The sequence below is a fragment of the Haliotis cracherodii genome, unplaced genomic scaffold, assembly GCF_022045235.1.
Source record: "Haliotis cracherodii isolate W230 unplaced genomic scaffold, xgHalCrac1.p SCAF_14, whole genome shotgun sequence".
In the NCBI taxonomy this organism is placed as follows: Eukaryota; Metazoa; Mollusca; class Gastropoda; order Lepetellida; family Haliotidae; genus Haliotis; species Haliotis cracherodii.
The window spans coordinates 13,006,933-13,079,021 of record NW_027266269.1 but is presented as its reverse complement, the minus strand read 5'-3'; the positions used below and the strand labels follow the sequence as shown (position 1 = coordinate 13,079,021).

The 72,089-nt window shown below is 39.7% G+C and overlaps 2 protein-coding genes across 2 annotated transcripts; one reads left to right on the top strand and one right to left on the bottom strand.

The window, feature by feature from the left end:
* Positions 1-33,196: 33,196 nt before the first annotated feature.
* Positions 33,197-48,699, top strand: LOC139460569 (uncharacterized). Its single transcript, XM_071242038.1, has 7 exons — positions 33,197-33,407; positions 34,727-35,727; positions 37,888-38,097; positions 41,790-41,917; positions 42,372-42,514; positions 43,816-43,901; positions 47,028-48,699. Exons 1-7 carry the CDS (start codon positions 33,260-33,262, stop codon positions 47,280-47,282), a joined length of 1,971 nt encoding a protein of 656 aa, XP_071098139.1. The 5' UTR covers positions 33,197-33,259; the 3' UTR covers positions 47,283-48,699.
* A 5,397-nt stretch (positions 48,700-54,096) lies between these two features.
* LOC139460227 (uncharacterized) lies at positions 54,097-62,289 on the bottom strand. Its single transcript, XM_071241736.1, has 3 exons — positions 62,061-62,289; positions 61,166-61,390; positions 54,097-54,260 (listed from the first exon to the last, which is right to left on the bottom strand). Exons 1-3 carry the CDS (start codon positions 62,287-62,289, stop codon positions 54,097-54,099), a joined length of 618 nt encoding a protein of 205 aa, XP_071097837.1.
* Between the last annotated feature and the right edge of the window lie 9,800 nt (positions 62,290-72,089).

Genomic DNA, 72,089 nt, shown 5'->3' with positions numbered 1-72,089 from the left:
ACAGAACGAGCAGATATCTTATTCACCCGTATATGTATATGTACAACAGTTTCAATGGATCCATAGCTTAGTTTTATATTTATCCTTGATTGAATCTTCATTAACGGAAGTTGAGGGACACCCTGGCCTAGGGTGATATTTAAAATTTGTTCTCTAAGCCTAGGGACATTATCTCCACACTTGTGACATGTGGTCATGAATTTATTTGGGAACTACTTTTCCCTAAAGTAACAAACTTGATGGCTTCTATTGTCGTGTCAATTTGGAACCCTATCATGTTCAACTGGCTGTCGCTTCTGTACAAACGGCCTCAGCAAACCTCATACACTTGCAATGAACTACACAAACAATGTGCCACACTGACTAGGTCACTTTGTTATGGCCCATAGTTGAATTGAAAGTTAATTAGGCTTAGAACTTTTTTTAGAACCGCTCTCGTATCTTAACCTATCAACCTTTCAGCAATTAACTTTTAAGTTACCCTGTACTTGTCGGTTCATACTTAGGTTATATAATTTCCCGATCAGTAATTTTTTGATAGAAGTAGTAAATTGTATCACACCTATCATGGTGAATAATTAAGGTACATACATGTCCATTTTCAGAAATATCGTTTTGGTTTGATAAGTTAAATGCATAGACTATTTTCGCTTTCTTACCATACAATACACTGACATCATGCACATCTACACTTGTTATGTGACAACTCAATATTCCACAACCTAGTTGCACTTCAGTTAAGGGATATTAATCGTTATAAACAGATTCAATAGAACAAGCCAGCACAAGCATGCTTCATCACCAGTTCCAGGGAATTGGTGAAAGAACGTTGTATTCACAAAGGCCAATCACATTGTTAAGGGGTTCCTTTACAAGAAACAACTTCATTGATGTGGGCAGTTTCTCTGCAGATGGAATCTTTTGATGCTCGTTCTTTTTTAAGACTTCCTTGGATTACCGACATGCTTATTAGAACCTGAAGACCATGTGGCTTTCAAATTGTAATAGTTATCAATACGTTTTCATCATGTTGGAATATCTCCGTGCAGATTTAATCGTCATTGTTCCCTCGTTTTTGCTCGCAATCCTCATCTCGGAATACCTTATTAATTTCCGTTACTGTGAATGATGGTTATTCGAAATACTTTTTTTCGAACATGTGTCATTCCATAGACAACTTTGGTTGACACTGTTACGTCCTGTTTGAATCAGGTAAAAGCATTGTAGCTGACCCTCTCAATCCTTCATGTGAAAGGACCGCTTCAGTGGTCAAGTGGATAGGGCGTCTGTCCGGAGAGCGGGAGGCTGGTGGTTTGATCCGCTGGCCGCGTCATACGGAGTTAAACGATGGTACTTGTTTTACCCTGCCATTGGTTTTCGGAAAAAATCGCAGTACCAATGACCATTTAGTTCAATTGGAATCATTCGTTATGAATGCCATTATAAACCAACGACATGCAGTTTCTATCTTTTTCGATGTAGAAAAAGCATATGACACTACATGAAAGCACGGTATTTTAAAATATTTACATCACGTTGGATTGCGAGGCCGCTTGCCTCAATTTATATCCAGGTTAATGACAGGCAATGTCAAGTCCACGTGGGTTTTGCCCTGTCTGATCATTAGAATCAGGATCAGGGTGTCCCACCAGGCAGTATCTTGTCTTTTACATAACAATTAACAGTTTATCAAAAGTGCCAAATGATTCGGTTGATAGATCGCTTTTCGTAAATGATTTTCCTGTAGTGCCAAAACATGCATAATATTCAAAGGCAACTACAGCTATGAAATAAAATCCATAAATTGTCCTTAGAAAAGTGAAACCTCGTCCAACTATACAGACACTTATCCGCGCTAAACTTGATTACAATTCCATCATTTATGGCGGGGCAATTTATTATTTAAAAGCAATTTGAAATGATTACATACTATTCATCATCAGGGCCTGAGTATCTGCCTTTGAGCCTTCAGAATTACGCCTATTCATAGTTTGCATTCGGAGGCTGATGAGATGTCTCATAAACAACATCGCTTTAAATTATCGTTGCAGTATATCTCTGAATTATGTTCTACTGATTCAAATCAGGCGTATGACTGTGTTTTTAATCCTCTTAACGAAAATCTCTTCAATAAATAATCATCTTTTATTCCACCACTTGGACAAAGAATACAATCTGATATTTCTCCTGCTCGAATAAATAATGGAAACATAGGCACCGCTTAGCTCTTCTCTTCTCTTCTCTTCTCTTCTCTTCTCTTTCTTTTCTTTCTTTCTCTTCTCCACCATGACAGTTAGTAAAGAGATGGATCTAACATTAGCTAAATTAAAGAAATCTGAAACAAATCAACTATTTTATCAACAACAATATAATGAATTAACAATAGCATATGTTACGCTATCTAAATTTACAGATGGATCCAAGGATGTTGACGCAGTTGTCAGCGCCACTGTCATTGGATCCAGGAGGATCTCATCCAGATTATCTGATAACAGTTTTATTTTCACAGTAGAAGCCAATGCCTTTTTTAACAGCTCTAAAATATGTTGGTAAACAGTCAATATATAAGTAGTTTATAATATTTGCCGATTTTCTTTTGTATCTCCAGGCTATTCATGACATGTCATGTTGACATTCACTTTTATTCGAAATTTTTGAATTACATAATGAACATGCCACTGACCATTACGACATCGTCATTTTTTTTTGGTTACCCAGCCATGTTGGAATTACTGGCAACTCTATGGGCGAATATGTAGCTGAAGCAGCTACAAATCTGTGACACCAACTCTAACCAATCAGCGATATCCAATCTGTCATCAGATGTTACATCAGAGATGTAATGCAGAAGAAGCTGGACACCCAAGTAGGTGTGAAGAAAACACATCAAATTACACCAGCTGCATGTTATACCTACTTGGGTTGTCAGTCCACATTTGAAGGGGTCATTATGCAACGATGTCGTGTTGGCCATTCCCGATATGCACACGAGTATTTGTTGAAAGGTGAGAACCCTCCCTTCTGTATTCTGTTCGCGTGGGCAAACATCTCAAGGATTCATTATTTTAAATATCGTGCTGAGGCAACATGAGATGAGCTGTTATAGCAAGTTGACGTCAGACCATGAAGTAACGAGAGAGTAGAATGTACTGACTTTGTTGTGTGGTATACCCAAGGAAAGGGCACAGTGTGAAACTACTGCAATATTAACTTATTTTCATCCATGTAAGGTATTACTGCATTTGGTAAAGATTATTCCATATGTTTCATGCCTTATAAGACAATTAACAATTGCCCAAATGGAATATAATGCCTACAGAAACAGGAACTGTGCCCAGTCAGTGATTATGGTTTTGGAAATATAAATACATGTATATGATTATTATAAACCCGTGTCTAATGCTATATTTTCTGTTTCAAAGTACAAGCCATATGAGTCACAGAAGACAATACTGATTTTCTGAAACAAAACTGAAACTGCAATTGTCCTGATTTTTCAGAGGAGTTACAAAACTACTTTTCACTTTTGGATATGTGGAAAAACGCCCTTTACATTCCTCGAAAATGAAGTTGAAAAATTTTAAGAATAACATTTGACGTCAACAAAGTTCCAACAGTTGGGCTTTGTTCTGTCTTAGAAGAGGAGTTTCAAACTTCTTTTATTGAATTTGTTATCATACCTTTTGAATAAACATCTGAAATGTCAAAAGAAATGAATGGAGTTGTTTAGCGCTTGCAGCACCTACAGAGATAGTCTTGCGTGGCAGATTGCTTGAATGTCATGATGCACCGATGGCGTCGACCGTTAGTCAGGTTTTCGTTCATTGATTTGACTAGCAAAGACTATTATATTATAAGGACCGCGGTACTATGTAAGTAGAGAATACTCCTCGCTGCAGTGTACGCTCACATACATTATAGCTGTATCATTTTCTAAATTCAAACTGTTACTCATAGAACACTCTTGCTTCTGTCATTGTCACTTGTCACAGACATGTATGTTCCTATTTGTGAAGACAAGGTGAACGACATTTTTTTGGAAAGTGACATGGCTGCAAAATGGCTAAAAGCCATGTAAAAACCTTCCTCGCTTGACATTTTGTTTTTCCAGAAGTGACATGACTCAGAGCAACCATTAAAAAAGACCAACCCGGCGATCATCACTAATGACATCTCATTAGCCTATTACGTTACACAGATGTGATCATAGCCATTGTGTTCAACCAGAAGAAATTCATGTAAATGGAATTCATACATGTCCAACACGTCTGTACGATCATGAATTATTACTGGTACGCCTGATAGAGGGCATCCACAAGTGACTGTCGAGACTGTGCAGACTGTACAGGGTATTCCAGATTCCCACAAGATTCCTCAAGGGAGCATAATGAACAGACATATGCACAGTCACGTACTGGCTTCACCAGACTATGCTAATCGTCCTACTTCATTACCAAGAGACAACGTGACCCAAACTAGTTCTAACTCTAATTGCAGTGCATCTTAAGTACCCTCTTTCGTGTTTCCACATCATTAAAGGTATTTTACAGCGTCTTTCTTAATCTGTGCCGCTTCCGTGGTCTAGTGGTAGAGCGTTTTCCTTGAGAGCGTAAGGCCGGGGATTCGATTCCCGACTGCGTCATAGCAAAAGACACTAAAAGATGTAACTTATTGTTACTTTGTATGGCGCTGGGGCCTAAAACAACGACTGGTCAGCTCGGAGTCAGTATACTAATACTGTGTCTAAGAGGGGTATTCATGTTAAACTGCGGCATAGTGTTCTAGTAGTATACATTCAGCATTAGTATGGACTAACACAAGCAGCCACACACACACGCATGCACGCCGCTATATAAGAGCTATATATTTCAAACCCAACTCACAAAAAGTCGATGTGCATGAGTAGCATCCCTGAGGTGTGACAATATATGTGATCGTTGGTTTGAATCCCGCTTCTCCCACTTGACGTTTCCAGGTTTGTCATGATCAGCATCAGACCCGTGCTTCACCAAGATGAAGTGAAAGACCTGACTGAGGCCATCACGGACATCATGCTGACACACCCTGATATATCTAAAATACTTTGTGGCATTTATCCCAATTTCAACTCTTTACACCTAGGTTACAGCTATCAGTTGAACCCACGATGACATCTTCCAAGGTACTTCCACGTACTTGAGGAAATATGAATTGACTTTAATTAGTAATTGTAGGTTTCTACTTATGTATCGCTCTAATTTTGCTTGTGTTTCTCATATGACAGCTCTCCAAGATTGAATGACCTTTACACTCCAACATTTTGTTTAAGTCGGCGTGTATTTTAAATCAAAACTTAAATCTTCAGGCACTGACAAATAGGAAACCATGACGTAAATACCTATATTTGTATATACAGACTATAAATAGTTGAGAACTGTAAATATGCGTTTGTCATATTGTACGAGTTATATATTGAATTATAAACGAATTGATACACCATACATAAGAATAACATCTAAACTCTATTCTAAGAAATAGCATAAGTTAATCCGACACCCACAAAGCCTGAACCTAGTATAATCAGATATTGATTACAGGCAGGGGCAGCATCCGATTGAACCTTATTTCGTAATTTCCCTTGACAGCCTAACACACAATGTAGTCAGTACACTCGGCTTTCATGGCAGAACAATAGACTCCGAGATGTTCACAAGCCTCAGTATGTAAGGAAAGTATGTAAAGAGATAACATACAAGACACACATAATATCTTGTTGCTTTGGTCATGTGGTCTGGTACGATGACACACCAATATCACCATCCATCTAACCATAGATGGCACAAACCAGAATGAGACAGAGCTACACACTCTGGTCACGTCACTCTTTTGTTCTAAGGCTGTATTATGTGATGATTTTAAACATGCTTACATTAGCTTTAGCTCAGCATTATTGTAGCTGTAGGATTGGTTTTGCTCTGACATATGTAGCATCATCACCCTGACTAAAACCGTCATCGTATAAGGAGGAGTCACTGTCGACCTGCACCGTGAAGATCCGGGTCTTCAGCAACCCAAGGCATGCTTGCCGTTAAAGGCGGCTATGCTTGTCGTAAACGGCGACTAATGGGATCGGGTGGTCAGGCTCGCCGACTTGGTTGATCAATGCATGTCATCGTATCCCAATTGCGTGGATCGATGTTCATGATGTCCATCACAGGATTATTTACAGACCGCCGTCATATAGCTGTAATATTGATGAGTGCAGCGTTAAACAACATGCAAACATAGTCGAACTTGGATAAGACGACACATGACGCAAACATGTGAAATCACCAATAGTTTAATATAGAGAAATTGAATAAATAAATTATTATTTAGAGCCTAATTGACATAACATAGCTGGTTTATCACTTTTTGTACTGATACTTTCTTTTAATGAGTTGTTTATTATCTATCAGATACACCGACACATTATAAATATGAGTAAATTGTTACAAATAGATCAATAGCAAAATAATGATGACACGGTTATAATTATTATCATTAATGTCAGCATGGATACAAATATGCAAGTAATTGATACAATACTCTTATGTCCTGACATGTTGTAAAGAGACGTATCATTGAGGTCAGAAAAGATTGGTAATCTTTAATAAATAAAATCAATTATTGGCGGGATCATTTCTTCGGATATATTTTCCTTTTATGCACGCTTCAACAAACTATCATATTCAAATTCGCAGGAACACGCAACAGAATGTGTCAACCTCTCAGTGTTGTACACAAGATGTATACAACACCTCCCCGGCTTGATTTCTCCTATATCATCTATGTATTGATAACACATGTATACATGTACCCATGTGCAGTGAGAATTCAACATAGTTGTGATCACTTAATACTCACTGTGTTCATTACGTCTGGGTTTGACCAGTCAGGCGATATATGTCCAGAATTAAATAGGTTCAATATGATCGTTTAACTGCATTTTGATCATATTTCGTAATTTCATTGTAAATGTACAGTATGTTTCATTCTATTTTCCCAAAATTCAAAACAAAGAAAGCTTTAATTTTCTCTTAGCCCAAAGACACTGAAATTCATCGACGATAATGAATAAGAATATCAGATTCTTTTCTGTTATGTGATGGGGATAAACATTATTTAACGTAATGAAAAGGTTGAATCATAGTCCCATACAAACCTAATGCTAAGGAGTAGCTATATTTTCAACAATAACTGAACGTCGAATCCATATTGAGTAAAACATATGATAATGGCATTTTTTTCTGACACAACTTTTGAGTGACTTTGATTAATTCTTACAAACATCGAAGGTCTTAATAATGATAGCCCTCTTTTCTAATATTTTCTAATAATATAAAAAACATGATTTTTTTAAACCGGAATCAAAAGTTATATGCCGTAACAGGAACATAATTACTGATCCATGAAAATTACAAAAAAAAATATCAATAACTCAAAAGCTAGAGAAAAAAGTGGGACACTGGGAATTCAACAGGTAGCTTTTTCATTATGAAGGCGTTTGTAGACACGATCAAAGATGTACCAAAAGAAAGCATCAATGACCCTGCTGACTCAATTCAGGATTTAGAAAATCATGAAATTGATTACACTGACATAATTCTGAAACTTGTAGATTTTTCGTGAAAATCCGTGGAAAATTAATTATATTCTCATTATATCTTACCTTAAAAAAATATGTCTAAAACTTAAAAACAAAACTTTAGAAACTGAAAAAAATAAAAGTTTTCTACCTATCAGAGAAACTACACTCTCTAATCTATCCATATATGAATGTATATGATTTAGAAATAAAAGAAGACATACGGATACGGATTAAATGACACGAAGAAGGAAATACACCAACACGTTCATTGTGTCGCCTGTAAAATATACATTATACTAACAAGTTAATATAAGTCTCAATAACCGACACGGGAGAAAATAGGGAAACATACTACAGAGATTTTACAAAACGGTCGGTTGAGATTGGGGCTGTCTTGTGTGTGAAAAAACGCAGTGATTATGGGTTTGAATCTCAGGTCAACCTGAATGTGTTTGTAGGTTTGTCAGCACCATATCCGCCATGGTGGGTGTCACAGTATGGTACACAACTAAGATACCCCCTCTCCCCAACTGAAAGACTGCAGCAAGAAACCTAACTCACTCACTCATTTACCCGATATTCAAAAAGGTTGGTCAGGATCAATATGTCCTGTAACCTGACAGTTACTTTGTCAAGAGTCGCCTGATGGGAGGGAGTGTGTTTCAGCATCTTTACAAAATGAATTGTGTTTCAGAACGTGTTTCAGCAACGCTTTGTATTTTGACATGAGTTACAATAACTTTGAAATAAGAAAGCCGACCAATCAAATTAACACTTTTAAGAACCTGTCTCTTTCACTTCATATAACCGTAATGTCAGTCCGCATGGAATAACTATGGAATCCTATAAGGGACAGTGTCGCGGTGTCGCATTTTCGCTACCATGCGATAATGTTACAACGTGAAGTTTTGACCACTTGTCGCATTTTCGCTTTGTCGCGCTTTGGTCAATTTTGGCACGTTTGGCTTGTTTTTGTAAGGGCGACAATGTGACAATAAGAACGCGACAATGTCCCTTCTAGAATTTCTATATTAGAGTAAAAAAAATTACTTTTTGTATAGAAAAAAATTTGCCATGAATAACGTTCATCACTCGTCGGTCTTGGTCGTATATACAGTCTGTAGTTGTGATAAAACGGGGCTTAATGTCACTTTGAAACTTACATTCATACTACTCCTAAGGAGAAGCGCTTTGTCACTATCTTGTGACATGAGTAGCCCCGTAATTAATTAGGGGTTTCCCCAGCAAGACGTTTTATTTATTAATGCTCTTAAGAAATAGGCTGTGGTAATAAAACAAACAGGGCTTCGAGAAGCTGTTTGCAAGAACGCCGAAATGGTTACGTTGGTGTTCTAAGATTGTATATTTGCAAATCTCATGTCATCGTCTACATGACAGATAAATGGACGTGTTATATCAGCAAAAATACAGAATTAAACGATACACTGTGTTAACCGCCATCTGATCAGTTAAAATTGCTGCAAAGTGACATTCGAAGCATAATAATACATTCATTTGTGTAGCAGTGTGTTCTGTGATCATATTTTGAAGGACGTCTGAGATCATTTAGGAAATAAGTTGTTGAAAAGTAGTGTTTTTGTTTTCTTCTTTGAGAAGGTGAGATTTCGTGAGGATTTGATTTCGCAAGGCACCTCATTCCATTTGATGCATGTTGGTAGGATATATTTCCATAGGTAGACAATCTTGCCAAATCTTGCATCTTGTCACAATATTCTTGCCACTCACTGCGAATGGATACTTTTCTTGGTGAATATATTTTGGTTTTATTCAAAAGAAAGTGTGACAATTGGCAAGGCGACTTGAATATTACCGACACCTCTTCAGTGAAGCTAAACACTTGACCTTTTAGTACATTCTACTTAGAACGTGAAACATCTGTCTTAGATAGATAATGATATTCATTGTATCAGGCCATTACAGCGCTAGCACTACAGAGTAACTTTATTCACACTGTACAAACGTTATAGACAGTAAGCACATGCATGTACCACACGTCTTAATATCTAAACATGTTTAGGAAAGTGTTTAAATCCTGAATGGAATACACATTTGGTGTGTTCCATCTGAACACGTTCAGTGAGTGAGTATGTGCTACGCCGCTTTTAACAATATTCCAGCAATATCAGGGCGGGGAACACCAGAAAAGGGCTTCACACATTGTACCCTTGTGGGAATCGAAACCGTTTCTACGCCGTGATGAACGAACGCTTTGACCACAAGGCCAAACAAGGTTACAATGAAACACATGAAATGCGCTGTTGTCTAAACACCACCTTAACAGAACATCCCCAAAATCTAAATATGTTTAGAATTTAAGCATGTTTATGACAAAGTATATTTCCTAATTATCCTAATAGATATTCTTTATTTCCTCCAGATATTGAAGATACATATCATATATGATATTATGTATAGTTACAGAGATGTACAGTAGTACAATTTAACAATATTATGAGAAATGATAACTACAAAATGCATGACAATCAAGCATTCTTATAACTGTTTTGTAACAGATACAGCCATTTCCTACAGTATCTTGACACAATAACCATAAGGCCACCCCACAGACTTTGAGATTAAGCGCTAACACACTCAGGCATAGCGCCAAGTAGTTCAGACAGGATTATATCGTCATCCTCACTACATAGTCTTGCAAATGTAGAGACATCTATCACATCACAAATGATTTCAAATAGTTCATTTCTGTCATTCATATTCAATGTACAATACAAAAAGACATGCTTAATAATATCATGAGCTACAATTCTACATCGACATTCCCTAGATTCTATATTTAGGCATCCCAGCCGTACAAGATGAGACAGGTTTGGGAACTGTTAAGGACGTTCAAGTGCAAGCAGCCAGAGTCTGTGTTCTTAATCATTACGTAGCGAGACATATCTATTTAAGTTAAGTCTAGATATCAGCTTAGAGCATACAGCTTCCTGGTCTGCAAAAATAATCCTTTCCTTAACAATATCAGACCATGCCTTTTTACTTGGGAAGCTACATTTAATAAGATAATCTTCTATTTCTGCATAGAGATTGGATTTTTGACAAGTCTAAGCATGTTATATACAGGTGACAAAGCACATCGTTTTCTGAAGTTATCCAACGCTATTTCGTATCTAAACTGCCCAAGGCAAGTAATGAATACCTTTTTAAAAACATAGCTGTAACTGGACCGGCATAGTGTTCCAAGTAGTAACAGTGACTGTTTGTCAATAAAGGATTGGAGAGACATCAAGCCCATGTTGTCCACAGCAACAGTACCTGATGTACATTTTGTGGGGCCCTGTATTTTTCTACTGAAATAACGTTGAATAACTTCCAACATATCGTATTCTTTGAGGGTTAATAGTCCCCAGACATTGCATCCATAGAGCCCGCATGGGAGTATCACTCGTTCCCAGATCCTTTTTGCTTGGATTGGATTCATGCCTCAAAACTTTAGTCCAGTATCATTATTACTATTTATTAACATTTTTTAACTTTTCACAAGCTAATTGTGTTCGTTCTAAGGAAGACTTATCAGAGCTAATCCTGACACATGCATATATTATAGATTGCTGAAGTGGAACACACATACTGCCCAAGTACAGGGATTAAGAGCAGGTAAATTTATCTATAATCTATAGCCTGCAAAGCTGACATAGGAGTACATAGACATATAAGAGCTACGTAGTATTCGCCATGTTTTACCCGTGATACCAAGGTCATCAAGTTTTAGAAAAAGTCCATCTAGCCATACCCTGTCGAAGGCTTTTTTTCAATATCTAGAAATGCACAGTAGACCGGAGAACTTCTTTCATTGTAATATGCTATTGCTTCTTATAGTGTGAGGGCCGCAGTGTCTGCACCTGCATTCTTGCGAAAGCCAAATTGGAGAAGATGTGGGAAATTACAGTTTTTAGTTACCCAGGATTCGATTCTGTTGAGTATGAGCCTTTCTAAAAGTTTACCAAACGCAGATGTCATAGTTATTCCCCTGTAATTAGCAGGATCCGACTTGCTTTTACCATGATCTTTATGGATCGGGAGGATTTGACCTATGTTGTACTCACAAGGTATATATTCATATTCAAGGTCATTAACACGTTGTTTGACGTAAGAGGAAAATAGAACATCATGTTTCAGATCAGTATCCGGGGCAGCTAGATTTCTGTAATATTCACCAAACATATCACATATATCCTTCGGGTCATTAGATGATTTATCTGAATAGACAAGTTTTTGAGTATGACCTTTGTTTTTACGATAACGTTTAGCTACCCTGAAGTATTCATGAACATCAACCTCAGCAGCTTCATAACCCTCTTTGTATCTATCATCTATCAGCTTTTGTTTTGAGATCCGATGCTGTTTTCTAAATAACCGTTTGGCTTCTTTGTATCTAGCAAAAAAGATGTTGCTTTTATCACGAGTTTTACCATTTTCCTTCCATTCTTTACGACACTTGCGCATACTATTGTGTAATGATTTAAGATTATCCTTTTTCCAGTACGGTTTCAGCCTAGGTTGGAATTTTGAAGAAGGAATGTACATTGTTACTGCATTTTGAAGGGCTGAGGTGATGTATTCATTGTAATATTGAATAAAGTCTACTGGCGTCTGGTAGTCTGAAATTGCAAAAACAGTATCAGTGCTATTTCATGCTGCGTAGTCTGTATGCCTATAGTATTGTATCCCAATTGTTGCAATCTGACACTTTCTACACATAAACATTATCTTGCTGCCATAAAAGTGATTCAAACCCTTCATTACAAAGTGATTCATTGTTGCTTACCGTCGCACTCACTAGTAGTCCATTGTCTATTTGACAACTACACTGTATGTAATCGAGTCTGAAACAGACAAACAAGAGATTGAAAGAATGAGGAAAATACCCCGCCAATGGTACACAGTGACACGCAATCAGCCAAGTCTGACCACCTAGGCCAGTCATATGGCTCGGAATCCCCTTGTAACCTACGATAGGAACTGATTTCGTTGACACGTATGCTAATTGCGCTTTCCATGTACATGTGTTTTTATGATCTTTTATTTAGAAACTGTGAAGATCCGGGGTAGAATAGGTCTTCAGCAACCCATGCTTGTCGTAAAAGGCGACTAACGGTATCGGGTGGTCAGGCATGCTTAATTGGTTTATACATGTCATCGGTCCCAATTGCGTGGATCGATGCTCATGATATCAATCACTGGATTGTCTGGTCCAGACTCGATTATTTACAGACCGCCGTCATATAGCTGGAATATTGCTGACTGCGGCGTTAAACAACAAAACAAACCAAACCAAACCTATTTAGAAACTGCTATTCACCACAGACATCCAGTGAGTGAATGTACTCTAATATGTAACTATGAAAGAAGGACTTAGTTAGAAATATGTGTCATTGATTAATACATCTGTTTAACGTGTAACAGTGAGGTATGCATCCCTCCAAGTTAAAACAATATGAAGTTAGTGTGTGGTTGTTCATAGCTTGTGATGTTATTATTGTAGTAGGCTTGTTTGTTAAACGCCACACTCAGCATTTTGTTACGGCTATAGGTCGCTGGTCTGTAAATAATTATATCTGGACCACACAACCCAGTGATTGCCATCATGAGCATCGATCTACACAATATAGATACGATGTCATGGATCAACCAAGTCAGCGAGCCTGACCACCCGATCCCGTTATTCGTCATCCGATCCCGTTATTCGGTAAGCATAGTCGCGTCATATGGCATGCGTGTCACGCTGAAGACCGACTCACTACCCGCGCCTTCACGGGTCTATTACACTTAGTCTAGAACATTACACTTAGGAGCATAATGGAATAGAACCATGAATCTTCAGGGTGGTCGAGTGAACGCCATCCACCAGCCACTTACATATGTATTTAATTCAATGTAAAATATCGCTGTTTTGAAATAATAATAATAATAATAATAATAATAATTAATAATAATAATATTAATAATGGACTAGGCAGCGCTTCCTGAGAGAAATCCAATTTGCTGTCTGGGTTACGAGTAGAGGGGGGCAATGGCCCTAAGCTGATGATGAGGCCATGTACATTACGCTCTGTTTCCACACCGCAGATGGAAAGAATGTATTATTTGACAACATGAAACACGTACATGGAAAGATTACATTTATAATGCTAAATAGAGGAATGACATGTTCAACTAAAGATATATTTATTGTACTGATAAAACATTTTTCACCCTTCCCTGGAGCACACTAAGTCACAACATGCGCGGCCTTGTCACCCGAGAATTCAGGGAATGCTGTTTATAACAAACGTTGGCCGTTACAACTGCCAGGACTTGCCAACGTGGAGAACGCTGGACAAATAGTTTATAATATTGTATACAGCTTGTAGACTTACAAAATATAAATATCAAAATAATCTATTATTATCTTATATCAAACCTTATAACAATTTATAATAATTCAGTGATCATAACTCATCATAAAGCCTAGCTAAGCCATCTTGAATTTGGGAAGTGATGTGGAGAACTCGTGGGGAACTCGATCAGTGGTGAACGCACACATCGGGTATGTAGGCCAGAGGTAACACGATCAGTGGTGAAGGCAAACATCTGGTATGTAGACCTGAGGTAATTCAATCAGCGATGAACGCACATATCTGGTATGAAGACCTGAGGTAACTCGATCAGTGGTGAACGCACATATCTGGTATGAAGACATGAGGTAGCTCGATCAGTAGTGAACGTACAAATCTGGTATGTAGACCTGAGGTAACTCAATCAGCGATGAACGCACATATCTAGTATGTAGACCAGAGGTAACTCGATCAGTGGTGAACGCACACAACTGGTATGTATACCTGAGGTAACTCAATCAGCGATGAACGCACATATCTAGTATGTAGACCTGAGGTAACTCAATCAGTGGTGAATGCACATTCCTGGTATGTAGACCTGAGGTAACTCGATCAGTGGTGAACGCACACGTCTGGTATGTAGACCAGAGGTAACTCGTTCAGTGATGAACGCACAATCTGGTATGTAGACCTGAGGTAACTCAAACAGTGGTTAACGCACATTTCTGGTATGTAGACCTGAGGTAACTCAAGCAGTGGTGAACGCACACATCTGGTATGTAGACCTGAGGTAACTCGTTCAGTGATGAACGCACAATCTGGTATGTAGACCTGAGGTAACTCAATCAGTGGTTAACGCACATTTCTGGTATGTAGACCTGAGGTTACTCAATCAGTGGTGAACGCACATGACTGGGATATACATGACTTGTAAAACAAGATTTGGGCAATTCTGAGTCCACTGCGCAATAATGAAACTGTAGGTTCATCAACTCCCACGATGCTGGATGTAATAGATCCCAAGTATGATCCGACTAAATATGATCGGCTGAAACGTGGACGATTGCTGGTTCTTGCGTCCCATTCGACTCGAGTATGTGCAGACGTCAGCGTCATAACAGGGATAACCTCTTCTTCTGTTTTCATCAGCTATGACGCACTCAGCTGGTGCTTCCTAAAGGGAATGACACACTGTTAGAAATATTGTTTGTGTGATAGTCTAATAAGTTCTGGGACGGCTACTATTGAAACATGGTAAATGATCCAGTGATTCTAATTACAAGTCATAATTTAATTTGAAAAAAATACTTGGAAAGTAAGTATTTCAATGTAAAATAACTATTATTTAAAAAAAAACAATACAGTTTCAATTTTGTGATGAAACACAAATGTTTAGTATACGATTTAACATCCCAACTATGAACTATAGAAACCGAAATCATGAATCTAGTGATATGTTTGAAGCTGTTCCATGACAATAGTTATTAAATTACCCCTTCCCTTCTTATTTGGTTGAGCATCCGGGGTGTTCTTGTACATATGTCCACATGACATTGTATCAGAGATATTTGTAAAAAGGTACCAATGTCATGTTTAATATGTTCCCAAAGATGTATTCAAATGAAAAAGGTAAGGTGCCCCCTCCCCCCCCCCCCCCCCGCCCCAACACACACACAAACACACACACACGCGCGCACACACACACACACCACATGGTACTGATATATGTAGAACAACACAATCCAATCGACACATTGATTGCACATGTACTAAAACTATATACATCGTAAGGAGGAGACACATGGCGAGGAATAGGGCATCACGACATCGCCGTTAAACAACTAATACATATGTATGACACTGCCAGGAGAAAACGATATCCGGCACTGTGTACGTCTAATGACACTTTACACACTATCGTATATTCAAATACGCTATTTCAGGAGAAGCGGCGTCTTTCGTGCAGCAATGAACTGGTACGAAGGACAGACACGCTCCTATCTCACATCATTATATACCATAACGACTCGATGATGGATTCCTCATGGGCGTTAAGTATATAAGGCCCGTGTGGATGAATGTGCGACCTTTGATGTGAATCGTCCTGGAAGACTAGGTTATCAAGACATGTTTCACCCAACCTCGTTTACCCTTCAACGATCGATGAACATGCATCTGCTTTGGGAATAAATGCTGCTCGAAAGGATAGATAGGGCCGTGATTTATTATTAACTTGATGCATTTGCCAGTTAATATAGCCACAAGATAACAGTACAATACATTAAGGAGCTATCTGCAGAATGGTAAAGGATCAAAGTAGATGGCTGTCACGTGGATCTGATAACAGTTGCTTGCTCAGCTAATTGACGTTAAGAACGATAACCTCGCCGCTGGAGGCTGATGGCGATTCACAACAGAATATCAAAGGCACAGCAAGGTAGATGCTGTTATATTGTTATCATGTCAGCTTCTTCTGAAGTTGTCAACATAGCAATAACTATCACAATGTTAGTTGTTCTTTTTATCCTAAAACAACCAATCCACATCAACTATAGCTCTAAAACATAATCATACTCATCCATTACACAAAACACGAACTCCGGATTACTCACGTTGTTGATTGTGTCGTGACAATGAAGGTTCCCGGCCAGAACAACACACGAACCGGTAGTTGTGCTTGACTTGTCTGTACTTGTGTCTGCTGTTCAAATAAAAAACATTCAATGTCAGATTTACAGAGAGAAGCGCACTAAAAATCCTTCACTCGATTCGTAACAGCACATTGTATGCTCGGTGCTTCCATAGAAACACTTTCATTATTTGGAGTGGTGTATCTGGTCCTGATCACTGCTGCATACAACTGTGTCCAGAAGATGGACTTTGGAGTCAGATACAACCATCGTTTATTGGTGTTTTGTTTTATTTTGTATTGCAATAACATAACCTGTAGTTCCGTTTACTTCAATATTATTGATTTACAATGCCACAAATTACTACTTAACAAATGATGTATGTGGTCCAATATTGTCTACACATATTGCACACCATTGAATGTATCGTGTTACATGTATATAGACACACAGAAACTGCTGTGAATGCCCCTGTATTGACATTGACAAGATCTGAGAGTACCCACAGCTGCCGCAAAGTTCGTTGTTGACTGTTTGGGTTCACACATCGGTTGGTCACACATTAAGCTATGACATTACTTTATAACGAACATTACTAACAAGCATAATCTAACCTTTTTTGTACTGCAAGTTCACTTAGCATCATATTATTTGGGAGTCACAAGATCATAGTTAGAGATCAAACGTCCCATTTTCAGCTTTCAACATTCCAGTTCACTTCCATTTGGAAGTAACCATTTTGATACCTATGTTGAGTGTTACTTGCAATGTTTGGCACTTTTGCTAAACCACTGGATGCGTTCAGGCGTTTGGTTTTTGTAGCTTCTTTCATCACATACCGTGTATATGAATGTCAATGTTAACCGTAGTATGCACATCATTCTTATTTTTGGTTGGCATGGGGATTGCCGAAAAGTCGGGGCTGCGGATAATACTAAAAATGGATTGCAGAATAATAAAACGAAACGTGCATATCTGGACACATTCATATGTCCACAAACGAATTCGTTCAGTTAATTGAGTTTGAATCAAAATATATATTCAACAACGTATTAAAATGATAATTACGACTACATGCCGAGACTCCTTGTAGAAAAGCCAGTGTCTTGACGGTGTGTTTTCTTTGATGAGAGGGTTTCTCACAGACCTTAGTATGCAGGGGTGTGATGTTCTGTGCAGGAAATGACAGTGTTTTGACGACGCGTATTTCATTAATTAACGCGTTGGGCCTCCCTAATTATCCTTTACTCATTCATGTTAAACCAACACATTATTTTATCTGTGGATATTCGCGAATGTCAAAGGGTTGATACGCCACGTGTTAAAACGTCTAAAGTTACTAAAAATGCTTTACATCTATAGACTAGCATTATATCTACATATATACCACTTTATAGTGTCTGAGATCGCGGTAGTTAAAGCAAAGACGCTGCTCAATGTGAAGCCCTTTTGCCTCTACATTCTCAACCTTGTCTCCATCAGAAGTGTCTGGTCTGTATTCGGTCCGACTTGGCCCGAGCTGTCAAAATCAATTTTGAACTCACGGTTGTATCATATGTGTTTACATCTATAGGCAAGTATTATATCGATCTATATACCACTTTATATTGTCTTAGATCAGTGTAGTTAAAGAAAATTCGGTGCTCAAAGTGAGCCCCTTTTCCCTCTACAGGCTCTGCTCCGTCAACACCGCCTCCGTGGTCTAGTGGTAGAGCGTCCGCCCGGAGAGCGGAAGGTCCGGGGTTCGATCCCCGGCCGCGTCATACCAAAAGACGTTCAAAGATGGTACTTGTTCATACCCTGTCTGGCGTTCGGCATTAAGGGGATAAAACAAGGGCTGGTCGGCTCGGAGTCAGTATACTGTGTCTGAGTGGGGTATTCATGTTATACTGCGGCATGGTATCTCAGTGAGCTAGCACTATAAATCGGCATCAGTCCGGACTAGTACAAGCCACACAGACACACGTGCATGCACGTCGCTATATAAGTGCAATAATCTTGGACGCGACGTTAAACCCAATTTCACCTCACCTCTGCTCCGTCAGCCAGCCTGAAGCGCTGAAGCGCTGACGTGGCGTACCCACCGTTGCCCTCATCAGCAGCTCCATAATAAAGAGTCATCATCATTGAGTTTTGGTCATGTGGTTACAACCCGGGTAATAATTGACTGTCAGCTGACTGGGAACGGTTCTATTTAGCAGTGACCGTGGTCGATAGCGATTTAAATACTACATATGCACGTACGCTTCTTTCAGTTCGTGCTTGTAATGTCCTGACGCTGCTGCATATAGCCGCTCGTAGTCACCTGACTGACGGTTCTCACTCCGTTTGTGACCAGTGATCAAAACTCAATGGCGATGTTTATAGCTAAGAGAAGGAACATTTCTTGAAAAGCGCAATTTTTGACATTACTGTTAGTGATATTTCTCACCGGAGAATGGCTTTTTTTCACTTTATAAGTATTAGCACAAATGCAGCTATCTTCGTGTATTAATCTTTGGCCAATATATCGCGTTCTCGCGATCTCGCATTCTCGTGTTTTTGATACATAGCACTTTTTGTCAAAAGTCGACAACACGAGAATGCGACATTTGGACATGATGAAAAATCTCCCAATCTCGCAATCTCGACTTGTCAAATTAGGCTACAAAAACGGCATTGCCTAAAAGTCGGGCCGGACAGGGCCAAGACGGGCCAAAGTGTTATTGGCAAATTACTTCATTATCGGCGATCATACCTACATATTATTGATGCAACATACACACATGAAATTAGTGAACAATGACCAACTAAAAACGTGCACCATAAATAAGTAATTCGGGGTAAATCCCTTGAAAACCAGAAAGCTGGAGCTGTGTGTAAGGGTCGCTGATCTAGGTAACATGTAAAAGAGCAATCGTTAAACGAAATAAGATTTGAAACTATCAAATACTGCTACCTATCGTGATACAAATGTCCATTTGTCGGCACAGCGTTTATTTTTATAGGAAAGTACTAAATCTAAGTAAATACCACATTATAATGTCACTGTTCATCGTATTTAAAGCAGACACGTTGGAAAAAGAAGACCTCTTCTCCCAAAACTCTCAACAGTCTCATAAGTGTTCGGTCCGACTTGGCCCGGGCTGTCAAAATCAACTTAAACCTGAGCAAGGTACAAATTCCAATGACACCATGTGCGCAAAATTTAAAGGGGCACTAATCTCTGGTTTCTTCTCGGCTGTCTGACACTGGCCGCTAGGGGTTCACAAGCTGTCGTGAGTCGATTTGCACGCTAACGCAACTGAGCGTGACTAGAGACTGGGCTACCGTCTGTAAAGACAGCGTGTATACACTTGCAGGCACTATTTGTTTTACGCATTTTTAAACACTCCCATCAGACACATAACATTATCAAAAAGGTTTCATTGTAGTTTTTCAAGAGCATTTTCGTCAAAATATTTGATTAACGTTTTAGAAATATTTTACATCTATTCAAAATGTTATTTAAATGTTTTTAAAATGTTATTCAAAGAACATCATGCTATATCATGGGCGAAACCATTTCATAACATGTTGTTACAATGTTTTCAACACATTGTAGACATGTTTTGCCAGAACATATTTCATGAAATGTTGTCATCATGTTTCAAATACATTGTGTACACATATGTAAAATCATCCAAATAAGGTGTAAATATTTTAGAATTATTCAAAATGTTATTGAAATGTTTTTTAAATGTTTTTCAAGAACGTCATGCCATAACATAGTCGAAACTATTTCACTGTTATTGAAAATGTTTTCAACACGTTGCAGAAATGTTATGTCAGAAACTAATTTATTTCATGAAATGTTTTTTTAAAATGTTATTCAAGAACATAGGCGATACTGTTTCATAACATGTTATTGCAATGTTTTCATCACATTGCAGAAGTGTTATGCTAGAACATATTTTCATGAAATGTTATCGCCATGTATTAAAGTGAGTACTGATTACGTGGCTGTGGATTGGTAATACTGTAATCGAACTTTTTCACAACAGGTACAGTATAATCTGTAGGCTAAATGTCTGAAGAAAATATAGCTGATGTGAGTAAGACAAACCTTCACATGATTTGTTTGCTGCTGAATCACAGATAGTGCCACAGGCAATTACATTTAGTCGCGCATATTTTGCGGGGGCCTGAGAGAGGCCGATAAGAAGTGAATAAACATAGATCTATGGTCAAAGACGCATTCTCTCACATATAATTATTTTTCATAACTAGTTATTACAATGTTTTAAAACGTTTTTGAAAATTTATCACACAAATAAATGTTTTTGACATGTTCTTAAAACGTTTGCAAAAACTGATATCACACAAACGTTTCGAAAACAATTTTAAAATGTTGTGTCAAAATGCCTTGTTGTCTCGTGAAATGACGTCGTAATGACGGCACACTATTACGTCATATTTTGCACCCGCCATCATCACTTCACGTTTACTCTACATCCAAGTGATATTGTGCAGCAAGAGTTGGATCGTCGAACTCTGATTTCTTAGGGGGTAAGTTCATTTTCAAAAGCAGGATCCGCTTATCTAAGCAGTATCTAAATGGCATTGTGTAAATATAACATTTGTTACATTTGACCACTTTCTACAGACATTATGCATTCATAGCTTTTGGCCATGGGAGCCGTGCCAATTTACACTTGTCAGAGGGGTACACAAAGTACGTGATCTCGGGGTGCTTTGCAAAGCGCGAATCGCTTGCAGGCATCGATTCGCTTTACAACAGTGCGCTAACTTTCAGCCGCTTGCAAGCGGAACAATCGCTGGATGAGGTTGCTTCATTCTCAAACCAAAATGGCGGCTGACTTTGACAGCTGAACAAGAAATGCTTGACTTGATCAACGAGAAAATGAACAAAGGTAGCTAACACCCCATCATCCTCAGTCTGCTCCACATCTTCAAAGTAGTCATAAATTTCATCAGCTCATCATCGAGCCTCTTTTATTTCGTTCTTCCACGTCAAGGCAGCCAAGCGGTAGTTGCGTCGCCATTTTGGAAGAGTGTGCATGCGCCTCGAACTGTTGCAGCGATTAATTTGCTTTCCCTAAGCGATTCGTGGCTTACAACGCGCCCCCTACACTACCAGTTGTCGGATGTTCATTTTTGTGGACGCCTCGGTGGCTGAGGGGGTTAGACAATAACATTCCTGAACGCCTTACAACTGCACCAGACTCCGACCAACACAATACGCAATGCTCGAAGTGAAAACTTTAATGTGCATATGCGGAAATTATATTCCCCTCATGTAATTAAGAGCGAACGACAATTCCTCTCCAACCGTGTATTTATTCGATTATATGGTCAAGATATTCAGAAGGATAGGATTGACTGCACAATTAAATAAAACAACAATGTATATAGCAGTCAATTAGTGCACAAATGACTAACAACACAAATTTGCTTTTCGATAAATAATCTATCAAAAACATTACATTTTACCAAAAATACAATTCTAAACAAAAGATGCCATACTAACAGAGATGTTCACTAAATTGTTTACACAAATAAAGTTTACATACCGTCTTATGCGCTCCGCATTTCAACAACAGACACGAGCGTGGCTCTCACTCAGCCACATAACAAAATAGAGTTATCGTTCTTGGCACGCTCTTCTCGTGCGCTCATACAAGCCTATAAATAGGAACTTTAAACATAAACCTTACACCTCATGTACTTGAACGATCATCAAATTCACATCAGCAATGAATGACTTTTACCCGTGTTGAATGCAGAGCGTAATGTGTATGCATAGCGTATTCCAGAGGTCAGCCTGTGTCATATCATATTGTGTAGAATTACAGAGGAACGCTGTTGTACTTAAGTAGGCGAATACAACCAGGTGCTTCTCACGGCCTCGTTATGTTAATGTCACGGTTTGTTTGATACCAAGTTCTTTTCAAACATGATCTGTCGTTGCAATCTATTGTTCGTAATAGTCACATTATTAAATGTGGCATTGAAGTGAAGTTCACAATGCATAAACGCCCTGGTGTAAAAAACCATGAAAATACATGTAGCTGCGCATGGACTTGCACACCTCTTGATATTTGAATACTGTACATAACATGTTTTATGTCTTACCAACTGCACCTGTCACCCACACGCACAGCAGTTAAAGATTGATATGACGGGTCTAAAGAAGGGAATGTGATCATACGACAACCGGAAACTCGTAATTAAATTCATGTCATCAATGAAGGCCTTCAAAACATCCACAAAGGACGTTTGCAAGCGGGCACTTTAGTATTCATAGCCCAAGTCAGCCTGTATACTCACGTAACACAGTACAAAAGATTACCACATCACGTAACACTGTATAGTGGTCGTACTTCATCATATATTAGAAGCAAACCGCAAAATACTTCAGTTAAAAGTCATATGTTTATGAAGTTCAAGTATATCTCTCTGAAGTTATAGAACTGCTTTACCACTCCCAATTTGCTGTTACCGTATGATTTATAATGAAGATAGTTTTGCATCCACATCTGCCCTAGTCTTTTCAATCAACATGTTCTTAAAGTTAGATAGGCCATGAAGGTACCAACTAGCCCTTAGACAACCGTTGTTTGAACGTCGTTGCAGATTTCTGTCCTGTAAATCACGGCTACCGTTGGAACGCAAGTTTAAGGGTGTGCTTCAAGATTGAAATCAATTCTTAGAAAAGCTGGTCTGATGCCGACATTCATCGGAATGTTGACCATAGACATCTGGCAAAGATCGACACACCTCTGAGGAATGATTGGTTCCAATCTAGCCTAAGAAGGATTCCAAAGAGTAAGTGGCGTCCATGTGTCCGCATTGCTTTTAGAAAACAAAACCCATGGTGTGATCTACAGTGAGTTGAGTTAACGGGCTAAAATTTCACATTGCGTAGGGTAAAAAAAGCACCGTTATCAAGTTTATATCAAAATCATATTCTTTTGGTTGAGTTGACAAGCAAATAGGGAATGATTGATAAGACTCTCATATGCGCTATGGAGCTTGAGAGATTTTTTTTCGAAAACAAAACCTATTGCTGTGAACTATAACGAGTTAAGAGGCGGGTTAAAATTTCACGTAGGGATGATCGACAAGACTCTCAAATGCAAATGAAGCGTATTAAACACTATCATCAGTCTTAAATCAAATTATTTTGACAGCGGAAGCTTGTCAGTCTGATACTGATGCTTGATATCATGAAATACGTTTCTTAAACTGGGTCATTGGGCAGCTTATGTGCATTAGCTCAAATTAGACCGGAGATGTCCTAAGTCGTTTTGTGGAAAATGATTAGATGACTCAGACGTTAAGCTTTCAATTACTTTATAATTGGAATTTGATTCAGTTTGGTAAATTTGATATCGAGAGGGTCAAGGCCACCAGAGGTCAAATAATTAATCAGCTTGCACTTTATGACATTCTGGTTATTTCACTAAGACTCAACTAATTTTCCAGTCAGGTATGACGGACACTAAGTAACTAACTCAAAAACCTCATATATCATGGTTGTTTCAATTCTTTAATGCTCAAAGGTATGGTTTTGGATTTCTTATAATATCAAATATGTTCTTAATAAGTAATGTTCTCACATATGTGTCATTGAAGGTCAATGTCACTTGGTGTGAATTAGGCGCCAGGAAGATAGTGTAAACGATGCCTTGAACATTGGTTATAGGAATATAACACATTTAGTACAGATGATCTCATGGGCGGGTTCTCAGTCACAGGAACATTTAGCTGACCTTCATCTAAAACCGATATATTATTTGAATTTGACGAAAGTATGTACAAATGATGTCTATTTTTAGGATGTTATTTTGAGAGGAGTTTCAATGACTGATGTAAGTAAAATCCACCAGAACCTCGTCGTCTAAACGTCACGTAACGTGATGATGCACGACAGTTTTCAATGAATCAATTAATACGTAAGATGTTCCATCTGTATTTGCTGTAGGCCAAGTCAACTGTCAAGGTCATTCACACAAGAAAATGTGTTAACACTCATAAATGAGATTGTAACTTCAGACACCAACAATGTAACGGCACCAGTGGGGACTAGTACAAGCAGTATGCCACAGACACACGTACATGCACGTCGCTATATAAGTGCAATAATCTTGGACGCGAAGTTAAACCCCATTTCACCTCACCTCGAAATTTAAAATAATTCCGACGAACTCTAAACTTGCTCCAGGTAATGCCAGGTAATGAAGTGGAGACCAAGTGTATGCTGGACATTGGAATGGAATCGCACATACAGGCTTAACTTGACAGTGCAAGTGACACAAATCAGTTGTAAACGCGACGGTGACCAGAACCATGGAGGACAGGATCGCCGGAGTTTTGTCAAAACAGCACTCCAGTGCAAATAACGAATGGCAAAAATTGAAAAGGAGTTACAGGAGTTGCAGAGACAAACTAAAAACCAGTGGACAATCACGCACTTTGTGTAAATACTACACAGGACTGAATGGGATTAATGAAGACAGGTCAACAACCACGCCAACCAAGGTTACACAGATGCAAATGTGCTGCATCTTGGCAAATGAAGCCGAAGGGAAAGGAAAGAACGAGTCGTCTTGAACTTACACTGAATACTGTGATTCACCAAATCAAATGAAAAAATCGAAATCAATCAAATCGATCCTGAAAAGACTCAACTATGATATAAAATGGAGAAAGTTGATAAGGAGGCCTCCAAATATTGAACTCATGAAAATAGACAAGGAAGAGAAGCTGAAATCAGCCTACCGAGACCACCATGTCCTAATGGTTGCTCCTGGGCAACCGCCCACAGTTTCCACAAGGACCAAATGTATTTGACACCTCATAACCAGTTGCAAGCAAACACCAAAGTTGCCAACCTTATTACTTACAAACTCCAGCAAACTCCATGAAGAAACACAGACGACTCGGTGGAGGATACCGACTCGTCTTCCGGTCGCCGTTCGCACACTATAAGCGGTGATGAACGTACCTACTTTAACATGGAAACTGTACATGGATACTACATTGCCCTTTGGCCCTCAAATCTTGTTCATTAGTTGTGTGAGAAGAGGATTCTTTGTATGGTAACTTATCATGGTCATTTTTCTACAAAAGGTGGTACAGAAAGACATACGTGGTTTGTGGAAATGGTGCTCGTTTACTATTTATATGTTTGTATAATGTTAATCCGTGTTCTGTTAATACACAAAGTATTTTGTACATTTTCTTGCACATTTAGAATAAATACTTCTGCTATTCTGTGTCACAACGCGATGAATGTACGCATGGATGTAACAGATGTTAGCATGTCAGCTTTACATCATAGCTGACGTATATGTCACCCCCATACATACATTGTCAGAGTGTTTTGCTATAATTGTCAGATTGCAAATCATATCACATACTGTTGGTGTATGATGTTTGTTTTATATAATATATGTAGAACAGATGCTGTATTTCTGAAGATATATTTTTTAATTTGAAGTAATAGTTACGGTAATGAAACATATTACTTTCATATTCAAAATATGAATACTTCGCTACAGGGGATTTGTCAGTGGTTTCATAGTTGTAGTAGTTGTCAAAGTACAACATATCATTGTATATTAAATTCAATATAGTCTCCGTCAATTGTGGACCAAACCTGAAGGGTCAGTGTCACTTGCATGTCGGATCCTTACGTTGTCTGTGGTTTCTAATTGGACAGTGTGTATCATGGACTGCAGCATGCCAGTGTAGTAGATAGGGCTGGTCTTTGTCTTCACACAAGTTGATTAGTGCAACAGCTGCAGCTACAAGGGTGATACGAATCAAAGTCAACATCACTTTCAACAGTCCGAATGTGGCTTCAATCGTCATACGGGCACTGCTTAGACGGTATTTTAAGTACGACTGTTCTCCTGTAAGCTGTCTTCCATCTCTGTTGGCGAATGGTTCACGAAGCGAGGACAATGGGTAGGCTGGATCGCCAGTGAGAACTAACGGCATGTCCGGAAGGGTCCGGCCCAACAGGTGTTACCCTCTCAGGTGACGTTGGCAGGAGGCTTCCATTGTCTGCCATAGTCTTCAAAGTAGAGCTGGCAAACACTCTTGTATCATGCACTCTGCCAGGCCAGCCAATGTAGACATCTGCGAATCGGTATTTATCACCACACACAACCTGGGCAACCACGCTTTTCTCTTCACAAAGCCAACATGCCAGTAGTGGGAGCAAAAATAGGAACATGTGTAGCATATATTGCTTCAGCACAGTTCGGAAAGTTTCATTTGTCTTAATGTCCATCAGTAACCTCAATGAAGGCTTCACAACGTGGAAATCTGATGTGATTGTTGGACATCCTCCGTAGTATGGCTTCGCAGACGTCTTGGACGCATGGAAGTTCAGTGGTCAAAGCTTCTCTAACGTCTGGTGAACGGAGCAAATGTGGCTCAAGTTGTAGGCAGATGACTTTAAACACTGCTTGAGATATCCTGAAATTTTCAAACCATTGATATTCATAGGAGGGGTGTGTGGGGGGAGGGGTGTGTGTGTGGGGGGGTGTTAAGAGGAAGCACATGTAAAAGGAAAAACAGTGTTTTCTCCCATTACCCGGAACAGATTCTATTTCACTGACTATGGAAATTTCATGGCGATATATACGATATATACTCTTACAAATAGCATGGGATGCTTTAAATTTATAAAATTGTAAGAGTTTCCAGAAATAGTTGTAGGTTGATGATGAACAAATTTGGAACACGTTACATCCGCGTGTGAAGTATGACAGTAGATGTTTTGATCGCCATATTGGTTAAGATAGGAAATTTCAAAGTTGACGTTTTTGGATGAGCAGTGCGAAATTCCACCAATACCAACAATCATCCACTCGACCAGGTATACCGCCTATGAGTGTCCGACTCCTCCTGTGGCGCCTTTCCAAGATCAGCTAACGTGGTCGGGGGCCTATGTCGTTGACGCAAACGTCTCTCTTTCATGTCCCAAAGGGGATCAACGGGGAAAGGCCTGGGCCCATTGCAAGCCACGGCATTCTGTGAATGTTAAGCTGCTGGAGTGAGTCAGTGAGTGAGTGAGTATGGTTTTACGCCGCTTTTAGCAATAGTCCAGTAATATCACGGCGGGGGACACCAGAAATGGGTTTCACACATTGTACCCATGTCGGGAATCGAACCCGGGACTTCGGCGTGACGAGCGAACGCGTTCACCACTAGGCTACCCTCTCGCCCGTTAAGCTGCTGGAGGTGAGCATTGACGATTCGTGCATGGTGAGCACGGCCTTTGTCGTCGACCCACGCCTTTCAAACGCGACAACAAAGAGGGACAAAACGTCATCCCAATTGTACAATTCAGTGACCATTCCTTGCACAATATCGAGTGGAGTTTGAGTAGGGTTTGAGTGATACCATCCCACTCCACAACCGATCCATCACCAAATCTTTCATGAGGTCTCAGGTTGACATTGGCTTGATGTTCATTTCGATGTCGCCAGACACGACCATGCTTATCAAGGAAGATACGATTACCCCAATGCCGACGTGGTGTTGGCGATATGACGCTTTGTAAGGGGCGGCACAACACTTGGACTCCGAGTATGGTGATGCGCTGCGCTTTGATTCGCGGTTTGGGCTCGATTACGTAGAACCTGGTTTTGGATCAATCGGTCCTGTTCAGTTGTCGTCAACATTGTGGCTTCGTAATTTGCCACCGCATCGCCAGTTCTTACACAAACAATGAACGAAGCCGTGTAGATCATAACTCAAGATAACATTGACATGATAAGGTGTTCAGTGAGACAGCGGTTTTAGGTTTTGAATAAGATGTAATGGTCCACAGAGGTAAATCGACCTAAACCTATATTCAGGATTCGGATACTAAGATATATCCACTTCTTCCCGACGCCATATGGCTGAAATAATGACGATGCGACGTTAACATTGTAATACACTCACTCACTCAATTAACCTCAACATTCACCAGCGTTCACAAATATGTGACCCGCCGGGAGAAAAGGGGCCTTCTTGGCTGAGACCCGTTCTGTTCCTTTCAGTGTATCCCGCTAACCATCAGGTACATTTATTGTGTTGAATTGCTGAACCGTTGACATTATTACATGTACAACATATAAACCGCAGTTTTGTGTCTCGAATTAATGAGGGTAGACGCCATACTCGCATATTCTCGCTGCGGGGACAAATGATACATGCTTAGAGAATAAACATGGTGTTCAGTGAGACAACGGTTCTAGGTGTTCAGTGAGACAGCGGCTCTAGATTTTGAGTAAGACAGTGGGTCTAGGTGTTCAGTGATCAGCTGGTCTAGGTGTTCAGTGAGACAGCGGGTCTAGGTGTTTAGTGAGACAGCTGGTCTAGGTGTTCAGTGAGACAGCGGGTCTAGGTGTTCAGTGAGACAGCGGGTGTAGGTGTTCAGTGAGACAGCGGTTCCTGGTGTTCAGTAAGACAGCGGTTCTTGGTGTTCAGTGAGACGGGGGTTCTAGGTGTTCAGTTAGACATGGGTTCTTGGTGTTCAGTGAGACATCGGATCTAGATGTTCAGGGAGACATCGGTTCTACTTGTTCAGTATGACAGCGGGTCTAGGTGTTCAGTAAGACAGCGGGTGTAGGTGTTCAGTGAGACAGCGGTTCTAGGTTTTCAGTGAGACAGCGGTTCTTGGTGTTCAGTGATACAGCGGTTCTAGGTGTTCAGTGAGACAGCGGGTCTAGGTGTTCAGTGAGTCAGCGGTTCTAGGTATTCAGTGAGACAGCGAGTCTAGGTATTCAGTGAGACAGCGGGTACACGTGTTCAGCGAGACAGCGGTTCTAGGTAGTCAGTGAGACAGCGGGTCTAGGTGTTCAGTGAGACAGCGGGTCTAAGTGTTCAGTGAGACATCGGTTCTAGTTTTGAGTGAGACAACAGTTCTAGGTGTTTGGAGAGACAGCGGTTCTAGGCGTTCAGTGAGACGGGGGTTCAAGGTGTTCTGTGAGGCAGGTGTTTTAGGTGTTCAGTGAGACGAGGGTTCTAGGTGTTCAGTGAGACGAGGGTTCTGGGTGTTCAGTGAGACATCGGTTCTATGTGTTCAGTGAGACGGGGGTTCAATGTGTTCAGTAAGACAGCGGTTCTTGGTGTTCAGTGAGACGGGGGTTCTAGGTGTTCAGTAACAGGGGTTTTAGGTGTTCAGTTAGACATGGGTTCTTGGTGTTAAGTAAGACATCGGATCTAGATGTTCAGAGAGACATCGGTTCAACTTGTTCAGAGAGACGTCGGTTCTAGGTGTTCAGTGAGACGGGGGTTCTAGGTGTTCAGTGAGAAAGTGGTTCTAGGTTTTGAGTGAGACGGCGGCTCTAGGTTTTGAGTTAGACAGCAGGTCTAGTTGTTCAGAGAGACATCGGTTCAAGGTGTTCAGAGAGACAGCGGTTCCAGTTGTTCAGAGAGACATCGGTTCTAGGTGTTCAGAGAGACAGCGGTTCTAGGTTTTCAGTGAGACGGGGGTTCTAGCTATTTAGTTTGACGGGGGTTCCTGGTGCTCAGTGAGACAGCGGTTTTAGGTCTTGAGTGAGTCGGGGATTCTAGGTGTTCGGAGAAACACACATACGTGTATGCTATGGGGTCAAATCATGACATAAAACTCTCGTCTCGTCAAGAATCGATTACATACAGTCCACCTACATCACGAGAATGCTGCATGTGACGTTAAACACACATGATTAACACGTGATTTTATTTTTTTTGTAGAACAAGGAGCTTACGACGCATTCAGCTTTGGATCCAGATACGTTGCCGAAAACAGAGACACGCTGCAATGGCTTGACAACACCCGTGTTGTCATTTGAGTGGGCGCGAGGTCAGCCAAGTGGCGATGGTATATGTATGAACCTTGCTCGCGAAATGGATTTCAGATGGAATGACATAAATTGTAAAACGAAACACTATTTCATCTGTAAAATTACCATAACACGGGTTGATTATAAACACATGCAGTTCACACGGTATACAATACAATACTAGAATGCAATAACGTGCACACGAATTTCGATATCGTGGTCGTGATTATGAATTACTATATCGTGCGCAGGAATTAATATTTTCCGAAAGAAATTTAAGACCTAACTGTTAACAATGACCCTTACCGTCGAGGTAGAATGACACGCCTCCTACGATAGTTTGCTAATGATCAATTCTAACCAGGAATGTGCACGGGTACCTAACAGGAGCAAAACGATAAAAAAGCCTACATGTAGTACATCTTTCCCAATGTATTTTCTCCCCTTTCACTCAGCAGTAAACATTTTAAAACTCAAGTGTATAGCCACCGAAATTGGTTGAACTGATTGAAGTCAAATAAAAACGAAACCATGAAAGTATAGACTACATGTCCGCTACAATGCGCATAAAGTTCTCTTATAAACAAAAAAAACATGTCTAAGTATTTATGAACTGAATATGTATGAATCAAGTTTGGGATGATTACAAACTTGTCAATGGATCTCTCTAACCGACATGATATATATCGTGCATATGCTATACTATCTCGTGTGCACAATATAATATTTCGTGTGTTATTCTTTTTTTTCTCTTGTGCAAATTATAAAATATTTTTCGCACTAGCTACTAAAAGAAATCAAACCTCTCATTAAACTGTATCATAATTATGTAAATATCTTAAGTTAATACATAAACATCTCCTGATAGTTATTTAAAAATCTTCTCTTTGAAAATAAATAAATTTGCTTTTCTTAGGCACAAATTTACATTTTAAACATGGTAGGGGTCACATGGTTGCGAAGTAATTTCTTACCCCAGTCTTCATTAACCGATCTATCTTTACACATAAACACGTAGTCACAAATTACTTTTTTTACAAACTGTTGCAGGAACGAGTGGATGTTGTATCTTATGTACGTGTTCCTTCAACTCATCCGAACCTTAACTAGATGTACGATCAAATGTACACAGTATACTGAGTCCGAGCCGACCAGTCCTTGTCTTAGTCCATTAATGCCCAGCGCCAGGCAGGGTAACAACAAGAATCATCATTTAACGTCTTTTGGTTTGTCTCGGCCGGGGATCGAACCCGTACCTTGAGCTCTCCGGGAGGACACTCCCCCACTAGACCACGGAGAAGGTCACCAATGATTATACTATGTTATAAAGCGTTATTGCTCGGGTGTCCCAGTCCTCTAACGCGCCGCAGTGCATTGTGCAGAGTTGCGTCCCTTTGGTGCACCAGAAACTTATGATCGTGCGTTCGAATCTCGGTTCGTTCGATTATGTTTCTAGGTTTGTCACGCCATGCCCGTGTTCGTGGGCTTCAACAAAGTGGTTCCCAACATTACGTTAACAAGCCGTGATATAACTGTAACTGTCTGAGGGCCTTGGACTTCAAATTGCGCCAACCAGATGTTTTCATATTTCTCTTTTTATTTTATATAAAGCATATGTAAGGTCATTACTCAGCCATTTTCGTTCAAAGCTCAATTTTTAACCTCGTTTTGACCTTTGCGTTTTGTCCATATTCTCAAATGTTTTGCTTTGCATTTTCAAGACTTAGAAAGTTGAATTTGTTTCCTCATTTGTTGGCGTTCTTACATACAATGGAAAAAGTCAGATGTATTTGACACCATACCCGTGATTAAATATAATCGCAACAACCCATGCCAGTGAACAAAATCAATAAATGCACACGCCAATTTAATATCGCCTCGATCCGTGCCTTGACGGAGCGTGACAATCTACAGCATTGTAAACAAATAAACAACAAATGATGTTAATGTGAGCAAAACGAGCAAACACACGCTCGTGTCATGTGTCGTTTTGGGAGCTGTTTCTGTTCGTTATTGTTGTGTGGCTGTCACTGTAAACAGGAGGTCCAAACTAAGTCAATTCTTAAGTGGTTTAATAGGTGTTAGTCGGGTTATGAGTAACTATTCTGTAAGATGGTAGTCAAGAGTACAAGGGACACAAGCAGGGGGATGATAATGCTGTAGTGAGTGAGTGAGTGAGTGAGTGAGTGAGTGAGTGTGATCTTACGCCGCGTTTAGCAATATTCCAGCAATATCACGGCGGAGACACCAGAAATGAGCTTCACACATTTTCGGTCTTCAGCGTGACGAGCGAAAGCTTTAACCATTAGGCAACCCGACCGCCACGGTTATATAATATGGAATGTGTAGTTATTTAATATGGAATATGTGGTTATATAATATGGAATGTGTGGTTGTATAAGACATAACACAATTACAACTTTGCGCGTCTTTTAGCTGTGTCATGCTAGAAGCCTGTGCTATTGACTTGAATCCGAATCACCCGAATTAGCATTCTAGATTTGATAGGCTTTTCCATTGACTTGCGCACCTGTGCATAAACCGTTCATAACACACATACAAATGACATCTGACGGCTATCCTGCTCTGCATGCACCGCTGGTTGTGATATCCGCCCATCTCCCGTGTGAGGCAGAATCGTGTACAAGGAAATACTGTTTTCTCCAATCGCAGCAACTGAAACACACCAGCTATTCATGCGGGACACAACAAGGGACAGACACAGCGCGGTAGTCTGTTCTGTCTGATGACACGGTTATATAAACTTATCTGTGTGGTGGGAGGGACGTCCGTAAAAAGCTATGTTTAACACATACTTATGTCAGGGGATGATGCATTAACGCTGACGGTATGAACTGGGTGGTTGTACTGTCTGTGTCCGGCGGAGCTCTCATACTAATCGGGGGCGGTTTGTGCTACCATGGAATCGGATGGTTTCTGTATGAGCACAGTTGGGGGTGTGAATATACAAGAAGTTACATCTTCCTCACCTCGGTCGGTAAGTGTCAGTGACTATGATAAAGTGCTACGTAGATGCATGAAGACATCCAACTTGTATCGATAACAACTTCTTTCGAATTTCAATTGTAACGACGTTTCAGGGCTAGAAGTTGACCCTCCATTGGGAGACGCCGCGATTCGCTGTGCGGAGTTGCGTCCCTTAGGCACGCCAGAAACCTTTGATTGTGGTTTCGAATCCCTGTTCGCCCAGGTTATGTTTCTAGGTTCGTCAGCACCATACCCGTGCTCGTTGGTTTCACCGAAGTGGTAAACGTCTGAGACCTGAATCACTTCTGGCTTTCCTCCCACATTAAGCTGACGCACCGCGATATAACTGGAATACTGTTAAAAGCGGCGTTAAACTCAACTCACTCACTCACTCCATTGGGCGAATATTGAGTAAGTTTACTGAGTTAATATATTAACACTATTATTATTACAATTCATCTGTCAAACCTACTCCTCAAACAGTTTGTTTTAATCGAGTGAAGATGGAGTTCAAACACTTTCTTCCGTTGGGCCTTGTACAGGCTATTGTTGATATCATATGAATTTCACAGTGAATGTTTAGCTTAGTGATTAGTAGTTGTTCTCAAGACCTATATTCCGTTGTGTTTACACTTGAAATTTGCACTTTGAACATGGTCCTAAAATCTCAAAAATGAATTCCACCATAACGTAAAAATCACCTCCTCAAAAACCAGTGGACCAATGAAGTTGAGCCTTCTCATACGTGACCCCACCTGCATCGACGTTGCCTGAATACATTAAAGAGTTTGAAATATGATGCATAATATGTACGCCATTGAGGCCAAATTGATAAAGATATAAGTTGCCATTCATCAGTCAATTATGTTCCTTATATTACGTATGTATAACGCAATTTTATGTAAACACTGAGAGATTTTAAGAGATTTTAAAAAACCAGATTAACATGTTTAGTGATGTTCTGGAACCAAGTGATATGTTCGGTTGATTGTATTTAAACATAGTTTATTCACAAAAAGGAGTAAATGATATTGGGGACAAGAGAAGGGAGAGAGAGACATTCTTTTTGTTGTTGTTGTTGTTGTTGTTGTTATTTAACGCCGCACTCAGCAATATTCCAGCTATATGACGACGGTCTGCAAATGATCGAGTCTGTATAACAGACCAAGGTGATTGACTTCATGAGCATCGATCCACGCAATTGGGATACGATGACGTGCATCAACCAAGTCAGCGAGCCTGCTTCCAGTGAAATAAGGTTTTGAAGCAGTGGCTGAACGTTAATCGCTAGCTCCCATGTATAACTTGATGATATTGGTCTTCTCTTAGAGATCCTGATGGGGCTGCTGATGCTGGTGACATCATACGTATTCCTCCATGCTGCAAGTCTCTCACCAGCTAGGCGCCATTCTTTAAAAACACTCTACAAACAGTACATCTTTCGAAAGAATCAGGTGAAAACTGTAACAAAAGCAAGACAAACGTTCTACCAGATACTGCGATGCACACAATCATCGCAAGAATCAACTTTGAGAGATATACTTGAGAACTGTTCGAATACAATCTACGGTAGGGAGCACAACTTCTCAAATATCAAAACCATATCGGAATTTCGGAGTCAACATAAATTAACAGTGCATGAAAACTACTATCGCTATGTCAGGATGGCTCTTGAAGGAAAATGTGACCTTCTCTTCCCTGGCACTGTAGACTTTTTAACAGTCACATCTGGTACAACTTCGGGCAAGAGCAAGACCATTCCCAGAAACAGAAGACAGTTTGTCAAGACGGTTATTCTTGCAGGACAAGCGGCACGAGCAGCAATGTTACGTATCCCTGGTCTGCAAACGCTGAAGCTGTGCCATGATGTGAGGATGGTGGAAGCGCCAAAGACAATACGCCCAGGAGTACTCACAGGTCCTGCCTCCTCCATTGACTATCCCTTGAGCGCCTTTGCGGTCAGTCCACTTGCTGTTTACAAGATAGATACGGAGGAAGACTGTATCTACGTCCATGCATTCTTTGGCCTTAAAGAACAGGATATAAACAGCATGGAATTTCTTACCTCAAGCATCGCCCTTAGCTTCTTTCGTGTCATCGAGGAGAATGTGGAACGGTTATGTGAAGAAATTGAACATGGGACTTTATCCAGAAAGCTAAATCTAAATGATGATATACGCGAGGAGTTACAAGCACAGATACAGCCGGACCCTGAACAAGCAGCCTTTGTGAGGAAGACGTTGATGAATGGATGTGAGAACATTGTACAGAAGTTGTGGCCATCATGTGTCATGCTGAAGTATACTTCGACAGGATCTTTTCAACATGCCGTAAGTATCATACTGTGTCCTCTAATAACATACGTAACTTTTACACATCATAATGAGTCACGAGGTATTAAGACAAATACATTAAGCAGATTAATTGAGACTAAAATAACATAAAATGACGGATGCAGTTTCACAAGTTGTAACATCCTTGCAGAATCATATTTACTTTTCCAGCAGTATTTTTAAGGTGTCGTTTTTTATTAAGCAGGGTGATGAATGCTACTTTAAGATACTGGTTACATATCCATATTCAGCATAACCCCATCAACTGATATTCGTTAATCTAGAGACCACGTGTACGGACGATAATTGTCAGGAACGTCTGTATCAAAACGCCAGAGCGACGTAACAATTATTTGTTAATGAGGATTATACTCCGATCGGTACCGTCAGAAATATAACTGGTTTCCCAAAAGAATAAAAGTAAATTTGATCATGTTTAATTTTGTCACATGACTTAATGCACATGTATCAACGGCCCTCATTTGCCCTTAAACATTTCTAGATTTCTGGTGTTTAAGACTAACGTTATATTTTATTGGAAATTAGTTTAAAATCAAATCTGCAATGAGGGTAGCCGTAAAGTGAACATCCATGAACAGACGAGATTATAGTTACATCAGTCACATTGTGTTATCCGTTCAGGTGCGCGATTATCCGAAATTCCATGCAGCAATGCATATGATTTAAATTCAAGTTTCTAAATGTATGTCGTTCAGTTTACTCACATGGCTAAAGAAATCCACAAGTTTAATTGTTGCGCCGTGAGCGTCGCCTTTGTTCTGTGTCGCTTGTTATTGTGGGTGGAGGTTTTTTCTGTCGTAAAACCTTGTTTCCCCCACTACTGTGAGGCGACAGCAGCAACTACATGCCATGAAACAGTGTGCTTTCTGACTTGGTTGCACTACGAGAACAGGCGGCCTGGGGAAGAAATACCAGTTATTATAGCTAAAATGGATAGAATTATCATTAAACCGCCCGCATGTTTTCAGAAATGAGCGGGCCACTGTAACTTGATAATGCCCTCATACTGCTTGACGACGGGCCATTATCACGCCCGTTGTTAGCTGACGTCATAGGGTGGGATAAGTGACGTCACGTTCAATAGTGACGTCATCTGGTTTGTTCTCTGACGTTTCCATATTTGTAAAAGTGGGTCAGTGACATTCGTGTTGATTGCAGTAAATGTTTCCAAACCGATATTGTTTCTTTTTATCTTACAGCAAATTCCATCCATTTTAGCTAAAATAACGGTAACGCTATTTTTCAGGGCATTATCATTTGCAGAAGCCCTCAGTCTTTTCAACCGCCCTCCTTCGTCGGGCGGTAAATGGAAGACCTCGGGCTTCTGCAAATGATAATGCCCTGAAAAATAGCGTTACCGTTATAATAGAGACACAGGTACCCTGGTCTATTTGCACAAGTGGGTTGATATTAACACAATTACTCAATCTATAAAGCAAGTCGTTATTATCGACAGCATCATTTAGATTCACTTACCGTTATGGCCCAGTCCCACTACAATGTTTTAGAGCAAACTACACATGGCCTGTAAAAGACAGTTACTACGCTGTCACGTCGAGCTTTCATCGAAAAACCATGATAGCGTATACATAACGAGTTCACATGTAACACATGTCTAACGTACTAGTAGCGTATCACTGACTTATACATAACTTATGACAGCGTATAAAAGCATATTGCCAGCGTGTGTCTTGTGTGTTCAACGTATGCCCAGCGTATGCCAAGCATATGAGTAGATATGACTAGCGCACTCAGCGTAGGGGAAATGTGCCTAAAACGGGCCCCGCGGTAGTATAACTTCTAGTGCACACGTATTTATCAAATTACCACGAAACGCGAGAGCAGTCTAGATATGTAGAAGGTTCATACGTTCCCATACGCCGACAAATTTGTTTAAGCCTCGGCGTACTACAACGTATACCAGCGTGCTTCTAGCGTATACAACTTACGCCTAACTTATCCATAGCGTGTTTCAACGTTGCCGGCGTTTTGGCAAAAAATAACATACGTCGCCATACGTTACTGCTAGACGTTGTAGTGTGACAGGGCCATAATACATTGATGATCATAGTTACGTTAGTTTCTGAATGAAGCAGTGGTGCTTATAGTTACACTATCTGAGTGTTCTACTTCCAGGCGGAGATGCTGCGGCAAAAATACATAGGAGACCTGCCAGTGAGTTCTAGCATGCACATTGCTTCCGAGGCTCTCTACGGGGTGTGTGTGGACGCGCCCGGTGACGACACACATGTGGAGTACACAATTATCCCCCAGGAACACTTTTACGAGTTTATTCCGGAAGAACACGTTGATGAAGAACAGCCAGACACATTGCTGGCGACTGAGGTAGTACATTTATAACTCAGTGAAACTGGCAAACATTACTGTATATAGAAAAATGATGGATATTGCATCCACCTGGAAATACTGAAGAGACGAACTAAACTTTGTCATACGTTTGATTAAGAGCGCGTCCAAATTGTTAGTATTTCATAATACTTGATTTTAAAATCTAAAAAATACACCTTTAGGTTTGTTCACGATTATTGAACGTATGAATTTCAGATTAGATTGTGAATTTGTTCTATTGTTTGCCTTAAAACGCTTATCGCAAACTACCTGCAAAGTAGCCAACAAATCGTTTGTTTCAGATTCAATTCAATTCATGTGCGAAAACAATACATGTATGGTTTGTTTGTTTGTTTGTTTGTCTGTCTGTCTGTCTGTCTGACTGTCTGTCTGTATAACGCCGCGATCGGTAATATTAATATCCTAGCCATATGACGGCGGCCTGTTAATAGTCAAGTCTGGACCAGAGGTTGAAATTGTGAGCGACGTTCAACGCCGTCCAGCAACGAAGACAGGCTATCAACCTAGTCACCTAACCTGACCAGTCAGTCCATAAGTCGCCTCTCACGACCAACATAGCTTGCTATGGACATATCTCATCCCGGTGTCGTAGATCCCATATTCCTGGGAACCATATGTTAGTAGTGCCAGACAAATGTATCTTGCTTCCCACTAATAACAATTACATTGGACTGCCTACATCGCCTAACATAAATTCCACGGAAAAAGGACAAAATGTCCGTCTATGAATCATAGCCCTTGTCGCAATACATCAGGACTCGATATCTAGGGTTGGACATTGTGGGTTAGGAAACATTATATTACTCCTACTCCGAAATCAATACGGTGTATGCATTTTTTGTTAGATTGAGGTGTAAGTGTATATGTGTGTATGTGTGTTGTTAAATTGTGGTATATGTGTGTGTGTGTGTGTGTATGTGTGTGATGTTAGATTGTGGTGTAAGTGTGTATGTGTGATGTTAGCTTGTGGTGTAAGTGTGTATGTGTGTTGTTAGATTGTGGTGTAAGTGTGTATGTGTGTTGTTAGATTGAGGTGTAAGTGTGTATGTGTGTTGTTAGATTGTGGTTTAAGTGTGAGTGTGTGATGTTAGATTGAGGTGTAAGTGTGTGTGTGTGATGTTAGCTTGAGGTGTAAGTGTGTATGTGTGTGATGTTAGATTGTGGTGTAAGTGTGTATGTGTGTTGTTAGATTGAGGTGTAAGTGTGTGTGTGTGATGTTAGATTGTGGTGTAAGTGTGTATGTGTGATGTTAGATTGTGGTGTATGTGTGTTGTTAGATTGAGGTGTAAGTGTGTATGTGTGATGTTAGAATGTGGTGTAAGTGTGTATGTGTGTTGTTAGATTGAGGTGTAAGTATGTATGTGTGTGATGTTAGATTGAGGTGTAAGTGTGTGTGTGTGTTGTTAGATTGAGGTGTAAGTGTGTATGTGTGCTTTGTTAGATTGAGGTGTAAGTGTGTATGTGTGTTGTTAGATTGAGGTGTAAGTGTGTATGTGTGTGATGTTAGATTGAGGTGTAAGTGTGTATTGTTAGATTGTGGTGTGTGTGTGTATGTGTGTGATGTTAGATTGAGGTGTAAGTGTGTATGTGTGTGATGTTAGATTGTGGTGTAAGTGTGTATGTGTGTGATGTTAGATTGTGATGTAAGTGTATATGTGTGTGATGCTAACTTGAGGTGTAAGTGTGTATGTGCGTTGTTAGATTGAGGTGTAAGTGTGTATGTGTGTGATGTTATATTGAGGTATTAGTATGTATGTGTGTGATGTTAGATTGATGTGTAAGTGTGTATGTGTGTGTTGTTAGATTGAAGTGTAAGTGTGTGTGTGCGTTGTTAGATTGTGGTGTAAGTGTGTATGTGTGTTGTTATATTGAGGTGTAAGTGTGTATGTGTGTGATGTTAGATTGTGATGTAAGTGTATATGTGTGTGATGTTAGCTTGAGGTGTAAGTGTGTGTGTGTGATATTAGATTGAGGAGTAAGTGTGTATGTGTGTGATGTGAGATTGTGATGTAAGTGTATATGTGTGTGATGCTGACTTGAGGTGTAAGTGTGTATGTGCGTTGTTAGATTGAGGTGTAAGTGTGTATGTGTGTGGTGTTATATTGAGGTATTAGTATGTGTGTGTGTGATGTTAGATTGAGGTGTAAGTGTGTATGTGTGTGTTGTTAGATTGAAGTGTAAGTGTGTGTGTGCGTTGTTAGCTTGTGGTGTAAGTGTGTATGTGTGTTGTTAGATTGAGGTGTAAGTGTGTATGTGTGATGTTAGCTTCAGGTGTAAGTGTGTATGTGTGTTGCTAGATTGTGGTGTAAGTGTGTATGTGTGTTGTTAGATTCAGGTGTAAGTGTGTATGTGGGTTGCTATATTGTGGTATGAGTGTGTATGTGCGTTGTTAGATTGAGGTGTAAGTGTGTATGTGCGTTGTTAGATTGAGGTGTAAGTGTGTATGTGTGTGGTGTTATATTGAGGTATTAGTATGTATGTGTGTGATGTTAGATTGAGGTGTAAGTGTGTATGTGTGTGTTGTTAGATTGAAGTGTAAGTGTGTGTGTGCGTGATGTTAGATTGTGGTGTAAGTGTGTATGTGTGTTGTTAGCTTGAGGTGTAAGTGTGTATGTGTGTTGTTAGCTTCAGGTGTAAGTGTGTATGTGTGTTGCTAGATTGTGGTGTAAGTGTGTATGTGTGTTGTTAGATTGAGGTGTAAGTATGTATGTGTGTTGCTATATTGTGGTATGAGTGTGTCTGTGCGTTGTTAGATTGTGGTGTAAGTGTGTATGTGTGATGTTAGCTTCAGGTGTAAGTGTGTATGTGTGTGTTGCTAGATTGTGGTGTAAGTATGTATGTGTGTTGCTAGATTGTGGTGTAAGTGTGTATGTGTGTTGTTAGATTGTGGTGTAAGTGTGTATGTGTGATGTTAGATTGTGGTGTAAGTGTGTATGTGTGATGTTAGCTTCAGGTGTAAGTGTGTATGTGTGTGTTGCTAGATTGTGGTGTAAGTGTGTATGTGTGTTGTTAGCTTGAGGTGTAAGTGTGTATGTGTGTTGTTAGATTGTTGTGTAAGTGTGTATGTGTGTTGTTAGATTGAGGTGTATGTGCGTTGTTAGCTTGAGGTGTAAGTGTGTATGTGTGTTGTTAGATTGAGGTGTAAGTGTGTATGTGCGTTGTTAGATTGAGGTGTAAGTGTGTATGTGTGCTTTGTTAGATTGAGGTGTAAGTGTGTGTGTGTGATGTTAGATTGAGGTGTAAGTATGTATGTGTGTGATGTTATATTGTGATGTAAGTTTGTATGTGTGTGATGTTAGCATGAGGTGTAAGTGTGTATGTGTACGTTGTTAGATTGAGGTGTAAGTGTGTATGTGTGTTGTTAGATTGAGGTGTAAATGTGTATGTGTGTTGTTAGATTGAGGTGTGTATGTGTGTGTGTGTGATGTTAGCTGAGGTGTAAGTGTGTATGTGTGTTGTTAGATTGAGGTGTAAGTGTGTATGTGTGTTGTTAGATTGAGGTGTGTATGTGTGTGTGTGTGATGTTAGCTGAGGTGTAAGTGTGTATGTGTGTTGTTAGATTGAGGTGTAAGTGTGTATGTGTGTTGTTAGATTGAGGTGTGAGTGTGTATGTGTGTGATGTTAGATTGAGGTGTACATATTTCAAGAAAGTACTGCTTACATTCAAGGTTGAAGCAGGGAAGAAGTACGAGATCGTGGTCACCACTAGAACGGGTCTGTACAGATACCGAAGTCAGGACCTGGTAGAAATCGCAGGCTTCACTGAGACAGCGCCGAAATACAGGTTTTGCCAGAGGTAGGGATGTGTGCGTCTGATAATAGCAACACGTACGTTATGTTTCTATAGAGCTTGTCCAACCAACGCGTGTTCTTTTGCGTGCAATTAAGACTCCCTGAGGAGTATACGACCCAATGTTGCCTTCGGGCGCTAAAACGTTACACAGTCACATTTCATCTCATTCTATCGGGTACCCATTCACTGCTGGGGGAATATAATTATTATTACATATCACGCTGTGCCACAATACCAGGGATGCAAAACATTTTAAATATCTCGTGTTAACGTTGTGTCCGAAACTCATGCTCAGGAATCAAGAATGACGATTTCAGTTACCCATCAATCATCCATAATAATTGCATTTATCCTGCAAAAATGTCTGTCAAACACTTGTCTGCTGTTGTTTTCAAGGGTTTATTTAGGGTTTGCTGTGAATCGAATTTTGTTAAAAATCTCGTATTAATTATTGCAGAACTGGAGAGTGCCTAAGTGCAAATGTTGACAAATATACAGTGCAGGTGTTTGACGAAGCTATGAAAATGGCTCAGTTGAAATGGAATGGCAGAATGGAGGATTACATGGCAACTGAAAACATAATCATTGCCAAAATAAACGGTGAGTGGATTTCTAATTAAACACAGCTTTCGTGTTTATCATTGAAGAAAAATACTGATTGTCTTCAGCAATAACCATAACAGTCGTAAAATATATCGATCGTTAATATTCCACGGAACTAGTGACTAACATTCTGCTCCTATTGCAAATTTATCTGCAGGTAATTATCATATGGTTTAATCGGAACATCTCTATGCTGTATGAGGAACCGACCGCCCGATAGATGTTGGGCGGTATATATGTTGGCTGGTTGGTTTGTTGTTGTTTAACGCCGCACTCAGCAATATACCAGCTATATGATGGCGGTCTGTAAATAATCGAGTCTGGACCAGACAATCCAGTGATTGATATCGTGACCATCGATCCACGCAATTAGGATTGATGGCATGCATCAACCAAGTCAGCGAGCCTGACCACTCGATCCCGTTAGTCGCCTCTTACGACAAGCAAAGTCGCCTTTTACGGCAAGCATGAGTTGCTGAAGACCTATTCTACCCCGGATCCTCACGGGTCGGTATAAATGTAGTGCAATGTTATTGAAATGAGTTTATTAAGTAAGGGCCATTATACAAAGCACCTATCACATTGAATTTCACCGGAGCACGGTACAGTATATAGTAGCATAATCACATTAGTCATATATGAATGTCGAGGTACTTTTGTCTTTTTTTAAATGCTAAAAATATATATTGGGCCAAATGGTTTAAAATAAACTACGGTTATAACGAAGTCAAAGGGACCACTAATTCTAGTTCGTTATAACCGTAGTTCCTTATAAGTATATACACAGCACATATACAGCAAATAAGACTAAAAATAAGTTCGTTTTATCCGTCAGTTCGTTATAAGCGTGTTCGTCATAAACGTAGTTTACTGTATTTCAATTGGATTTGATGATGTCTTAACATTTTATCTTGTGATGGGTTCACACAGAAGTAGCATGGACATATTGCCTTTGACTTTGCTAAAGGGACACTCCACGCAAACATTATACTTTTGTTGGTGTATTCTGAGTTTCGCTAGAATCTTATAAAAATATATGTTAGTGCAGCTGCAATGAGATACAATTATGTAATACTGCACCAACAACACATTTTGTGTACCAGGACATCCAGTGCAAATATGTTTGTATTTTTGTATTTTTCACGATTGTTTTATCGGACATGAAAACAACCACAACAAAGAACCATAAAAGTTGTACGTTGTTCCCTAAAATACACAGTCATTGTGTTTTAAGAAGACGCCCTCATGATATAGTGTTGCCTGACACATGAGCCTCACACATATACATTTGGCCCCAGGGACAGTGCCCACGAAGTGGTTCTACTACGTGTTCGTAGAGATGGAGGAAGAAGACATTATCATTACAGGAGATGAAAAGAAGATGGTGAGTCACTATATCAACCCACATGTTGTGTGTTGTGCGTATGTCGGCCATCCCTGGCTGTTGTGATGTGTACAGTCCAGAATCTCACATGTGGTGTGTTGTGCGTATGTCGGCCATCCCTGGCTGATGTGATGTGTACAGTCTAGAATCTCACATGTTGTGTGTTGTGTGTATGTCGGCCCTACCTGGCTGATGTGATGTGTACAGTCCAGAATCTCATATGTTGTGTGTTGTGTGTATGTCGGCCCTACCTGGCTGTGGCGATGTATATAGTCCAGAATCTCATATGTTGTGTGTTGTGTGTATGTCGGCCATCCCTGGCTGATGTGAAATGTACAGTCTAGAATCTCACATGTTGTGTGTTGTGCGTATGTCAGCTATACCTGGCTGTGGCGATGTATATAGTCTAGAATCTCATATGTTGTGTGTTGTGTGTATGTCGGCCATCCCTGGCTGATGTGAAATGTACAGTCTAGAATCTCACATGTTGTGTGTTGTGCGTATGTCAGCTATACCTGGCTGTGGCGATGTATATAGTCTAGAATCTCATATGTTGTGTGTTGTGTGTATGTCGGCCATCCCTGGCTGATGTGAAATGTACAGTCTAGAATCTCACATGTTGTGTGTTGTGCGTATGTCAGCTATACCTGGCTGTGGCGATGTATATAGTCTAGAATCTCATATGTTGTGTGTTGTGTGTATGTCGGCCATCCCTGGCTGATGTGAAATGTACAGTCTAGAATCTCATATGTTGTGTGTTGTGTGTATGTCGGCCATCCCTGGCTGATGTGATGTGTACAGTCTAGAATCCCACATCTCGTGTGCTGTGCATATGTCGGCCATCCCTGGCTGATGTGAAGTGTACAGTCTAGAATCCCACATCTTGTGTGCTGTGCATATGTCGGCCATCCCTGGCTGATGTGAAGTGTACAGTCTAGAATCCCACATCTCGTGTGCTGTGCATATGTCGGCCATCCCTGGCTGATGTGATGTCTACAGTCTAGAATCCCACATCTCGTGTGCTGTGCATATGTCGGCCATCCCTGGCTGATGTGAAGTGTACAGTCTAGAATCCCACATCTCGTATGTTCTGAGTATGTCGGCCATCCCTGGCTGATGTGAAATGTACAGTCTAGAATCTCACATGTTGTGTGTTGTGTGTATGTCGGCCATCCCTGGCTGATGTGATGTGTACAGTCTAGAATCTCACATGTTGTGTGTTGTGCGTATGTCGGCCCTATCTGGCTGTTGTGGAGTGTACAGTCTAGAATCCCACATGTTGTGTGTTGTGTGTATGTCGGATATATCTGGCTGTGGCGATGTATATTGTCTAGAATCTCACATGGTGTGTGTTGTGCGTATGTCTGCCATCCCTGGCTGTTGTGATGTGTACAGTCTAGAAACACACATGTTGTGTGTTGTGTGTATGTCGGCCCTTGCTGGCTGATGTGATGTGTACAGTCTAGAATCCCACATGTTGTGTGTTGTGCATATGTCGGCCCTTGTTGGCTGTTGTGATGTGTACAGTCTAGAATCCAACATGTTGTGTGTTGTGCATATGTCGGCCCTTGTTGGCTGTTGTGATGTGTACAGTCTAGAATCCAACATGTTGTGTGTTGTGCATATGTCGGCCCTTGTTGGCTGTTGTGATGTGTACAGTCTAGAATCCAACATGTTGTGCATATGTCGGCCCTTGTTGGCTGTTGTGATGTGTACAGTCTAGAATCCAACATGTTGTGTGTTGTGCATATGTCGGCCCTTGTTGGCTGTTGTGATGTGTACAGTCTAGAAACCCACATGTTGTGTGTTGTGCGTATGTCGGCCCTTGCTGGTTGTTGTGATGTGTACAGTCTAGAAACCCACATGTTGTGTGTTGTGCGTATGTCGGCCCTTGTTGGCTGTTGTGATGTGTACAGTCTAGAAACACACATGTTGTGTGTTGTGCGTATGTAGGCCCTTGCTGGCTGTTGTGATGTGTACAGTCTAGAAACCCACATGTTGTGTGTTGTGCGTATGTCAGCCCTTGTTGGCTGTTGTGATGTGTACAGTCTAGAATCCAACATGTTGTGTGTTGTGCGTTTGTCGGCCCTTGTTGGCTGTTGTGATGTGTACAGTCTAGAATCCAACATGTTGTGTGTTGTGCGTTTGTCGGCCCTTGTTGGCGGTGGTGATGTGTACAGTCTAGAATCCAACATGTTGTGTGTTGTGCGTATGTCGGCCCTTCCTGGCTGGTGTTGAGTGTACACTCTAGAATCCCTCATATTGTGTGTTGTGCGTATGTCGGCCCTTGCTGGCTGTTGTGATGTGTACAGTCTAGAAACCCTCATATTGTGTGTTGTGCGTATGTCGGCTCTTCCTGGCTGTTGTGATGTGTACAGTCTAGAAACCCACATGTTGTGTGTTGTGCGTATGTCGGCCCTTGCTGGCTGTTGTGATGTGTACAGTCTAGAAACCCACATGTTGTGTGTTTTGCGTATGTCGGCCCTTCCTGGCTGGTGTTGAGTGTACACTCTAGAATCCCTCATATTGTGTGTTGTGCGTATGTCGGCCATCCCTGGCTGATGTGAAGTGTACAGTCTAGAATCCCACATGTTGTGTGTTGTGCGTATGTCGGCCCTTCCTGGCTGTTGTGGAGTGTACACTCCTAGGGTGTAAATCATTCCCCATGAAGGACAACCTTTATAGCTTTGTTATAGCGCCTGTTCGGAGAGCGGAAAGTAAGTGGTCCCCGGATTATATAAAAAAAGATGATAGCTGCTGTTCGCCTACCTGGTGCGCGACAGCAGGGAGACAAAACAAGGACTGGTCGGCTCTTAGTCAGTGAGAATGTGTCTGAGTTGGGTATACATGTTAAAACTATGGGATGGTATCTCAGTGGGCTTGCACTATCATAGCGTCATAAGCCTGGACTATGTATGTGAAATAGTCTTTACCATGACGTTAAGCCCCATTTCACCTCACGGCTGCTCGTAAATATCAATCCAGAGTTGTATCCTCCAGAGTCGGTTATACAGAGATCGCCTTTGTATGGCTGGAATATTGCTGAGTCGGCATAAAACAACAAACAAACAAACAAGAGAAACCAAACCAAGCGTTTGCCGAGTCACGTCGCTGTCGCTCTTGCAGGTTGGCGAATGTCTACTGGCCTGTAACGAGGACTATAAAGAGGTCCACGACTATGGAGGGGTTGTAGATCCCGAGGTGATACAGATGAAAAGGGGCACTTTCAAACAAGCCAGACGTCTCATCTTGAGTCTGAACCCTGATGCTTCCAGCAGCCAATACAAGCCAGTCAGGTTCATGCGAAATGTTCCCGTACTCCGCTATCTCCTCCAACATACCCAAGATCAACACAACGAACAGGAAGCTCATCAAAATTAAGCCTATTGTGTGCTCGACTCACATGAGACAAATGAACTGATTCCCAAAAGAGCCTCCACGATGCACAGTATAGAATGAAATGCAATGATAGATATTTGCTGAAATTGCAACAATCTATTATTCAGCGTTGTTCCTTTTTAGAAAAACAAACTTTTTTCTTTTAAAGACAAATGTTTGATATAGAAGAATTTATCGCAATGTCTTATTCTTTAGAACAACAACAACAACAAGAAGAACTACTTCTATTACTGTTACCACTAAGAATAATAATCTATGGTACTATCTAATTCTTTGTAGAAAAGTATTTCTTTTTGCATTGACTGCTACTACTACTACTACCACTTCTACTACCACTAATACTACTACTACCTCTACTATCACCACCACCAACAAGAATTACTACTGATAATAATAACAATGATAACTATAATAATAAAAATCAGAAATGTCGATGATATTTCTTTTTAATTTGCAACACATTTCACAGTGACGTGATAACAGTCCGACTAGAAACCCTGCACTATGCTACAGTTTGATAAATATACTCACAAGCAAAAGAAACGCAAGTCGAGTATTCAGTATACATCATTGAATTTATTTATTTTCAACAGTAAATACAAGAAATACTAATAGGGCAAGATTGACAAAAAATTGACTGAGGACAGTTTAATGGATTAAAAAGCAGATGACATAATTGTTTTTTTCAAATGTTAAGGACTTACAAAGTTTCGGGTCAATGCCCAAAATGTCAGTCAATACCTGGTGTGACCACCATTAGCATTGATCACTGCCACACATCTCCTGTACATTGAGTGGATCAGACGATTTGTGAAGGCCCTAGAGATCCTCCTGCACACATCCAGAGCAGCTGTGCGTAGTTCATCGGCAGTTGTAGCGACTGGGCGCACATTGTGCAGACGCCTTTGAACCTCATCCCACAAGTGTTCGATGGGGTTCAGATCAGGGCTGAGGGCTGGCCACAGTAGAACACGGATGTAGTGTTGTTGCAGAAAGGCCACGGTAGCTCTGGCAACATGGGGACGAGCGTTGTCCTGCTGGAAAATGTGTTGTTGATGTTGTTCAAAAAATGGAACAACGTGGGGTCTGATCACTTCGTCGATATACCGCTGAGTAGTGACGCCGTGTCCCCGACCCTGACCAACATTCAGAAAGCACATGGGTCCAAGTCTCTCATTAAGACCAATCCCTGCCCATATCATGACGCTAGGTCCACCCCATGGATTCCTTTCCACAACGTTTCTGTCAGCGAAACGATCACCTCGACGCTGCCAAATTCTGACTCTTCCGTCTGCATAGGAGACACAAAAGCGACTTTCATCAGAGAAGATGACACGCCTCCAATCACGATAACGCCAATTGTGATGGTCCTGTGCTTGTCGATGCCGTGGTTTGGGAACAGGACGATGTGCTGGTCGGTGACATCCGAGGTGTTTGGAACGAAGACGTCGGATTACATTGTCCCGGCTATTGTGTTCCTGTGGTCTGTCGAGCACTTTCAATTGCAGTTAGGAACGGATGTTGCTGGTGTTGACGGGTAATCTGTCGATCTTGTCGAGGTGTGGTGACCCTAGGACGACCGCTCCGAGGAAGGTAATCTGTGGTCTGTGTAGCATTGTATCGATGCAGGAGACCGTAAATTGTGGTTATGTTAACGTTGAAATGACGGGCAACATCTTGGACAGACTCTCCAGCTTCCAAACGTCCGATAGCCTGGTTTCTCTGAATTTGAGTTTGGCGTGGAATTGTTGACCAAGGAGTGGAAGGTCCAAGAATCGGCCACAGTTTTATACCCACAACAGTTCGTGACAGTTCGTGCATTTTCGATTTTGCGAGAAGTGGGTGCATGATACCCACATATTCATTGAAATGGTGCGTTTTGGTGATTCGTTTTTTATGTTGCGTTTTTATTCGGGGCTTCCAAAATGCAACCAAAAATATTGATAACTTCACCAGGCTTCACCACAAGCTAAAACTCGTATCAATTTATGTTTCTGTGTTTGTTACCTCTTTGCTTAAAACAACTTGCGTTACTTTTGCGTGTGAGTATAGAAAAAACAAATGGGTTATCTGAATGAACAAAATATACTTGTATACACTCGTCACAGTTCATTTAAACATTATGAAAGCGGAACTCTAGCTGATTCTGATTAACATACAGACAATGTGAGAAAAGCGACAAAAGGCAAAAATAAATCAAATTGTATGCTCAACTTCATCATGAAAATATATGTATGTCGCTGTATGTATTCGACGTTCATGTCATTCCAACCATCCATGAAAAAGTATTAAAATAAAGAGAAAAAATATGTCTTGTATTTGCACATTTTTTAAATCACCATCAAACTTTCTACGGGCCAGGACATACAATTATACGTACCGGTGTATTAATCATGTCAAGTCCGGATCACGGCCACAAGAGGAGGAGATGCGGTGACGTGAAATGACGAGTGAACGGATGCAGTAATTGTTTTGGCATGCCATGACGCTCTCTCATGTAACGCACCCAGTGACGTGAAACATAGCATTACGTCTACAGACAACATGAAGAATGTTGCCGTTGAACCCGTTGTACGAACAATTCACTCTGTTATAAAAAAATACTGTGTACGATTAATAATAATTATGTTTTCCCGGCCTCAGACTGAGTTTTGAGGCCAGGTTCACTTTACCCCGAGGCGAACCTGAGCGACGTTTGTCACGGGATTGTGTGTGTGTGTGTGTGTGTGTGGTGTGTGTGTGTGGGGGGGGGGGGGGGGGGTGTAGGGGTGGTGGTATTTTTATGGGTGACCTTGCTCTCATGGGAAGCTTTAGGGCTTCAGTTACTACATGTGGTGTCCCCATAACGCAAGTCGGTACGTTCCAAATGTGCATCTGTTCACCCAGCAATGAATTGGTACTCGGTAGGTCGAGATATTAATGTCACTGTTAACCTTCTGGCGCCTCATGGGCAGCTTGGGTTGTGACCTCCCAAATGGGACTGAAAATGACAATCGAGGGCACACTGATCCATTGACAAGGCAAACGGGGCGCTTTGAGCACGGTGTCCCGCATGAAATTTACTGTGGTCTCGTGTGCAAACAAGAATCCATGGAGTGGAAGCACTTTTTCTCTCCTAAAAGCAAGCAACTTAAGCAACCAGATCCACTCAAAAAAGTAATGGCCACGCATTAAACACATCCATTATTTACCACGCAGAGCAAACATCGGGACAACGCCCCAGTTCACACATAATGTACTAGAATGTAGATACACGCTCATATCACATCCATCGTATTCACCACGGTCTGGTCTGTTTTTAAATGTGAATGATCATACATTTAACGATGACTAAGACATGTTTGCTGCTGAGGGGGGATTGCTGACATCTCAGGATTTGAAGTTCTACTTAACAGGGTTAACAGACCATGTACATTGAACAGCAAGGGGACTACGTTGAAAACTAGTTTAAGCTAACGGCAGTGTTTCAGTTGTATGTATGCTGGGCAGAAACTGTTTCATACCCTTCGTATACTCCTATGTGAAAGTTTGAAGTGAGTGAGTGAGTTGGGTTTAACGCCGCTTTTAACAGTATTCCAGTTATACCACGGCGTGTCAGCTTAATATGGGAGGAAAGCCCAATGTGATGCAGGTCTCACACGTTTACCATTTCGATGAAACCCACAAGCACGGGTATGACAAACCTAAAAACATAATCGGGGTGAACCGGGATTCGAACCCACAATCATAGGTTTCTGACGTACCCAAGGAACGCAACTCTGCACTGCTAATCGCGTCGCCTTAGACGACTGGGCCACCCGTGCCTCCGAAAGTTTGAAGGGGTACATGACGTGCATTTGGTCGTGGTAAAGGACGACAGGTTTACTCAGTGTTACTGTTAATAGTAACAGTGGGGATAAATTTGAAAACGCAGCAGAGGTCCTACTAATTCAGAAACAAGGATCTCATAGCTTACGTGATGGTTCTCCAGTACGTCCGCAAGTTTACACGATATACGGCATTTCCTTTCGACGAAAGGTCGGTCATTTGACCGCTAAATTAACCTTCAAAAGTGTATGAACGATACAATTTGACGTTCATACGTTTTCATGAGACCGTATTCTTCAAATGACGTAAACACTGACGGACTACTTCCACATTCCTGGGGAAACCCCTGGGTATTTCCTTGCACGAATAAATACAGAAGGGTTGTTTCTGATCATTTAGACACCTTAAACTTGTCGAGGTTTAGCGTACACTAGGATAAGTCTGAGTTTAATTGCATGTCCGTTCAAGGATACCCTTGCAATAACCCATCCCAGAGAACGAAACAAAGAAAACTACTGTCTTTTCGACTCGATCCATGTCTAAAGTACAGTGACAGTCTACAGCAATATATGAATGTACCTCAGTACCTGTTTGCAAGATCTTTTCAATCAACTTTCAGTGATCGGCCAATTGATCAATGATGACTAACTCTTGTAATAGCCACAGGATCATTAATACATTCGAAATCTCACCCGTCGCGTTTTTCGTGTCAGCAATTTGGACGTCTTGTACTTAATGTAAATGTATTACGACGCGCTGCCATTGTGACTGACTTACTGAGGTAGTTAACAGACCTTTCTCAACAAACGAGGATATTATTTGAGGTAGTTCTTAACAAACCATTCTCAACAAACGAGGATATTATTTGAGTACATTGGTTTTGCAGAAACTACAAAGGTTGTTCCTGTTGAGCTCATGTTACCTATCATTTTGAGGAACTTATTTATTCCCAGATACAGCAGGTTGTTATATGGCTGTACTAAATATGTCCTAAATATGGGTTATAGAGAAAATGTCCGCCCGCGAAAACGGCCGCTGGTCAATTAGAGAGAACGGCCGCCGCTTTAGAGTAAACGTCCGTTATGATTAGAGAAAACGTTCTCTGGTCACGCTAACTTTATTTCTTGTATGTTTGCTGGAATATGGTAAAGTAACATTAAGTGAATGATATAAGACTTAATGATTTGTACACTGTGCTTTGATGTTGTTTTAATTTTGTTTTAGGAAGTTAAATAAAATAGGATGATCAAAAAGTCTCACCACAAAATGGTTTCCAATTAATGCGTAAATACTTGTTTTATGAAAGGAGATAATCAAGATTCGATCTCAATTTATAAAGGATTGAAATATTTTGAAATAAAGATCAAGGTAATTGAGTTGAAGCCAGGTAAAATGCGGAGTATAATTATGTAAACTCAGAAGTTCAATTTAGAATCATTCTTCACAATGTGACCTAAGTGTTCAGAGTGTTCGGAGGCGGTGTACCGTCGTCAGCAGTACATTTCGTGTGATGTCTGTGATGGATGGGTACACAGATATTGTACTGACATATCAGACGGCTTCGTCTGTTCTAAATGTAGAGATCAGCCCATACACGAGAGTACTATCATAGAAACATCTCAAGTTGCTGCAACCATCATTTTTGACATGACTTTAGATAGCGCGACAGTGGAGGTCTCTGCAACTGAAACTGCGCCAGACATATCCCACATGAATATTTCAGTTCCCTTTGAAGATGTTGAAGATGCAGAAGAAAGGTACAAAATAATAGTATTTTGAATTTAAACATCAATTTAAACCTCAATTAACAAATATATAACCATATATAGAATACAATAAATGATAATATTTCATAACGAGTAATTTAACACCGTTTTTAATGATTGTATTTATTTTATTTTAGATCACTTGCTGAAGATACCATTGCCGATCCAGTCGACACAAATGAGCCACACCTGGTAAACATCGCCACCACAATCACCCCTCAGCCCCTGGCGTGTTGATTGTTGTTCAGGTTAAACTCAGGTATCTTTATTACATCAGTTAAGTACTTAAATGAACTCACTCTACATTGTATAATGTTAAGGCGGTTCTGGACCGGGAGAGCGAAACCTAGCCATAATCAACTCTAAAATCTCTTCGCTTTCGTGAAGCTACAGTAAGACTGGTCACGCTACAGTAAACACGGGATATTGCTGTACCGAGACTCTCAAATTACAAGAAAAACACAGAAATGCGTATACCGCAATTACAGTAGTAATTTATTAGATGTTGAAGTATAGTATAGTTGCACAAAAGTACTTTACATTTAACAAATTTAATAACTCTAAAACTTTAATATTTCATAGATGTACATTATAATTTCTACAAAAACAACAATAACTTATATCTTAAAATATAATGGAGATACATAAATAAATTCTATAATAAATTTGCGGTTGCACTGGCATACACGTTGTGTTCAAGTCATAGACTCCAAGTGGATCAGGTCACCAACGTGATCTGTGTACTCAACGTCGCCGATGACGTTGTTGACGAGATTGTCTTTCAGAGCCTGCATGACGGATAAACGATTCACAGATGGATTGTTCTGAAATGCTACCTGAAGTCCACAGCGTTGCACATTTTCCCATACTGCTTGTCTGAAGTGAAACATACACCCCTTAATCTGGCATGGGAACTCTATCTTGGTGGCATTTTGGGCTGCGGTTTTAAAGTCAGTGAAGACGAAGTTGGGCTGTAGCTGGAGGTTCATCTGGTTGGCCTTCTGTTTCAGGATGGTAAACAGACGTAGATAAGTGGATTGTTTCTTGTCTGGTAGCAGGGCAAACACCAGAGGGACCATCTTGATGTGGACAAAGGTATGGAGAAGAGGTAGAAGCGGCTGGGGCACATACTGAATGTTCCATCACAGTAGTACCCATCGGAAGCTGAAAGATGACGAATACTCTGGGATGTGGCAAAGATCATGAGTTTGAAGCAGGAAATCTTAGCCGCTGATGGTTCTCTGGTAGCTGTCAGGCAGTTGGATATCCTGGCGTTGTTTTGGCAAAGGTGGAAGGGTCTTGGCTCTGGCACGGTATAGACTGGCGCCAACGCTGTAGAGGGTAGGGACAGTCTGCAGGATGTCATCAGCCTCAGTTGTTCTCAGCTCTGAAAAAAAACAATATAATATTTAAAAAACACTGCAAAACATATGTTACTCATTAAGTAAGATTCTCTAAATCTGAGAAAAATGTCACAAATTTAAATAAACCTGACATTGAAAAATAAAATAAACCTGACATTGAAAAACACTGCTATGCTATGCCTTGAATGCAAGGATTTAAGGATGCAAACATATTATTTTGATAAGAAAATTTAAATTGATTACTTGCTGTTAAGTTCCTCTTGAAATATACTAGGCACTGGTCTGTGGTCTGTTCGGACAAGGTCCTTCATATTGGCAATGAGAGTATCTACTTTCAGTCTAGCAGGATCTCGAAGATGGTTGTGGATATTTTTGTACTTGGTGATGAGGTTGTCAGCGGTGTTGATCGTTGCAGGACATCAAGCCTTACAACACTTCCAGTGAACTGTCTCGCGTCTTCTTGTCTTAACTCTGAACTTGTGACCTTCATAAACTAAACTCTGGCGAATTTGGAATGAATTGCAGCTGTACCTGAGCATTGGCCATTTTGCAATGAACTCCAACATTACTTACTTACTTACTTTGGAGATTTAACGTGCGCTTCCCGACTCCAACATGAAAATTCCCTTTTTATATACGTCTTTGAATATACAGAATATCGATAGTTTCGATTATATTTACCATATCAATAATGTGGAAGTCGTCCGTCAGTGTTGCCGTCATTTCAAGAATACAGCCTCGGGAAAAACGTAAAACCATTTATCATTTACCATGACTGACTGCACTTTTCCCCTTTTAACAACGGGCACCGATACAGTATACATGAAGGCTTTTTGTTCAAAAAGGAACATGCTGTAAATTATATGTAACAATTCACTGTTTACTAATTACATGTTTGAATGTTATCAGTTCTGCTTTCTGAGATGCAGTGATGTAAGTATCTCCTACAATTAACAATACATGTATATAATAAAATACCAAAAACTATCTGCCGGAATGTTTCGTGGAAATAATTCGATCAAGTAAAACTGACGGTGTCACTAGACGATTCAACTATTTCTACCCGATAAAAGAAACAGCCTTTTTTAAGCAACAGTGCTATTACATGACATTTCTACTTTTTAATTAGCAGAAACATTAGAGTGAGTTGTGTATGGTTTTATGCCGCTTTTAGTAATATTTCTGCAATATCACGGCGGGGGACACCAGAAATGAGCTTCACACATTGTACCCATGTCGGGAATCGAACCCGGGTCTTCGGCGTGACGAGCGAACGCTTTAACCACCAGGCTACCCGACCGCCCCAAAAACATTAGAGAAAACTGCTATATGTACGTAATCCATATCATTGAAAACTGGGCCAAAGATTGGCCAAACCCTATCGCCAATGGGCGAAATATTTTAATAACGCCAGAAATTAGTTGAAATAAGTTAACATGAGTTGAATCATGTGTCATGATGCTTGTAGACAAACCTTTATGTATTTGTTAAAGAAAAACATGAGTTTTGAGCAAAGGAAAATATTCTCGCCCATGGGAGAAATATTTTAATAGCTCCACAATTTAGTTAAATCGAGTTTAAATGAGTTGAAACACGTGTCGTGATGCTTGTAGACAAACATGTATGTATTTGATAAAGAAAAACATGAGTTTTGAGCAAAGGAAAATATTCTCGCCCATGGGACTGCCCCAAGTTTCGCCCATTGGCAAGACCAAATGCAAGTGTTCGCCCATGGGCGACATAGTTTAAATTTTGAGTTTTGGAAATATTCTTTTACACTTTTTCTTCCTATTTATGTACTCATGATAACTGCATGTTCAATATTGTAAATAACTTTGACAGAAACTGGCCACAGCATGGAGAGTTTCTGGACAAATTGGTTTCCAGGATAAAAATGAGACGTGTTGGAGTATGGACCTAGTAAGGGCCAAACTGTATGAACATCGGATAATATTAATCAAGTTATATTTAATTACAACCACTCCTTATGTAAATATAATTAATCTTAAATATTTGAAAGTAACACGCAGTGTTGCTTGAAGTGACTTAGTTGTGTCATTCGAAATCGGCGGACCTGTTTTGATTACCAGGTTAATTACGTATATGAACAAAACAGTTGCTTCGGGGACACAGCTCCTTTTTTCAGAACATTCAGTGATGTGATGCCACAAGGGCGTGGCAGGATCAAGTCGTGATGCCACCAACCCGAGGAAGTCAAGTATTGAGGGTACATGCCCTGAAGTAATTATATATTGATTTTCTCTCGCGAAGGATGTCATTCTGAATCTGAATGTTAGTTAAATGAAGTTAACAAATGTTTAAACAACGATCTGGAATTATACGTTTTGTAACTTATATATGTAGGTCGTCAGTTGTCACAATCAGTATTGTTTTTTTTCCCTTTAATTCAAATCCCGAATATATCTCAAGCGACTGGATACACAAGCATGTAGATACCAAACGTTTTGTTTGTTTGTTGTTTAACGCTTCATGATCACTTAGCAAAATTACAGCTATATGACGGCGGTCTGTAAATAGTCGAGTCTGGACCAGACAATCCAGTGATTGACATCATGATGACATGCATCAACCAGTCAGCGAGCCTGACCACCCGATCCCTTTAGTCGCCTCTTACAAGCCGAGTCGCCTCTTATGGCAGGCGTGAGTTTTTGAAGACCTATTCTAACCCGGATCTTCACAGGTCAGATGCCAAACGTGATTTCCCGTAGTGGATCGAAGCCTTGTTTAGCAGCCACTGAATGCTGGATAGTTAAAGCATATGTAGGTTGTTACCATCTTGATGGTCAAATTCCTCTCAATAATTAAGTGAATGGGGTATGTAAATGTTATGATGTCATCCACTATCAAACCAAAACAACAAGCAGTTTTGACCAATGGTTTTATTTGTGCTCAAGCTTAGTGTGTGAAATAAGGAGGTACAGATTAGTCGCTGCTGTCATGCCGCGAACATTTTGAAACCATTACATTTAGCCTTCATATTTCGACATGAAGCTTTTTAGGCATTCATTTCATCGCAATGTCCTGTTATCATTGACTGTACAACCACTTGAGTTTGTCAACAGGCCATATGGATTTTCACAAAACAATCAATATTAACACTATACATACAATGAAATATAATTGTTGATTTGAAGAAGAACAGTGTTGAATCTTGAGTACTTAAAAGCATCTACAAACATTGACAAATTTCAAAAACCTCAGGAATCACACTTTAAACTATGTGATGCAGTTAACACTACTAACAGTGGCAGTGTATTGATATAACAATACTGACGCTGTGGTACGTCACAGGTGATGAAACAAATCACTACATGAGGATAATAATCGGATTAACTGACACTCACTATAGTATTGTGACACCAATGTACATGTATACTATCCCAAAAAAAGAAACTGTGCACAGCTAACAATGAATACAGTTATTGTACAGTAGAACCTTATTCAAAATCAATTATATTGACAACAAAACGTGACTTGTCAGTGAACACCACACGTCTCCACCAATACAAAGGGTGCCTGACGTATTGTCTGCACCATTGTAGACATGCCCGGCGATGACGTAATCTCATAATGGGACGAATAGCAGATCACCTAGCACGTCGGCCGTAGCTTCCTGGGCGGTTGATGACGGTTTGTGTATGAATCTGTCTACAGCTGGAATACTACGGGCTAGTGTTGTTGCTGCTTGACGCCGATTTCGGAGATATACCAGTCATCGACCTTGAGCAGGTGTGGTAATCCTCGGTCTCCCTGAACGTTGACGGTCTCGGACGTCATTTTATTGTGCAAAACAACAGACTAATGCGGATATGGCAATTGAAATATTGAGCAACATCCCGTTGGGTGGTACCGGACCGTAGCATACCCAGGGCAGGGCAATTTGACGTTCAGCTGTAGTCAGTCTTGGCATGACATTGGGGCGGGTTGCGTCAAGATCTTCAGTTGAAAATGTGAACGTTGGGAATGACCGTGTGGCTTTAAGTAGGCATTTCACTTGCACTATTGCATGCATTGCACGATTTTTCAACATGCAAAACATGCTTCATACCTTACGTGCATCACGCATTCCAAAGTCAAAAGCATTTTCATTGGCACGGTCGATATGACATTTGGGTTTACTTCTCCTATTCCTGTGATTTATACTTCTGGTATTATATATTGATTATTCAAATGCAGTTTCCTTTTTGGGTTAGTATATATGTATGTTATGGTAGCAGAAGATCGTCAAGGTTCACTGTACGTAGGAGCTGGGGTGTGTCGAAGTCTAATATAGGATACGATAAAGCCTGTTAGAAATACATTAAGACATGTGCATTAAAATGGTGCAGAATTAGAAATTTTAAAAATTTGATGTCGAACAAATGTAGATTCCCTCATTGCTTGGTAAATATGCAAAGTTATTTATCACAACGGTCTAAGAGATGTTAAAAGGGACAACTATTTCTCACGTAAGCCTGTAATATATAACCTTTTCTTAAGGAAGAGAATATATGGATGTCAATTTCTTTTCATGAGGAACACAATATCTAATGCTAATCACCTATCAGCGCCAATCATTTGTTGGCTTCCTCTGTTAACTTCCACCCTTTGTTATTTTCCACCTTTTGTTATCATAATTATTAATTTTGTTGTCCTTCCATGTACATATATATGCTCTCTGGCATGGCATTCATTCACCTAATGAAGGAGTAAACATATACTCCGAAACGTTGTGTTCCTCATAATAAAGAAGTTGACAGTCATCCATATATTCTCTTCCGTATGTGCATCACTTCTAAATGCCTTTCATAGACCTGACATTAACTTGGCGGAAGTCAAATATACTGACCATGATTTGAAACTACACAGATTAAACACGCCACCTGACTTCACTTGTTAGTTGATGATACATCACGCGATGTGACGTGCCTCCTTCAGGCTAGTTGTTTAATGTCCTTTCCGCAGGTGCTTTATTCCTATTGAATGATTTCTTTCATCGTGTGATTATGTTTTACTGACACACACAGATATTGTGGTTCGGCGATACCATTATGGTTTTTCACAGCCTTCACCACCGACATATAAATATTAAAACATATATATATACGTTAAAACGTTTTGTGTTTGCTGGTCGTTTGGTGATTGTGGGCATCAGTCTTTGACCCTGGGAAATTGGTGTGTGTCATGCTGAGCATTTGTTGTGCGTTTGTTTGTACTCCATGAAAAGGTCATTTAAGGGACAGTTGCTATCTACACTTGCATGATTCGTACTCTATGAAATAATTGATCGTCAGAAAAATCTTAAAGCGTCCGATACATAGATACACCACAAATTAACGTCATATCAGTTGACTGTATCAAATAAAACTGTCATATGAGTTGAATGTATCAAAAACTACGGTCATATCAGTTGACTGTATCAAAGACTACGGTCATATCAGTTGACTGTATCACAAATGACCGTCATATCCGTTGGCTGAATAAGAAATTATCCGATTCGTCATATCAGTTGACTGTATCACAAATGACCGTCATATCCGTTGGCTGAATAAGAAATTATCCGATTCGTCATATCAGTTGACTGTATCACGAATTACCGTCACATTATTTGACTGTATCACAAATTACCGTGATATTATTTGACTGTTTCACAAATTATCATCATATCAGTTGACTGAATAATAAAATAGTTATATCAGTTGACTGTATCACAAATTACCGTCACAATCTGTTGACTGTATCACAAATTACCAATCTGTTGACTGTATCACAAATTACCGTCAGATTAGTCGACTATATCACAAATTACCGTCATATCAGTTGAGTGGATCACAAATTACCGTCATACCAGTTGGTTGTATGACAAATTGTCTTCATATCAGTTAACTGAATCCAGAAAACACCTTCATAGTAGTTGACAGTATTATATATCTCTGTGATGTCAGTTCACTGTAACACAAATTACATTGTACCTTCAAATCAGTTGATTGTATCCCAAATTAACGTCGTATCAGTTAAGTGATTGTTTTCTCTTATCAGATGAACTAAAGGTGGTATAGTAGGACATATGTTACCATCTGCACACTAAAGGCACCCGTTTACGCTCAGAAACAGGGTTTGTACAGAACCCAATTAGTACCAGATACCATGTCGTTGTTGAGAAGCAATGCTGAGGAAAACATGCATTCACCTGTGCCACTATTGTAGCTGAAACAAGTACAGTTACCACCCTTTACACACTCAATCCCACAGGCACCGCTTGAAGTAGCAGTGGTTGATGTGGCAACAGCTTCAGTCAGCTTGTAATTGAGCTTTGGAGTCATCAGTATACGAGGACAGTCACCTAAAAAGATGCAGTGAAATCTTGTTACTCTGGACCGTCCCCTTCCCAGTCAAGTCGGAAAATGAAATGTTCGGATTAACGAATCATTGCACAGATGACGTCCCTTTAATTAAATAAAAACGTTGCAAAACAGAAGTGCCTAACAGGCAGTTTCCTTCCCTACGGACCCGGCCTAACGAGTATTCATTGTGCATGTTCATGTACCATTCGTAAAGTTCGGTACAGGGAAATACCGTTAGTTAGGACCCTGTGTAGCCATCATTCGTTAATCTGAAACTTGCATTCATAGCAAAGACATTATATATGGGTTAACGCTGCCAGAGGCCATTGTTCGTACTGCAATGTATCCATGGAAGGTCCCAAGCAAGAAAATCGAGCATAGTGAGTAAATGGATCGGAAGGTAGCGTGGGATGTTGTTCATGATGTCGATCAAAATATGGTTTGGTCCAGATTCGATTATTTACAGGTCTCCTTCCCACAACAACCAAAGAATCAAGTAGTTATTTATCAGGACGATTTTACTATTAACGGCATCTTTCGGTATAATATCGCACTTGACTGTAGATTCCACCTCGTTCCCTCACCTGAACTGACTGTACGAACAAACGATCCATAAGCTTCCACCTCACACATGCTAGGGCTTGAGGATGTGCTTGATACCCTCAGGTACCTCATTTCCACAGGCGTCGTACAGGTGATATTCTCTTTTGGTTGCAGGTTACGAGCAAGACGTCCACACTCCAAGCCGCTCCCTGGGCACATCGGAGGATACTGCAGAAATCCTTCCACCACAACATTATTGGGAAAACCTGAAGCATCATAAGTCCTTCACCATTACCAAATTCCAACACTACGGTTGCTGCCCCTGTAACCCATAGTGGTGCCTTCTAAATCAACTGGCGCGGTCGGGTAGCCTAGTGGTTAAAGCGTTCGCTCGTCACGAAGACGACCCGGGTTCGATTCCCGACATGCACACAATGTGTGAAGCCCATTTCTGGTGTCCCCCGCCGTGATATTGCTGGAATATTGTTAAAAGCGGCGTAAAACCATACTCACTCACTCCCTCTTATTCAACTAACAAACTGATAAAGTTTATGTAAATAGAAACTGCCAAGAGAATACCCAGAGCACATTATACAACGATTAGAATTTGGAGTAAAGGGAACAATAGCACATGGTTTGAAAGTAAATAAATTCTGTTTTAAAAACTAACACCTTAGATGATAGTTTATAGATGCTAATGTGAGTGCTGAATTATCTCGTTCTTTATTTATCTTGGTAATAAAGAAAGCCGAGGAAACCTAATTCCACGTAGTTTTAAATGTGAATGCAGAATTATAATTGACTCAGAACAAATACCAGGCAATGGCAATCTCTCTCTCTCTCTCTCTCTCTCTCTCTCTCTCTCTCTCTCTCTCTCTCTCTCTCTCTCTCTCTCTCTCGCTCTCTCTCTTTCTCTCTCTCTCTCTCTCTCCTTACCTCCATCTGTCCGCCTGTAGATCACCACGTGGGAGATGTTATACACGTGGAGGAGATCAACTATCCACCACCCTCCAGAAAGCATACAGCAAGCTGAGTTGTCGTAGTAGACGCCGTCGTTGTAACCGTCCGTGCATAGTCCAGCATGGGCGGCCGCACTAGGAGATTGCTGGACAGCCGGCTTCCCAAGCGCAACATTCTCAAGGGCGGTAACACCTGCAACATTCATGTTTCAAACATGGTATTGTTAAGCTTGGTTAAAAAGCTATCAGAATCAGTTTATTCTCAGAAACCACAAAAGGTGGTACAAGAGCATATTACAATAAATAATTATGCATATGTACAAAAAGCAGACAAGATGGCAATTAATAACAACATGTGATTACCTAGCATTTTTAATACTAATGGACATTTTTACAATAAATCTCCATAATTTTTTTAGATCCTGTGTGTTTGTTGTTGATAAGAGTTTTACAAATTTTATGATATTTGGCCATTCAGTATAATATGGTGAGAGAAATGTTCGCCTCCCTCTTTTAAAGTAATTACATCTGAATAAGTAGTGAAATTCATCAGCAATAGATGGGGAATTACATAATTTACAAGTTCTATTTTCCTTTGGAATATTTTTCCATCGGCCAGTCTCATTAGGAAAATTATGATTACAGGTTCGAAATCGTAGTATTGGAATTGCTATTCGTTTTGGCAATAGAAGATATTTATCGAGAACCGGAGTGTCCTTTAAATGTTTATAGTATAAGCCTTTAGAACTTGAATTAACGTCACTTCTCCATTTCTGAAAAAAAGTGATCCTTAAGTATTTGCTCTACTTCTGACACATATTGCACTTGCCTGGGATTTTGTATAGAGAATGGATATTTTTACAGCTGATTAAAACGATGAGCCTTAACATATTGTTTTCCGAAAAATCACCTTGGATCAGTGTAATTTTTGTGGCAGCCAATTTGATTCTTCTTTTGTCAACAGACTGAGGCATGGTAATATTTTTCACGAATTTGTCTTTGAAATACCAACTTTAAACAGAAAATGTCGTGCCTTTCGCTACCTTTATAAGAATGTTCTGTGCACTTATGGTACACGTGACCCTCAATTTTAGCCAATTAGATGCTTGATCAGTTCTGGTTGAAAACATGGGCTTCAGCTATTTGGAACATGTCGTGAAAACCAGGGAATGGTTCAGTAGACCAAGCAAAACTACCACGGTCAGTTACCATTCCAGTGGCCTTGACCTTCAATGAAGGTCAGTCAAAATCTTACTTATTCAATGCTCCAACCTGAGGACGATATGCACCAAATGTATTTTACTTAATTTGCCGGACATAATTATACACTTGAATATTTGATTTAACCAAGAAAATACTAACTTTATCGAAACATCCCTAGTTTGAAAACAGTCGCCGAAACACTGCACACGTAGGGTCCTAAACCCAACCATGATACCCGTTTCAAATACATCACCATCGGGTGCACCTAGTACACATTCAGATAAGCAGAGGTAGTCCTCGATTAACAAGGCATGGAGACTTGTCTACGGAACTAGCCAAATATGGAGCTGGCCAATCCCCGTCAGATTTGTCCCATGATCTGTTTGAATCTATTGCCGATTTTTCCCTGTGGACTTCAGGCTTTATTCAGATTTTAGTGTTGATATTTCTCTTCAAAAAGAGGAAACTGGCAAACGTAAATATATATATGGATATAAATGGGTAGATTTGACCTTGTTTCCGAGATATCTGATTAACCTGAACGGTTTTATAAATGTATTGGTAATAATGCTATTGGAGCAGTTGTTTCTGTAATGGAGGATTGATTTTAATATCATTTATAAAGATAATGAATATGCAAAACATAAATACTGGGTCACAATGTTAAGAACTATCTTAGTATTTTTATGGATGTATGTCTGTATATATGTATGGGATAATCAAGACACTATTTGTGTAGACACAGTACGGCTGAATTGTTGCGGAGATTATCGGATTATCGGATTCATATACGTATGTACCTAAGCGTTGTCTACAATCTATGACTATTAAACGCAATGGGCAAATTGTATTAAACTTTAAGGTGGTACGTTACCGCTGGAAATGGAAACGTGAAGACATTTGGGATTTCAAAGACGTAAAGGAATCTGTAAACTATGTTACAACGGTGAAATAGGAGATGATGATTTTCACTTTATGCTTGTGTGTATCAGATTGTGTTCTATCACAAAAAAAATATATATTTCTTGTAGTATTGTAAATATCCTATTCCACATAACTTTATCCTGTTGATGGCTTCTAAAAAAATGATTTATTGATTATTTAGCCTTGTAGAGCCATGATGTATTCAACCAAAGAATGTCACCATTGTAATAAATGTACGAAGAGACTTAAAATACTTGAAGCATGCGGAATGTGACAAGCGCACGTAAAAGAATATCCTGCTGTCACTTGCTGTCAAGGCGCATGTGCCTGGTGAATATATATTTTGTTTGTATTTTGTTATGGGCCGGGAGCCTAGCTATATCAATTAACTTGATTGAACCATCGAATTAACAGTTCTTGTTTGCTTTATTTTTCCATCAAACATGGCTCTTTTGCCCTGCAGTTGAAGCGTTAATTAATGATCAATCATTGTTTGCTGCAAGTATTGTAAGAACATCCCAAAGGGTTATCGAGCATTAAAGAAGACATAAAGCAAGTTTTATTTACCTACAGTTACTGCTTCTCGAGTGTAAACAAACGTGTCTGATGGTATGGTCTAGATGATGACCTTGACCCTTGACATCGCATATCAATGTACATGTGTCAACCACTTCCCAGGTCCATAATATGTACATGTACATGCTATAATATTCTAACATGCCCAAGCACAGCTTGGTTTAATAATCAAAGTACAGCGGCGGCAAAACCTCAGTTAGTCTTTAATAATAATGTATTTATCAAGATAAATGGGAAATAGAGTAGTCATGTGTGTGGGACTGTTTTTCGGAGAATACAATAATATGGCATAATTTATGGTGGGCTATCAGGCTCGATTAATTGATTGCGCGTCGTGGTACCGGGGTGAATGGGACTTAGCTCATGGTTTATCTGTCTCGAACTTTTTACATAGGCTGCCAAGATTAAGCTAAATTATTGCTGACAGGGGCATACTACAATATCTCTGGCTGCATTTCAAGGGAAAATATTCTGACGTCTAAAACAGATTATACCAATACAAAATTACTCTAGTTCCTTTATAATTTGAAGAATGGAAATTATCATGATATGTTGCTTAAATATTTCGCTCAAATACAGCCAAATGTTAACGATAACTTAGAGCGGATGAAAGTGTGAATTACCAAAAAAAGACGTGCATTTTGCCACAATGATGCATGCAAGCGTAACATCGAATGCAAAAGCTTATCTGTTATAAAAAAATCATGTTTGTTGACAGTCAATGTGAATACGATTTAGGGGACATGGTATTGACCCTACCGACGTGACATATTAAGATGGGCCAGGAGGGTGCGCCGTTGTCAAGTGCGGGACTGGGGACGATTTTTCCTATCTGTCGAATGCAGGTTTTGGCTGTTCAGAGCTGATGGTCGACAACGTGTAAATTTCAAGCGCATGAAGCGCAAGAAGGTCTGGGGAGGAATCTGCGTGGGCTTAAAAACAAGGTTGCTTATCACTCGATTTAATCTCAATGCAATGAGGTATCGAGATGACGTTTCGCGACCCGTTGTGTTGCAAAATCTTCAACAATAACCATCCGGTATACTCTTCTAACACGACAACACTGAAAGGCTGAAGCAGGTCATTCTCAACAAGATGGCCATTCCTATTTTGGCTATTACATAGACCCACGACGGCGTGAACATGCAAATAAACGAAACATTTACGCCACTTCTAGCAATATTCAAGCAATATCAGGGCGGGGTACACTAGAAACGTTGCCATTTTCAAAGGAGCACGAGGATATTCCGAACATTTTATATAAAATTCAATATATTGCACCACGGACAAAGAGTGAAAGTGTCGCCGTGATATTAGTGATATTACTATCAGTTATAGCTCTCAATGCTGCAGGCGAACCCATTCGACAGGCGCATAGTCAAAGAACACCCCCAAATGATATTCCCAATAACTGTTTAGCGAGTAGGCTTTGCGTATTATTTAAGTGACGTGTGACAGACATAAATGTTCAGCTTGCAAAATATCGAAACTTTCAGTAGTTTATTTATAATTATCTCAAAAAGAAAACATCGACAAGTGAAGAAAATATCGGCCAAATTTCTCGGCACACCACTACCAGAAACGGCCATTGTTACCATTGCACTTCACGTTGAGCGGCATGCAGTGCGATGTTTATTTAGATTTTTATCATTTTGCACATTCGATCATACGTTTTGTTACCTGATGGAAATAAAACACGTAAGTTCCTTAAGTTCTAAAAATTAGCAACTTTCGGTATAATTAATCACAAACAAAAACAATCTGTAACATCATAGATTGAATTAAAGTTGTACAATCATGGCTACGGCGGTAAACAAACAACCCCACATGCATCGTGATTCCGTGATATTATTACAATCCATTTTATATATCTTAATTAATTTTCTAGAATTATTTACACGGATATAAAGTTTGTTGTAAACAATATCTTATTTTTTATCGAGTTTGCAAATGATTTCGTTTCATACTCTTTTGGACATTGACATGCTGTTGATAAATGTTAGTGACACATTTGGGACATTTTGACACTGCGAATAATGAAAAATAATGGATGATACGTAAAATCTGAACTGCATTCTAGGTAAACAATTCAATAGCAACATAATGCAGATGACGAAAAATAATCTAAATATTTGCAATTTTATATATCATAGCTGAAACCGGAAGCACGTACCGCATGCCATACATCGAGGCAAAATATGGACAAGTTGGTAAGCTATCATCAAATTCCGAAATAGATTCAAATTCAATAGAAATTACATAATATACTAATTGTCGCCACCTGTTTACTATTAGCAGTGGTAAGCAGTCTTTATTCCAATGTTTCATATTGTTGCGTGATTGCCGCCGGTGGGTAACATAAAGTTTGTAAGTCTAATCCGATGATTTGCGAATTATTTTCTGACCACTACGGCAGCAGGGAGCGATATATGATAGTTATCATATAATGGGTAGGTTTCTCGGCAGGATAAAGCCAACGGATAAAAACGATATCCGTTGGGGTCATATGCGGATAGAGATGCAAATATCAAAGGTCAAGTAGGGACTACTTTCAGTGTTTATAAACAAACATGGCGTCGCACTTGTCATTCGGCGATCGAGTCAGAATTAACCATCGTGAATCTGGATAAACTACAGGGATAATTGATACAATTATTTAAAAAAACAGTCTTATATACTGAAAGTCAGTTTCGAACTGGCATTTTATAAGTTTGGGCAACTTTGGAGATATAAATTTCGAAACAATTTTGCGAGGGCACTAGGCCTAGCCAAGCGGGATCAGAAGCCATATCTGTGCTTGTAGACCTCTGCGGCTTGAAACCTTTTCCACAAATAAAAATAGTTGGGTTTAGGCGAAATATGTATGAATTGTTACCTTGTTTCGTTTTGGCGCTGTGTATACATCTGACTACACTTCTTAACGTTATGACAGAACAGGCCGACTGTGAACAATCACTGGCCGTGATGTCTCATAGACTAGGGTTAGAGTAGCTTCCCTTTGACAAAGGGCAGTTACTCTAGCGGACAGACCGATGGATTGTCGCGAAAGGCAAGTAAAAACAATTGTTGTTTTGTGTATATGTTGCTTCGCCACTGTATAAGAAACAGATTTCAGTTTGAACTATATTGGCTACTGTCACTGTCCGACTGACTCATCACCTACCCTGTGACGTAATAAATATTAATGCGCGCATTCCAGGAAAACTCGCAATGTTTAGGTAATGTTTGTGAGTGAGGGGAAGCGATTTTCAAGCACAGAATTGAAGAATGGCATTATATGATAAAGAGGTTATCACGCTTGTGTGTTTAGGGATGGTAAATATCCTGTATTAGGAATAAACACTATGTATTTAGCTCGCCAAGGCTCGCTAAATACAATGTTTATTCCTAATGCAGGATATTTACCATCCCCAAACACACTCGCGTGATAACCTCTATCAATTTGACATAATATTAACAACTTAATACTTAGAACATAAGGACTATTTAGAACATTAAAGATATTTTAAACTTTTTTCTCGGACTAAACCTAAGTTAACTATATAGTCTTGACAGGGAAATGACAATAAATTAACTTTCTGATACTAAGAGTAATGTGTATATTAAAACTAAAATACGAAATTATTCTGGGTACAAAATCACAAGAAACTTTAGGTAAAAAAACGCTACATGTCAACTGGATTTCGTGGAACGATGGGATAAGAAAAGATTTCGTGTCAGCAGAATTCCTTTTCAAATTTTAAAACGAGTACTAGTTTCCGTAACCAAACAGGTAGCCTCATGGTTTGTCCTGAATGTAGAATTATCTTTTGAATAATATGGACACCTCAGAAAAGAGGGTTTTTAAAGATATAATTATATCTAACAGATGGTGTGAAGTTGATCTATCAAAAGTCATGCATCTGGCAATGGTAATGATGTATACAGGGACATTTATTTTCACTCCGCCCAAGACTGAGACATATGGAACATGATAAGATCTTATCCTGATCATATATTCTGAAACCCATCAAATCATAAAGGATGTCAGATCTTCACCAGCTTGCCTGATTATGTGATTAAACAAACACAAATCACGTGTTCTGTCACAAAACATTACTTTATCATATTCACATTGCAAGTATATTTGTAGAATTGTTTAGAATGTAAGTGTTAAGGGTCTTATTTATTTGTTTATTATTCATTGATTACTAGAATTGAATAATGACATCAAATAGTTACGTCTTCAAATGCCTAAGATTCGGATGGAAGATAATAATTGAAGACTGATTGGTAACATTGTGCTGATGCATTGACCAATATGTAGTGTCTGTCCACATAATCATAGTGGAAAAAATAACTACGAAATATAAAATTATAACTAAGTCGAAAATAATGAACAATAACTAACCTATCATCAATACGCAATCATGGCGGAATACATTTTAAAATGCTAACTAAAGTCTTCCTGATATTTCTCTAAAACCCTGCTGAAATCTATTTATGTACTATATAAGCCTTTAATTTTTAAACTTAACTTTAACTTTAATTTAATGTGAAATCAACACTGCAAATATTTATGTTTATATGAACCAAATGTTAGTATATACACAATCGGCCATTTTACTTGTTCGAATGTGTGTATGGTTTGTTTTACTTGTATGAATGTGTGTATGGTTTGTTTTACTTGTATGAATGTGTGTATGGTTTGTTTTACTTGTATGAATGTGTGTATGGTTTGTTTTACTTGTATGAATGTGTGTATGGTTTGTTTTACTTGTATGAATGTGTGTATGGTTTGTTTTACTTGTATGAATGTGTGTATGGTTTGTTTTACTTGTATGAATGTGTGTATGGTATGTTTTACTTGTATGAATGTGTGTATGGTTTGTTTTACTTGTATGAATGTGTGTATGGTTTGTTTTACTTGTATGAATGTGTGTATGGCATGTTTTACTTGTTCGAATGTGTGTATGGTTTGTTTTACTTGTATGAATGTGTGTATGGTATGTTTTACTTGTATGAATGTGTGTATGGTTTGTTTTACTTGTATGAATGTGTGTATGGTATGTCTTACTTGTATGAATGTGTGTATGGTATGTTTTACTTGTATGAATGTGTGTATGGTTTGTTTTACTTGTATGAATGTGTGTATGGTTTGTTTTACTTGTATGAATGTGTGTATGGTTTGTTTTACTTGTATGAATGTGTGTATGGTTTGTTTTACTTGTTCAAATGTGTGTATGGTTTGTTTTACTTGTATGAATGTGTGTATGGTTTGTTTTACTTGTACGAATGTGTGTATGGTATGTTTTACTTTTATGAATGTGTGTATGGTTTGTTTTACTTGTATGAATGTGTGTATGGTTTGTTTTACTTGTATGAATGTGTGTATGGTTTGTTTTATTTGTATGAATGTGTGTATGGTTTGTTTTACCTGTTTGAATGTGTGTATGGTTTGTTTTACTTGTATGAATGTGTGTATGGTTTGTTTTACTTGCATGAATGTGTGTATGGTTTGTTTTACTTGTTCGAATGTGTGTATGGTTTTTTTTACTTGTATGAATGTGTGTATGGTTTGTTTTACTTGTATGAATGTGTGTATGGTTTGTTTTACTTGTATGAATGTGTGTATGGTTTGTTTTATTTCTATGAATGTGTGTATGGTTTGTTTTATTTGTATGAATGTGTGTATGGTTTGTTTTACTTGTACGAATGTGTGTATGGTTTGTTTTACTTGTTCGGATGTGTGTATGGTTTGTTTTACTTGTATGAATGTGTGTATGGTTTGTTTTACTTGTATGAATGTGTGTATGGTTTGTTTTACTTGTATGAATGTGTGTATGGTTTGTTTTACTTGTATGAATGTGTGTATGGTTTGTTTTACTTGTATGAATGTGTGTATGGTTTGTTTTACTTGCATGAATGTGTGTATGGTTTGTTTTATTTGTATGAATGTGTGTATGGTTTGTTTTATTTGTATGAATGTGTGTATGGTTTGTTTTACTTGTATGAATGTGTGTATGGTTTGTTTTACTTGTATGAATGTGTGTATGGTTTGTTTTACTTGTACGAATGTGTGTATGGTTTGTTTTACTGGTATGAATGTGTGTATGGTATGTTTTACTTGTATGAATGTGTGTATGGTTTGTTTTACTTGTATGAATGTGTGTATAGTATGTCTTACTTGTATGAATGTGTGTATGGTATGTTTTACTTGTATGAATGTGTGTATGGTTTGTTTTACTTGTATGAATGTGTGTATGGTTTGTTTTACTTGTATGAATGTGTGTATGGTTTGTTTTACTTGTATGAATGTGTGTATGGTTTGTTTTACTTGTTCAAATGTGTGTATGGTTTGTTTTACTTGTTCAAATGTGTGTATGGTAACTTTGTTTTACTTGTATGAATGTGTGTATGGTTTGTTTTACTTGTACAAATGTGTGTATGGTTTGTTTTACTTGTATGAATGTGTGTATGGTTTGTTTTATTTGTATGAATGTGTGTATGGTTTGTTTTACTTGTACGAATGTGTGTATGGTTTGTTTTACTTGTACGAATGTGTGTATGGTTTGTTTTACTTGTTTGAATGTGTGTATGGTTTGTTTTACTTGTATGAATGTGTGTATGGTTTGTTTTCTATGTTTAATCATGGTCAATATGCTGGTGAGTGATTCTTGTTTGTAACTGTTTTCTGTATGATGTGCTGTTATAATAGTCTTTATGTCAACAGCAATTGTGTTCATCACGTGTAAATATTTGCTCATATAAAGTCACATGTGTAATGCTGTATTAGTGTGTAGCACCTGTATATGATTATAGACAGGTACATTTATGTTCTTTGTTCATTATGATGACATGTGTAATCCCCTGGTGTTATGTTATATTATGTTATATTGTGTAGTTATTTGTCATTACAGAGTGTCTTCTTCCACTTCTTAGGTGAGTGAGTGAGTTGGGTTTAACTCCACTTTTAACAGTATTTTTAGTTATATCAAAGCGTGTGAGCTTAATATGGGAGGAAAGGTCGACGTGATGCAGGTCTGAGACGTTTACCACTTCGGTGAAACCCACGAGCACGGGTATGGTGCTGACAAGCCTAGAAACATAATCGGGACGAACCGGGATTCGAACCTACAATCATACTAGGTTTCTGGCGTGCCCAAGGGACGCAACTCTGCACAGCGAATCGATCGCGGCGCCCTAGAAGACTTTGTCACCCGGTGCCCCCCTAACCCCCCCCCCCCCCCCCCCCCACACACACACACACACACCGAACACACACACTCACACACACACACACACCGAACACACACACACACAC

Coding starts and splice junctions, on each gene's coding strand:
- LOC139460569 (XM_071242038.1), top strand. CDS start 33,260: ATGAACTGGGTGGTTGTACTGTCTGTGTCCGGCGGAGCTCTCATACTA. Junction 35,728..37,887: donor CAGGATCTTTTCAACATGCC/GTAAGTATCATA, acceptor TTCTACTTCCAG/GCGGAGATGCTGCGGCAAAA. Junction 38,098..41,789: donor ACACATTGCTGGCGACTGAG/GTAGTACATTTA, acceptor CTTACATTCAAG/GTTGAAGCAGGGAAGAAGTA.
- LOC139460227 (XM_071241736.1), bottom strand. CDS start 62,289: ATGAATGTTGCAGGTGTTACCGCCCTTGAGAATGTTGCGCTTGGGAAG. Junction 61,391..62,060: donor CTACAGGCGGACAGATGGAG/GTAAGGAGAGAG, acceptor ATGATGCTTCAG/GTTTTCCCAATAATGTTGTG. Junction 54,261..61,165: donor TGTTCGTACAGTCAGTTCAG/GTGAGGGAACGA, acceptor GTTTTTTTTCAG/AGCTGAGAACAACTGAGGCT.